The sequence below is a fragment of the Triticum urartu genome, chromosome 1A (assembly GCF_056163025.1).
Source record: "Triticum urartu cultivar PI428250 chromosome 1A, HENAU_Tu73, whole genome shotgun sequence".
In the NCBI taxonomy this organism is placed as follows: domain Eukaryota; kingdom Viridiplantae; phylum Streptophyta; class Magnoliopsida; order Poales; family Poaceae; genus Triticum; species Triticum urartu.
The window spans coordinates 439,038,609-439,110,697 of NC_141873.1; the positions used below are offsets into that span (position 1 = coordinate 439,038,609).

Sequence of the window (72,089 nt, forward strand, 5' to 3'; positions counted from 1 at the left end):
CAATGTAAAGCAGCAAAGGCTCTTTGCTGATTGGGGCAGCAGGCACCGGCTGGGTGGAGAGCAGAGCTTTGAGATCTGCAAACGCTGCATCAGCTTCCGGAGTCCACTCGAACTTGTCTGACTTCTTCATCAGTCGGTAAAGAGGCAATGCCTTTTCACCGAGACGAGAGATGAATCGACTTAAAGCGGCCAAGCAACCAGTAAGCTTCTGGACGTCGTGCACACGTACAGGACGTTTCATCCGGAGTATAGTACCAACTTTTTCTGGATTGGCATCGATTCCCCGTTCAGAAATGAGAAAACCGAGTAACTTTCCGCCAGGAACTCCGAATGTGCACTTTAATGGATTAAGCTTGATATCATACCTCCTGAGGTTGCCAAAGGTTTCAGCAAGGTCAGTCAGCAGGTCGGAACCCTTCCGTGACTTGACCACAATATCATCCATGTATGCTTCCACATTCCGACTGATTTGAGTGAGCAAACACTTCTGAATCATCCTCATGAACGTGGCTCCGGCATTCTTGAGGCCGAATGGCATGGTAACATAACAGAAGCACCCGAATGGAGTGATAAAAGCTGTTTTGATCTCGTCGGGTCCATACAGACGGATCTGATGATACCCGCAATAGGCGTCTAAAAAAGATAGGCGCTCACATCCCGCAGTCGAGTCGACTATCTGGTCGATGCGGGGGAGAGGAAAATGATCTTTCGGGCAGGCCCGATTGATATGTTTAAAGTCAATGCACATGCGGAGTGACTTGTCCTTATTGGGGACCATGACAACATTGGCGAGCCACTCGGAGTGATAAATCTCTCGGATGAACTCCGCTGCTAAGAGCCGAGCCACCTCCTCACCAATAGCCTTTCTCTTCTGGATGGCGGACCGTCGGAGATGTTCTTTGACAGGTTTCACTTTTGGGTTGACTCGTAGGCAGTGCTCAGCCAGCCCCCTGGGAACACCTGGCATGTCAGAAGGCTTCCATGCGAAGATGTCCCAGTTCTCACGGAGGAACTGGATGAGCGCTTCTTCCTATTTTGAGTCGAGTGTTGTTGAGATATGAGTCGGGGCAGCATTAGGATCGGTCCGGTGGATATGAATCGGCTTCGTCTCACCGGACGACTGGAATGCTGACTCCGTAGCGGGCTTCTTGGCTCGCATAAATCACTCGGATCTGCAGTTTTCTGGTATTCCTGCAACTCTACCACTGCCATCTAGGCATCGGCGATCTTTGAGCCTTTCTGAAAACACTCTTCCGCCTTCTTCCGATTGCCAGTAATAGTGATCACACCTCTGGGACCAGGCATCTTCAATTAGAGGTACACATAACATGGCTGAGCCATGAAACGTGCATAAGGCCTGCCCAAAATAGCGTGATAGGCACTCTAGAAATCCACAACTTCAAACATCAACTTTTCTTTGCGGTAATTCTTGGAATCACCGAAAACCACATCAAGAGCAATTTGGCCGAGTGACTCAGCCTTCTTCCCAGGAATGACTCCATGGAAACTCATGTTGCTAGTACTGAGTCTGGACATCGGAATGCCCATCCCTTTCAACGTTTCTGCGTACAGAATATTCAAGCCACTGCCACCATCCATCAAGACTTTGGTCAGTCGAGTGCCTTCGACAACTGGGTCGACCACCAAAGCTTGCCTCCCAGGGGTGGTAATGTGCGTTGGGTGATCAGACTAGTCGAATGTGATGGCAGTCTGAGACCATTTCAGATAACTGGGCGTCGCTGGAGCAACCATATTCACTTCTTGGTTGATAACTTTCAGTCGACTTTTGCTTTCAACGTAAGCAAAAATCATCAGAGTGGAATTGACCTAGGTGTGTCCATCATCACTATCTTCCTTATCCTCAACTTTATCCGACTCTTTTTCCTTATCTTTGGGCTGCTTCCCTTGGAACTGCTGGATCAAGAGTCGACACTGTCGAGTGGTATGTTTCGGGTAAATGAGTTTACCCTCTTCATCTTTCTTTATGTGAATGTGGCATGGCAGATCCAACACATCATTTCCGTCTTGGTCTTTCACTTTCTTAGGGTTCCAAGGCCCTTTGGGTTTTCCCTTAAACTTCGCTTGAGTCACGGCCAAGGCTTCTCCCGGAGCAGCTGGCTCGGCTTTCCGCTTTTGCTTCCGACTGGAATTCCCTCCTCCGGTTTCGTGGGCGACTGACTTATGCTTGCCACTCCAGAGTCGATCCTCTTCTTCACCATTGGCATACTTGGTGGCAATCTCCATCATTCGACTCAGAGACATGTCTCCGGTTCGATCGAATTTCAGGTTTAGCTCTCTGTACTTAACGCCTTCCTTGAAGGCACAGACTGCGTGGTGATCAGACACATTCTCTACCGTGTGATGCAACGTGATCCATCTCTAGATGTAATCCCTCAAAGTTTCATTCGACTTCTGCACACAAGATTGCAGCTCTGTCAATCCTGCTGGTCGCTTGCGAGTTCCTTCAAATGTTCTGACAAACACTCTGGCAAGATCTTCCCAAGTGTAAATGCTGCTGGGTGCTAACTGATTCAGCCATGCTCTGGCCGAACCCTCCAACATAAGAGGCAGGTGTTTCATCGCCACTTCATCGTTGCCGCCGCCAATCTGAACAGCCACTCGGTAGTACTCAAGCCAAGTATTAGGCTTGGACTCACCAGTGAACTTACCGACTCCAGTCGCCAACCTGAAGTTGGGAGGAATCACCGTGGCCCTGATGGCTCTACTGAAGCACTCTTGTCCTGAGACGTGTACTCTGCTGCTGGTGGGTACATTTCTGTCATTACCTTCTCGGTGAGCTCTGTTCTTGTCGACTAAACCCTGGACGAGAATAGATCTCGCATCAAAGCCTGGTTCCCTGGGGTCGACCGGAATCCTTCTCCCCACACTGTGAGGGCGTGAGTCATCCTGCTGTCGAGGCACATACGATCCACTCCTCGGAGGAGGGGTGGGCACCCGACGTCGATCAGCATGATCGAGTCGGTGATCATACTGCTCACGGTTCCTATACTGCTCATGCCGGTCTCCACGTCCCTCACGCCTCGGGGGCGATCTTGGGCTGTGGGCCGACTGGAATGTATCTGTAGCGACGGATCTGCTGTGGATCCTATTCTGTGACTGTGACACAGCTGAATTCTGATCTCCTGCTGCCCCGAGTAATGCTCTGATCTGTAACAGGCCTCTGCCAGCCTCTGACTGAGAAGGCTGAATCGATTCTGCTATACGGGCTGCAGCTGCTAAATTCTAAATCGGAGTTTGATATACCTGAGTTGGTGGTGGAAAGAGCTGACGTCGACTGGATTCTGGAACCCGTTGTCGTGCGCGCTCGTCGAGTGCTCGCTGGAGGTTATCCAGTCGAGTGCGCTCAGCCAAGTTGGCCAAGCGCGCGTCCTCCAAGGCACGAGCCTTGGGGGTTTCTCCAACAATAGGAGTGTGTAGCGCATCCATGTTCCGGCGGTGAAGTTCTTCTCTCTGCAACGACATGAGAGGCTCAGGGAGATATTCCTCATGGGCATGCGACGGGTCGCCGCCACCGGCGCCTCCGTCGGTGCGGGGAAAACCAGGAGGACTGCGAGGTCCATCGACCATCAGAATCTCTGCCGCTGGATCACTGCTGTCGCACTCGGAAGCAGTCTCTGCGGAGCCAGTCGACAGATCCAACAGGCCGTAGAGAGATTCATTGGGCTCGATCACCGCGACTTGAGGGGTGGCCGACTGGCGAGCCACCGCGTGTCTCACCCACCGCTGAAGTCTCGACCGACCGGAGCGCTTGCGCCGGCGGGAAACAGGGAGGGAGGACAACACAGGGGCCGACCGATAATGGGTCGACGGTTGCCGCAAGAGGACACCGCGAATGCACGCACGAAAGTGCGTTGCCCCGCGGATAGGGAGCGCGTCGACGTTGAGCGAAGCCTCCTGAAGCCAAGCGGAGTCGTCGGCGATGAACGTGAGCGCAACGAGACGGATCTCGCGGCCCTCTACCAAAACTCCGCCTGGAACCATGATGATTTGGATCGGAAAAAACGCAACTTCTCCAACAAGTCGCTAAGACACCTGCCCCATGGTGGGCGCCAACTGTCGTGGTTCTAAGCCTGACAGTAGTGTAGGGGGGTAGTAATGGAGAGGCAAGATCCTAGCTATGGAGTAGTTGTAAGCACACAAGGTTTACGAGTTCAGGCCCTTCTCGGAGGAAGTAACAGCCCTACGTCTTGGAGCCCGGAGGCGGTCGACTGGATTATGTGTGTATGAATTACAGGGGTGCGAACCCTTTGCACTGAGGAGGAGGGTGGCTTATATAGAGTTCGCCAGACCCCTCCGGTCCTCAGTTATGCAGGATTTAAAGTACATTAAGGTCGGGCGTTACTGGTAACGCCACTAATAAAGTGTTATAATGACCATAAAGGCTACTTAATGCCCGACCGTTAGCGTGCGGAGTGTCTTTAGATCTCCTGGCCGTTGAGTGGGTGGGTCTTGGTCGAGTGGTAGGCTTCATGGTCGAGTGTCTTCGAGTTCGTCGAGTGGATCACTTCCAAGTTGATTGAAAGGTGATTTCTTCTAGGGATGTCCTTGGGGAGGGTAGCTTGGACATGTCCATGACCCTACCCTAGGTACATAGCTTCATCAGATACTACTTGTGCTTTGATGTCTACTACACAACCTTCTTCTTGTAGACGTTGTTGGGCCTCCAAGTGCAGAGGTTTGTAGGACAATAGCAAATTTCCCTCAAGTGGATGACCTAAGGTTTATCAATCTGTGGGAGGTGTAGGATGAAGATGGTCTCTCTCAAACAACCCTGCAACCAAATAACAAAGAGTTTCTTGTGTCCCCAACACACCCAATACAATGGTAAATTGTATAGGTGCACTAGTTCGGCGAAGAGATGGTGATACAAGTGCAATATGGATGGTAGATATAGTTTTTTGTAAACTGAAAATATAAAAACAGCAAGGTAACTAATGATAAAAGTGAGCGTAAACGGTATTGCAATGCTAGGAAACAAGGCCTAGGGTTCATACTTTCACTAGTGCAAATTCTCTCAACAATAATAACACAATTGGATCATATAACTATCCCTCAACATGCAACAAAGAGTCACTCCAAAGTCACTAATAGTGGAGAACAAACAAAGAGATTATGGTAGGGTACGAAACCACCTCAAAGTTATTCTTTCCAATCAATCCGTTGGGCTATTCCTATAAGTTTCACATACAGCCCTAGAGTTCGTACTAGAATAACACCTTAAGACACAAATCAACCAAAACCCTAATGTCACCTAGATACTCCAATGTCACCTCAAGTATCCGTGGGTATGATTATACGATATGCATCACACAATCTCAGATTCATCTATTCAACCAACACATATAACCTCAAAAAGTGCCCCAAAGTTTCTACCGGAGAATCAAGACGAAAACGTATGTCAACCCCTATGCATAGGTTCATGGGCGGAACCCGCAAGTTGATCACCAAAACATACATCAAGTAGATCACGTGATATCCCATTGTCACCACAGATACGCACGGCAAGACATATATCAAGTGTTCTCAAATCATTAAAGACTCAATCCGATAAGATAACTTCAAAGGGAAAACTCAATCCATTACAAGAGAGTAGAGGGGGAGAAGAAACATAAGATCCAACTATAATAGCAAAGCTCGCGATACATCAAGATCGTGCCAAATCAAGAACACGAGAGAGAGAGAGAGATCAAACACATAGCTACTGGTACATACCCTCAGCCCTGAGGGTGAACTACTCCCTCCTCGTCATGGAGAGCGCCGGGATGATGAAGATGGCCACCGGTGAGGGTTCCCCCCTCCGGCAGGGTGCCGGAACAGGGTCCCGATTGGTTTTTGGTGGCTACAGAGGCTTGCGGCGGCGGAACTCCCGATCTATTTTGTTCCCCGATCGTTTTAGGGTATATGGATATATATAGGCGGAAGAAATACGTCAGGGGAGCCACGAGGGGCCCACGAGGGTGGAGGGCGCGCCCTAGGAGGGTGGGCGCGCCCCCCTACCTCGTGGCTCCCTCATTTCTTTCCTGACATGCACTCCAAGTCTATCAAGTTGCTTTCCTTCCAAAAATAACTTCTCCAGAAGGTTTCATTCCGTTTCGACTCCGTTTGATATTCCTTTTCTTCGGAACACTGAAACAAGGGAAAAAAATAGGAACTGGCACTGGGCTCTGGGTCAATAGGTTAGTCCCAAAAATAATATAAAAGTGTTTAATAAAGCCCATAAACATCCAAGATGGATAATATAATAGCATGGAACAATCAAAAATTATAGATACGTTGGAGACGTATCAGCATCGCCAAGCTTAATTCTTGCTCGTCCTCGAGTAGGTAAATGATAAAAATAGAATTTTTGATGTGGAATGCTACCTAACATATTTATCAATGTAATATTCTCTATTGTGGCAAGAATATTCAGATCCATAAGATTCGAGAAAAAAGTTTAATATTGACATAAAAATAATAATACTTCAAGCATACTAACAAAGTAATCATGTCTTCTCAAAATAACATGGCCAAAGAAAGCTATCCCTACAAAATAATATAGTCTGGCTATGCTCTATCTTCATCACATAAAATATTTAAATCATGCACAACCCCGATGACAAGCCAAGTAATTGTTTCATACTTTTAACGTTCTCAAACTTTTTCAATCTTCACGCAATACATGAGCGTGAGCCATGGACATAGCACTATAGGTAGAATAGAATGGTGGTTGTGGAGAAGACAACAAGGAGAAGATAGTCTCACATCAACTAGGCATATCAACGGGCTATGGAGATGCCCATCAATAGATATCAATGTGAGTGAGTAGGGATTTCCATGCAACTGATGCACTAGAGCTATAAGTGTATGAAAGCTCAACAAGAAACTAAGTGGGTCTGCATCCAACTCGCTTGCTCACGAAGATCTAGGGCATTTTTAGGAAGCCCATCATTGGAATATACAAGCCAAGTTCTATAATGAAAGATTCCCACTAGTATATGAATGTGACAACATAGGAGACTCTCTATCATGAAGAACATAGTGCTACTTTGAAGCACACGTGTGGTAAAAGGATAGTAGCATTGTCCCTTCTCTCTTTTTCTCTCATTTTTATTTTTTTTTATTTTTTATTTGGGCCTTTCTCTTTGTTTTGGCCTCTTTTTTCTTTTTTTTATTTAGTCCGAAGTCTCATCCCGACTTGTGGGGGAATCATAGTCTCCATCATCCTTTCCTCACTGGGACAATGCTCTAATAATGATGATCGTCACACTTTTATTTACTTACAACTCAAGAATTACAACTCGATACTTAGAACATAATATGACTCTATATGAATGCCTCCGGTGGTGTACCGGGATGTGCAATGACTCATGAGTGGCATGTATGAAAGAATTATGAATGGTGGCTTTGCCACAAATACAATGTCAACTACATGATCATGCAAAGCAATATGACAATGATGAAGCGTGTCATAATAAACGGAATGGTGGTAAGTTGCATGGCAATATATCTCAGAATGGCAATGGAAATACCATGATGGGTAGGTATGGTGGCTGTTGTGAGGAAGGTATATGGTGGGTGTATGATACCGGCGAAAGGTGCGCGGTATTAGAAAGGCTAGCAATGGTGGAAGGATGAGAGTGTGTATAATCCATGGACTCAACATTAGTCATAAAGAACCCACATACTTATTGCAAAAATCTATTGGTTATCGAAACAATGTACTACGCGCATGCTCCTAGGGGGATAGATTGGTAGGAAAAGACCATCGCTCGTCCCCGACCGCCACTCATAAGGAAGACAATCAATAAATAAATCATGCTCCGACTTCATCACATAACGGTTCACCATACGTGCATGCTACGGGAATCACAAACTTTAGAACAAGTATCTATCAAATTCACAACTACTCAACTAGCATGACTCTAATATCACCATCTTCATGTCTCAAAAAAATCATAAGGAATCAAACTTCTCATAGTATTCAATGCACTTTATATGAAAGTTTTTATTATATCCCTCTTGGATGCCCATCATATTAGGACTAAATTCATAACCAAAGAAAATTACCATGCTAATTAAGACTCTCAAAATAATATAAGTGAAGCATGTGAGTTCATCTATTTCTTCGAAATAAAACCACCGTCGTGCTCTAAAAAGATATAAGTGAAGCACTAGAGCAACGACAAACCACTCCGAAAATATAAGTGAAGATCAATGAGTAGTTGAATAATTATGTAACTATGTGAAGACTCTCTAACATTTAAGAATTTCAGATCTTGGTATTTTATTCAAACAGCAAGAAAAACTAAAGAAAATAAAATGACGCTCCAAGCAAAACACATATCATGTGGTGAAGAAAAATATAGCTCCAAGTAAAGTTACCGATGAACGAAGACGAAAGAGGGGATGCCATCCGGGGCATCCCCAAGCTTAGACGCTTGGTTATACTTGAATATTACCTTGGGTTGCCATGGGCATCCCCAAGCTTAGGCTCTTGCCACTCCTTATTCCATAGTCCATTGAATCTTTACCCAAAATTTGAAAACTTCACAACACAAAACTTAACAGAAAACTCGTAAGCTCCGTTAGCGAAAGAAAACAAAAACACCACTTCAAGTTACTGTAATGAAATCATTCCTTATTTATATTGGTGTTAAACCTACCTTATTCCAACTTCTCTATGGTTTGTAAACTCTTTTACTAGCCATAGATTCATCAAAATAAGCAAACAACACACGAAAAGCACAAACTGTCAAAAACAGAACAGTCTGTAGTAATTGTAACTAACGCAAACTTCTGGACCTCAAAAAATTCTAAAATAAATTTATGGACCTGAGGAATTTGTCTATTAATTATATTCAGAAAGAATCAACTAAATAGCACTCTCCAGTAAAAAGTTGTAGCTAATCTCGTGAGTGCTAAAGTTTCTGTTTTTTACAGCATGATCATAAAGACTTCACCCAAATCTTCCCAAAGGTTCTACTTGGCACAAACACTAATTAAAACAAAAAACCACATATAAACAGAAGTTAGATGGATTATTTATTACTAAAAAACCAAAAATCAAGAAACTAAAATAAAATTGGGTTGCCTCCCAACAAGCGCTAACATTTAACGCCCCTAGCTAGGCATGATGATTTCAATGATGCTCACATAAAAGATAAGAATTGAAACATAAAGAGAGCATCATGAAGAATATGACTAGCACATTTAAGTATAACCCACTTCCTATGCATAGGGATTTTGTGATCAAACAATTTATGGTAACAATAATCAACGAGCATAGGAAGGCAAAACAAGCATAACTTCAAAACTTTAAGCACATAGAGAGGAAACTTGATATTATTGCAATTCCTACAAGCATATATTCCTCCCTCATAATAATTTTCAGTAGAAACATGAATGAATTCAACAATATAACCAGCACCTAAAGCATTCTTTTCATGATCTACAAGCATAGAAAATTTATTACTCTCCACATAAGCAAATTTCTTCTCATGAATAGTAGTGGGAGCAAACTCAACAAAATAACTATCATATAATTGAGAATTAAGATCAAGATGACAAGTTTCATGGTTATCATTATTCTTTAAAGCATACGTGTCATCACAATAATCATCATCATAGATAGGAGGCATGCTTTCATCATAGTAAATTTGCTCATCAAAGCTTGGGGGACAAAAAAAATCATCTTCATCAAACATAGCTTCCACAAGCTTGTGGCTTTGCATATCATTAGCATCATGGGTATTCAAAGAATTCAAACTAACAAAATTGCAATCATGCTCATCATTCACATATTTTATGTCAACCATTCTATGTAATTCTTCTTCTAGTATTTGAGCACAATTTTCGTTTCCATCATTCTCACGAAAGATATTAAAAAGATGAAGCGTATGAGACAAACTCAATTCCATTTTTTAGTTTTATTTTATAGAATAAACTAGTGATAAAACAAGAAACTAAAAGATTCAATTGCAACATCTAAAGATATACCTTCAAGCACTCACCTCCCCGGCAACGGCGCCAGAAAATATCTTGATGTCTACTACACAACCTTCTTCTTGTAGACGTTGTTGGGCCTCCAAGTGTAGAGATTTGTAGGACGGTAGCAAATTTCCCTCAAGTGGATGACCTAAGGTTTATCAATCCGTGGGAGGCGTAGGATGAAGATGGTCTCTCACAAACAACCGTGTAACCAAATAACAAAGAGTCTCTTGTGTCCCCAACACACCCAATACAATGGTAAATTGTATAGGTGCACTAGTTCGGCGAAGAGATGGTGATACAAGTGCAATATGGATGGTAGATATAGGTTTTTGTAAACTGAAAATATAAAAACAGCAAGGTAACTAATGATAAAGTGAGCGTAAACGGTATTGCAATGCTAGGAAACAAGGCCTAGGGTTCATACTTTCACTAGTGCAAATTCTCTCAACAATAATAACACAATTGGATCATATAACTATCCCTCAACATGCAACAAAGAGTCACTCCAAAGTTACTAATAACGTAGAACAAACGAAGAGATTATGGTAGGGTACGAAACCACCTCAAAGTTATTCTTTCCAATCAATCCGTTGGGCTATTCCTATAAGTGTCACAAACAGCCCTAGTGTTCGTACTAGAATAACACCTTAAGACACGAATCAACCAAAACCCTAATGTCACCTAGATACTCCAATGTCACCTCAAGTATCCGTGGGTATGATTATACGATATGCATCATACAATCTCAGATTCATCTATTCAACCAACACATAGAACCTCAAAGAGTGCCCCAAAGTTTCTACCGGAGAATCAAGACGAAAACGTATGTCAACCCCTATGCATAGGTTCATGGGCGGAACCCGCAAGTTGATCACCAAAACATACATCAAGTGGATCATGTGATATCCCATTGTCACCACAGATATGCACGGCAAGACATACATCAAGTGTTCTCAAATCATTAAAGACTCAATCCTATAAGATAACTTCAAAGGGAAAACTCAATCCATTACAAGAGAGTAGAGGGGGAGAAGAAACATAAGATCCAACTATAATAGCAAAGCTCGCGATACATCAAGATCGTGCCAAATCAAGAACACAGGAGAGAGAGATCAAACACATAGCTACTGGCACATACCCTCAGCCCCGAGGGTGAACTACTCACTCCTCGTCATGGAGAGCGCCGGGATGATGAAGATGGCCACCGGTGAGGGTTTCCCCCTCCGGCAGGGTGCCGGAACAGGGTCCCGATTGGTTTTTGGTGGCTATAGAGGCTTGCGGCGGCGGAACTCCCGATCTATTCTGTTCCCCGATCGTTTTAGGGTATATGGATATATATAGGCGGAAGAAATACGTTAGGGGAGCCACGAGGGGCCCACGAGGGTGGAGGGCGCGCCCCCTACCTCATGGCTCCCTCGTTTCTTTCCTGACGTGCACTCCAAGTCTATCAGGTTGCTTTCCTTCCAAAAATAACTTCTCCAGAAGGTTTCATTCCGTTTCGACTCTGTTTGATATTCCTTTTCTTCGAAACACTGAAACAAGGGGAAAAACAGGAACTGGCACTGGGCTCTGGGTCAATAGGTTAGTCCCAAAAATAATATAAAAGTGTTTAATAAAGCCCATAAACATACAAGATGGATAATATAATAGCATGGAACAATCAAAAATCATAGATACGTTGGAGACGTATCATGCTTCCGAATATCCTTAAACCCAGTTTTGCCATGAGAGTCCACCATATCTACCTATGGATTGAGTAAGATCCTTCAAGTAAGTTGTCATGTTGCTTGCAATAAAAATTGCTTTCTAAATATGTATGATCTATTAGTGTGGAGAAAATAAACTTTATACGATCTTGTGATGTGGAAGAAATAAAAGCGACGGACTGCATAATAAAGGTCCATATCACAAGTGGCAATATAAAGTGACGTTCTTTTGCATTAAGATTTCGTGCATCCAACCATAAAAGCACATGACAACCTCTGCTTCCCTCTGCGAAGGGTCTATCTTTTACTTTTACCTTATGCAAGATGTCATGGTGATCTTCACCTTTCCTTTTTACATTTTATACTTTGGCAAGCACCTTGTGTTGGAAAGATCCTGATACATATATATATATACTATACTTAAGAGTAAAACACTAGGAAAAGCCCATATGCGACGAAGATTTTTTTTGTTACTGTCAGAATAAGAATAAGGTCAAATCCCATTGACATAATAACTGGAAGTGGGAGAAGAGGGATTACCCATGGGCCAATCCACTTTGACTCGTTTTTATAGTTTACATACCTTTGTAATGCCTCTGCTTACTGCCGTATTTATGTTAATGCACTTTCCAATGATACGTAAGCAAGGTATTTCAGGTCCTTTATAGGGAAGGCATATATATATATATAGGGCTGGACTATTCTGTTACTAGTAACAGAATATTATTCTGTTACCCCACCCCCCCCCCCCCCGCCCTATATAGGCGCGATGCGCCGACCACCGTACAATCCCCCCCGATCCAGCCCGAACCAAACCCAACCCGCCTTCTTCCGCCGGAGGCAGTCGTCTCGAGCGAGCGACGGCGGCAGCCGGAGCGAGGGCGCCCACGGCGCCATGACTGGCCAGCGACGGATCCGCCGCCGTCTCCTGCCTCCGTCCATTACCGGATTCATCGTCGGGGCCGTGATCCGCCGTCTCCTGCCTTCTTCCGTCGCCGGATCCATCGACGGGGCCGTGATCCGCCATCTCTTAGCTCCCTCCGTCGCCGGATCCAACGACGGGGCCGTGATCCACCGTCTCCTGCCTCCCTCCGTCGCCGGATCCAACGACGGGGCCGTGATCCGCAGCATCCTGCCTCCCTCCGTCGCCGGGGCTCCTTCTCCGGGGCAGTGATCCCCGCAAGACGCTGCCTCCCCAGACCTCTTCGCCAGACGTCCACCACAAGCCGGAGTTGCATCAATGGCGCCGCCTCCCAAGGAGATGCCAGTACGCCGACCATGAGAGGAAGAAGAAGTCAGTCAAGTGGAGGTAATGTCTGCTTCCCACGTTTGTGTCAGTACATCAGTTCATCAGTCCTGCTATGAAAGAAGAACCTAGTAGTACATTGCAAATGCCTGATCATTTCATTACACCCCTGCCACTTGATGCACAATTTGGATGTCGAGGTTACTGTCAGTACCTCTAATATCATAGCTTCAGTTCAAAAACCAAAAAACACAAACTTATGCATCAGTCCAAGGAGCTACTAGGCTTTATATAAGGTTCAGCTGCCACCGCAAGTTGTATGATGTTATTTCTAATAGTACATGCCGTGTAGTTGCGTCAGTTCGAACTAGTGAAAGAATGTTGTTGAAAAAATATACACATGTTACACAGTAAGTTCAATGATACATAAACTAGGAGTACTACTAGTGTAGTTGCATGAGTTATAGATGAACAAAAGAGAAGACATGCATCAGTTTTATAAAATATGCATATCCATACATCTCTAAAGTTCAATGTTCAGTTTACAAGCAGTGCTAAAAAACAGTTAATCAGTGTTGAACATGTACGGTTATACTGTTCGACTAAAAATGAAACTAGATACAAAATAGAGAACAATAGTTTAAATTACAATCAGCGATGCAAGTTCAACTTGTACAATGCCTTCAGTGCATTACATGTTACCCATAGCATGTATACGAGAAAAATGCAGAAAAGAATAATCCCAAAACTGTTGAATGTCATTGCAGAAGCAAGCAAGGCGGCGCACGCAGCGAGCATTTGATGAGCCAAGCAGATATGGGGCACCACCTGGTTGGGTGACACCAGAAATACCACCTGGATACTTCAACAATACAGGCAGATTTCAAGATACACCGGAATCATCAGAAGCACGGACAAGTTCTTATATGCAGCAAACACCAATGTCTGGGAAGACAAGCTTTGTCACTCATGGGTTGCAACAAAGCCAACAATATCCCCAACAACAAATGTTTTCCTTCCCTAGCGCATGCAGAAAGCCAAGGACAGGAAGCCGTGGATGGGTTGCAACAAGGCATCCACCAGTCGCTCCGTCAACATCAATCATCCGTTCTGCAAAAGCGGTTGCGACAGGAAGACCAGGCCAAAGAGACAGAAATTTTGGCCGCTCTAGCAGGTTCCAAAGTACAAGATATGAGCCATATAGACAGGAGCAACCTCACAACGAATCTGAGGGGAGACGGCCGTACAATGAGAGATGGAGATCTTCGTCAACATTGCTCCCTCCAAGAGATGCATTGCTGCATGTGCCAAGGGTGACACCACCCGCGCCCATACACCAGGGTAAACAGCAAACACCGGAGGTAGCACAGAGCTATACACATGTAAGTATCCATATAGAAAAAAAACATACAAGCAAGGTCCATACCATGGTACTGTGACCACCCCATTTAACATTTTCATAACTGCGTTTTTGTTTGCTCACTGTTGCGTGTAGCCACCTAACATTGAAGCTTATGTTCTGCCAAGGCTAGAGATGCGCTTTGCAACTTTTGAAGAAGCAAAGAACTTCTACAACGTCTATGCGAAGCACGCCGGTTTTGCTGTCAGGGAAGGCTCCAAGTTTAAGACCAGAGCCTACCTTTATTGCACGTGCTATGGAGTCTATCATTCGAAGGTGTCTGAAGCAAATAGACAGTGGAATAAAATGATAACAAGGACTAACTGCGGGGCTAAAATGAGGCTGAAGATTGAAAAGAATGGAACACTTGTCGTAAAAGAGATAGTCTGGGAACACAACCACATGCTACAGCTCACTCCGCAAATGCTTGTCTTCTTGCACTCCCACAAAAACTTTGACAAAACAATCTTGGAGTACGTCAAGTACCTGTAGTTCAAAGGCATTGAACACGCGCAAATCATGAGCATACTGGGCGGTGATGACCCTGGTAGTTACTTCCTCGAAATGAATGCCAAAGACCTGATTAACCTGTAAGTACAAACTTGTTCTCCTCCCATAAACCGCCTATGTATTTTTTCCTCTGTCTGTACAAACATATTACGCAACGCATGACCTGACGCCAGTTCAACATGCATTTTTGAATGACTGTTCACTTTTAATATCCAGGAAAGCAAATAATTCAAGGATGGATGATGTGGAAGATGTCCTAAAGACTGTCAACTTCTTTAGGGAGATGAAAGCTATAAACAAGGAATTCTTCTGTGACATGCAACTCGATGAGTCCGACAGAGTTAAGAACATATTCTGGGCGAATGCAAGCTGCCGAGGGGCCTATCAGGACTTCGGTGACCGCGTAACATTTGACACCACATATAAGACCAACAAGTACCATATGCCACTTGGGGTGTTTGTCGGTACTAACAACCACTTTCAGACTACATTCTTTGGTTTCGCCCTGATAAGAGATGAGGATGCAGAATCATTCAGATGGCTATTCAAGACGTTTTTAAGGTCCATGAGAGGGAAGGATCCTACATGCATCCTCACAGGTACAACCGCAAAAACCACCCCCAACCACCACCACCACCCCCTTCCCCCAAAAAACTAAAAGGAAAATAACACGGTAAAAAATGTTGTGTCAGTTCTATTTGTATATATGCAACACCATATGCTGACCACTCCACATCTCTTTTCTCATTACCAGACCAGTGCCCGGCAATGGCTTTGGCGATACCAAAAGTTTTCAAGAACACAGTACACAAGCTGTGCCGCTGGCACATTATGAAGAAGTACAGGGAACACCTCGCATACCTGTACTACCTGCACGAAGACTTGAAAGAAGAATTCACATCAATCCTCAACTAGTCCCTCATGCCAACTGAGTTTGAGGATGCCTGGAAAGGACTCATCGATAGGTACAACCTCCATGATGATGCCACGATGCTGGCCATGTGGAACGAGCGTGAGAAATGGATATCAGCCTACTTCAAAGAAATTTTCTGCGCCAAAATGACATCCACACAGCGAAGTGAGAGCATGAACTATGTGCTCAAGAAGAACTTTGTAAGTGAGAGACAAAACCTACACCGGTTTGTCAGCCAGGTAAACTCCTGCGTCAAAACCAGGAGGCAGACAGAGAACCAAGAGACAATGGGTAACAGGGTATAGCTCTATCACCTGTCGTGAGACAAAAAAAACATGCTTACTAAAGTAAAACTTTATTAGTTAGACAGGTTTTTGCTGCGAGAAAACTAACAATTTGGTCATCATTCTTGCATGTGCATAAGGAACAAAACACGCTGACCTTCTATGGGTTTGACACCCAGATGGCAAAGGTTTACTCGCGAGCTGTGTACAGCGAGATCAGAAAAAGGCTAAAACTGAGCACACTCTTCACGACGACAGAGACGGAAGAGCCCACAAAGTACCTCGTGCGCTACAACAACCTGCAAAAACTTTCTGCATGGTCTCAGCACGCGTTCCAGGTGGTTGTAGACCCTGTGGGAGAAACATATGAGTGCGAGTGCAGGCTATGGGACCACACAGGTGAGGACTGCAAAAAAAACATGTTACATACTGTACTACTTTATTTGCAAAGTTTTTGTTCAAATGAAATGACAAAAAACATGCACCTCTTCCAAAAACAAATACAGGTCTTTTCTGCATGCATGTCCTATGCATGATGCAGACAATTAAGGCTCCCAGCATTCCAGAGAAATATATCCTCAGGAGATACACCAAACGCCCAAACATCCAACCAAATTCGACAGAAATGACTTGAGGACAGTAGCGTCAAACAAGGCATCCCAATACTGCATTGAAAGCTCACTGCTGATGCTCAACATGAGGGTGCACAGAAAAAGTTTGAGAAGCCAAGAGCAAATGGCGAGGTCGAGGGTCGTCATGGACAAACTTGAACAAGAACTCGACGCCATGCATTCTGCTGAAAATGGAGGTGTGGCGGACAATAATGCCATTGAGAAGGATATTGCTACAATGTTATCCGAGATGAATCATATGGGAGCTGTTGACCCGTTCAACAACGAGGAAGAGGAGGAGCAGCAACCAGAGCTTGCCCATGTGCACACTCAAGATCACCAACAAGCTCACATGCGAGATCATGAGCTTGATGGTGCTGTAGACGAACGCCATGAGAACAGCACATCCTACCAGCAGCAGCAGGAAAGAGTGATTAAACCACCCATATTCTCAAACACTAAGGGGAGGAAGAGCAAGACGCAGGCAACGAAAGCAGCAGCCAGAAAGCCGCCACACCCCATCAAGCGTGTGGAATTTGGCCCGGACGGCAAACCTCTTGGGATAAGGGCATGCGGATTCTGTAACGTCATGAGCAACCATAACTACCGCACATGCCCACTCCGCACAGATGGCACTGCCAACAAGCACAAGCAGATTGGAGCCACCCAGGTTTCTACCAATGGAGACAACACACGTAACAGCTACACTTGCCGCAAGTGTGGGGGAACTGACGGGCATAATGCCCGCACGTGCAAAGTGGGCAAGGAGGTCATTGGCGCTGAACAAACACAGGGCAAGGTGCAGAGTTCTAAAAAATCAAATGAGGACGATGAAGAAGAAGAGTTTGACGAGAATGACGACCAATCAGACAAAGACAATGAAGATGACAGTGTCGGGGACGAGGAAACTGAAACTGACGATGAAATTGCCAAGGCTCAACCAGGAAAGGGCGCGGGCAAGGCACAACATTCGGGGCCAGTTAGGAGAAGCTCAAGGCTGAACAACTGAACAATACATAGTGGTCTCAGTTGCCTCGGCACACAATGAGGAAACATTTCAGAAACACTGTCGTTACCAAAACTTATTTAGCTTTATCATCGATTTCTCGATCAGTACTATAGTTAAGATATAATGTGTGATTTGTGCCTGCTGGACCAGGGACATTATAATGTAAACCAATTGATAATCCTTTTGAATGCAGTCACAGATACATTTGAAAAAAATTATCTGGATTTACCTGACGCAAACGCTATTGTCGACCAGTAACTCTGTAGCAAAAATATGTCAAGGAAAATTTAAACTCCTGTAGTACATCAGTACTGGTAGTTATCAGTCGTCAGTACAAAGACAGAGTACGCATCAGTACTTATATAATTTGTGATTTGTGCCCGCTGGAGCAGTCACATTATTATGTAAAACATTTTTATGTACTGATTTTAAGGAAAATTTAAACTCTTATGGTACATCAGTACTGATAGTACTCAGTCGTCAGTACAAAGGCAGATTAAAACAAACACGCGCGTGAACACCTCAAAAAACATCATTTAAAAAAAACAAAGCTATGTCCGCTTCTGCCAGTCCCAATTCAGAAAGACCGTCAGTACATAAAAATAATTACCTCAAACAAAAATGCGAATATAATACATTCTGTACTGATGAAAATCTAATTTATCTGTAAAAAAACTCAGATATTATATTCATATAAACAATCCTTTAAAAATACAAAAAATGTTCTAAAAAACATTAGCATCACACATAGTCTCAGTGTCAACATTTGGTAAGTTCAATTGCACTTCAATCGCCAGTCCAAGTACCACAGTACAGGAGTACAGACCTCCATCATCACCAACCCTGACACGTGCAAGTGGTATAAGCAGCTGATAAGTACTGCTTGACGAGACGAATCAGTGCGACAGTAAAATGGCATCATAACCACCCCTGAGACGTGCAAGTGGGATTTAGCAGGTCATAAGTACAGCTTGACAAGGCTACTCAATGCAGCAGTAAAAAACCTTTGTCTTGGATGGTTAGTTCTTCCAGGCCACCACCCGCGCCACCCACTGGGCGGTTGCCACGAGGGAGTGCAAACGGCGACCCCCATGACCACTACACCCACGCCCCCGACGAACCGCCTCCCACAAACCCCCGTCCACGCACTGCAAAATACCCCATTGTCTTCCATCTCTCCCTCATTCCCACAAACCACCATTGCCGCATCCATCTCCACTATACACAAACCACAAGCTTCTCTCTCATAAGCCCACAGCCACTGGAGGACGGCGATGGCGCAGGAACAGCCCACCAAACGTCATCAAGGCGAGCCGTTGGACAAGAGCAGCAACCTCGTCGACGTTCACGTCCCAGGAGAGAAGCGCGACTACACCAAAACCCTCACAGAGGTTGAGCTCCACGGCAAGGAGACACTGGAGATCGTCTGCACCAGCGAACCAGACAAGGCCGACGAGGTGATCTCCAGGCTCTAGAGGAAACTTGGCGGCAAGATTCAGAGTCGTAGGATCGTCGGCGTTGGTGTCCACTACACCAAGGAAGATGAACCCCCCAGATGGCAGCAATCCTGCAGTTGTGCGTCGACGAGCTCTGCTTGGTGTACCACATCGCAGCGGCCACAAAATGGTGAGCCATCCTACTCATTTTCCCTATGCCCTGTTTGGTTGATCTGTTTTATTAGTACTGTATCATGAAAAATTCATCAGACTTATTTCCCAACTAGATGTACTAGTGTGGCTTGTGAAAAGTGGATGCACTACTGCATTTTCTCAAGTAGATACATTATAAATGTATTTTTGAACCTGATGCACTGGATTACTATTTGGAAAATCTTGCAGAAGATTAATTTCTGAAGTTGATTGACCAGTGTAGTTTCTGAACTAGATCCAATAGTGTAGTTTATGTACTCAATGTATTAAAAAGATGTTTCTGAACTTGATGTAGTTAAGTATTTTCTGAATTTGATCTAATTAAGTAGTTTGATGTAGTTTCTGAACTAGATCCAATAGTGTAGTTTATGTACTCAATGTATTAAAAAGATGTTTCTGAACTTGATGTAGTTAAGTATTTTCTGAATTTGATCTAATATTATTCTCATAAGAAAATAAGCTAAGGACTTGGTAAAGCACTGTTTATGTGTTATCCTATTCAACAAAAATAAACTAAACTAGTACCAAAGCAGAACATACAACATTGACTGAAACTATGTATAATCCAAAAAGAAGAATAACATGATGTACTTAATTTAATTTCAGAACTTTGTTTACTAGTTTATGAAGTACATTCATCCATTATTTATGCTACATAAACATCTACTTAATTGATTCATCACTTGTAAAACAAAACAAAAATGAATAATTAAAACATCAAAGCAATGCCGATTTTCAAAAATGTCTCTCCCCTTGCAGGCCCAAGCGCCTGAACAACTTGCTGCAGCATAAGATGCTGTTCACATTTGTCAGTTTTAGCATTGAAAGCGACAAAGAGAAACTGAAGTTGTCCGGTTTGGAGATCAACCCCGACAAGTTCATCGACATTCAGCGCAAGTGGAGAGTTCCGTACACCGGAAAAGAGTATGACTCCTTGACTGATGTTGCAGCCAGCGTCATCCACCCATTCTACAAAGGCATGAAGAAGAACATCAACACGCAGGAAGACTACAAACTGTGAGGGACCAGCCCGCTGCCAGACAACCTCATCGAGTACGCAGGAGTAAATGCATACGCCACATACAAGTCATGGAGCATGATCAACTACATCAGAGATGGTTCGGAATATGCAAAAGAGCGGGAGGCTACGAATTACTACGACCACCCCTATTGCCCCTATGCAGGATGAAGATACATCAGAGCCTGCCTTCGTTTTACTTCCGCTTTGTGCTTGCCTTTTGTCTTGTTGTTTCAAATTAGTAGTTTGCTCTTGTTGGGTTGAACCTTTATGATTATGTCGTGCTTGTCATAGTTGAACAAGTTTATTTATGTCATCGAGTACAATGTTTTGCTTATCTAATTATATAAGTTTGGTAGCTTCGTATGTTGTTAATCCAGCATTTCAAATTCAAAAGTAGCTTCTAAATGGAACTTTGTGGCTGCTCTAAAGTACAAGTTATGATGTAACTAATCACATAACGTTGCTCTATATCTAGTTTCGATTCAGTATTGTATAGAAAACATAACGTTGAGATCAATCAGCTCAATTTGACTTGCTTAATGACACTACAAAAGTTGAAGAAAAAATTCTTAATACTTCATGTACTGTTCTCATTCATATGTAGATGCTAGAAAATTAACAAGTACTACAAACAGAAAAAAGTAAGAAGCATCAGCACACACTTGTGTTGGTTACTAGTACAATTGACTGGACAGTACTAGTACAATTGAGCGGACAGTACATAATTACTTCAATAAAAAGCACATAGAAGAATCAGTCCTCAAAACGCTACTATGAATAGACTACACGCAAGTACATCTTTAGATTATACTTACACAAAACTGACAAGAAATAGAACAGAAAGTTTCAGTCCAAGTTACTGCTGGAGTCAAGTACTAGAATCAAACAAACAAACAAAAAAGAAAAAACTGACCGCCCAAGGTCGGGCGCAGGCCCTGACACTGCTAGATACTTGAACTCGAGCCCATAGGCGAATCCCTAGTAATCTGCACAACGCAGGACCCACCGATCAGGGCCCACAGGTCAAGAGAGAAAGCGAGCGCCGTGTATAAGCGCTCAGGTAAGTATTCAGAGGAGTTCAACCTGTGAGCCCCGGCTGCGCTTATAAACAGGTCCGGAGCACCCTCGACTAGCGAGGTGGGACTAAACCCAGAGCGCATGCGCACGCCGCACTGCACAGCCACGCGGACGAGCTATATGGGCCGGAAAACGGCCCAATAGCCTGAATCATTAACAAACACCATACCAAATAAGCCCAGTTAAACACGCGGACGAGCTATCTGGGCTGACAACTTCAACTACTAAAATTCAAAAAGTTCAAAACATATAATGTTTGTCAATTATGCTAGATTTCTTATTTACATAAAATCTGACAAGTTCAACTACTAAAATAAAAGAAGTTCAAATAGAATTTATTTCAGAAGCAAAATTATAAAAAGTTCAACTACTACAATTCATAAGGTTCAAGTACAAAAAATATTGTGTAGCAAAAAATATAACTACAAAAAAATGTTCAAAACTGAAAATATATAAATTCTCTTCCGAATGGACTTAATAATCTAAAAACAATGAACATCTAAAAAGAAGAGAACTTAATAGCCTATCTGTTAAATGTACATAATTTAAAAAACCCGAACTAAATATTACTTTCAAGTTCAACTACTAAAATGCAAAAAGTTCAAACATATAATGTTTATCAATTATGTTAGATGTCTTATTTATATAAAATCTGACAAGTTCAACTACTAAAATGAAAAAAGTTCAAAACATATAATGTTTGTCGTAAAACAATCTCAATCCCACAAACCACCCAAAAAACAAAAAAACTCAGTTCAAAAATACATATGACATCAGTACTAAAAAAACAGCATCAGTCAGGCGACTCACACCACTACGACACCAAATTTCAAGTCTGCATGATGTATGAAATTACATTTCAGTTCACATAGCACTAAACCAAACGTGCACTAAAAAAATGAGAGAACTATAAAGACCTAACTTAGGTAAGCACAGATGAAAATAAAATAAGTACTAGTTCTGAGCAAGAACTCCCAGGGCACTGAAAAATGTCTTCAGATAAACTAGTTTATAAGACTTCAGTGCAAAAACAAGACTTAACATCCTCACGGGAAAACATCACAAAGCATACGTCACCTAAACAGTACAAAATGCCGTCATCACCACCCCTGAGACGTGCAAGTGGGATTTAGTAGGTCATAAGTACAGCTTGACAAGACAAGTTAGTGCAGCAATAAAATCTTTTGAATTCGACGGTTGCTTCTTCCAGGCCACCACCCGCGCCACCCACTGAGCGGTTGCCACAAGGGACTGCAAACTGAGACCCCCACGACCACCACACCCATGCCCCCAACGAACCGCCTCCCACACACCCCGTCGACGCACTACAAAATACCCCATTGTCTTCCATCTCTGCCTCATTCCGTGTAACTCCCATTGCCGCTTCAATCTCCACTGCACACAAACCACAAACTTCTTTCTCCCAAACACACAGTCGCCGCAGGAAGGCAATGGCGGAGGAACCGTCCGCCAAGCGCCATCTTGGCGAGCCGTCAGACAAGAGCAGCAACCTCGTCGATGTTCACATCCCCGGCGAGAAGCGCGAGTATGCGAGAACCCTCACAGGAGTTGAGCTCCACGGCAAGGAGACGCTGGAGATCGTCTGCACCAGCGAACCAGACAAGGCCGACGAGGTGATGAGCAGGCTCCGGATGAAGGCGGCGGCTTGTATCCGAGCTTCATCGGAGTTGATGTGGAGTTCACCAGGGATGATGAACCTCCATAGATGGTGGCACTCCTGCAGTTGTGCGTCGAGGAACTCTGCTTGGTGTACCACATCGCAGCAGCCACAAAATGGTAACCCATACTACTGTTCATTCATCTGTTGTACTAGTACTACTAACTAAAAACTTCATTAAACTAGTTTCCCAACTAGATCAACTAATATACTTTGTGAAGTGTATGCACGAGTACATGTTTCTCAACTTACATGCATTTCTGAAACCGTGAAGTGGATTGTTTCACCAGATTAGCATCTGAAAAAATGTTTATAGAATTTTGAACTTGATGCACCAAATTAATTTCTGAACTTGATGTGCTAGCATAGATTCTGATCTTGATGCACTAGTATAGTTTATAGAATTTATGTATTTAAAGATGTTTGCTGAAGTGTTATAGGTCCATATCTTTGATGCACATGTTCCTCAAATTAATTTCTGAACTTGATATAGAGCCGATGCACAAAGATGTATCAAGCACTGGTATAGGTCTTTTATTCAACAAAAACGAAAACTAAACTTGAATCAAGCAGCACATATATCATTGAATCTGGTAAAATGATTCTTGAATTTGGTGAAGCATTTGGTGAATCACTGAAGATAGCAAAAAAGAAAAATAACATCTTGTAGTTGAATTTAATTTCAGGAATTTGTGTACTAGTTTGTGGACTACATTAATCCATGACTTATACTATATAAGCATCTACCTCATGGATTAAAACTTTCAAAACCAAAAAGCAGAAGAATTAAATCTTCAAAAAAGAAGAGTAATCTTTAAATGTGTGTCTGCCCCCTTGCAGGCCCAAGCGCCTCAAACAGTTCCTGCAGGAGGAGAAATTGTACACATTTGTCGGTTACAACATTGGAGGTGACAAGCAGATGCTGGACAAGTCTGGTTTGGAGATCAACCCCAACAACTTCATCGACATGCAGCGCAAGTGGAAAGATCCAAAGACCAGCAAATACTACGACTCCTTGGACGATGTTGCAGGCGAAGTAATCCACCCATTCTTCACCAACATGAAGAAGAAGTTTGACAAGGGAGAACACAAACTGTGGGGGACCAGCCCGCTGCCAGACAACCTCATCACGTACGCAGGAATAGATGCGTACGCCACGTACAAGTCATGGAAGACAATCGACAACATCGTGACAGGTTGCGATATTTTAGAAGAGCAGGAGGCTGACCCCTACTACCACTGCAACTTCGCGGGATGAAGATGCATGAAAGTCTACATTCGTGTTGCTCGCACTTCTGCATGTCCTTAATATTGTTGTTTCAGATTTGTAGTTTGCTTTCATTATGTTGAACTAGCTACCTTATGTTATGTCTGTCAGGGTTTGAACAAGTTTGGCTATGTCTATCATGTACATCTTGTGCTTATGTCAGTCAACAAGTTTGCTAGCTTCCTATTTTGTTCATCCAACATTTGAAGTTGAAGTAGGTTGAAGTTGAAACAAGTCATGCAGAAACAAAAATCATACATGGATATTTTCACAAAAAAACAAAAACAGTGGCAGACTAACTAAGGACAACAACAAATAGTAGAACTGGACGCTCAGTTCAGCTTAGACATTTACGGTAGTACTATCACACTAAGAAATCAGTTTTTAGTTCAGAAGAACACTAAAAAAGACTAACTTTCAGCCGAGCACAACATTCACTACTAACAGCATCGTGCTAATAGTAGTTAGAAATTTACTGTGTACTGCAATAGGAAAATCAAAGAACAATCAGTACATATTTCCAAGCCACTAGTATGCTAGGACTGAGAGTTCTGGTACACTTGAACAAACGGTACATTCATTCTACAAAAATATAAAAAGGAACGGGAATCTTCAGTTCACATTCCATAAAACATTGGCACACTCAAGAATAACAGTAATAGTACAACTGAACTGTCAGTACAACTTAGTCTGTAAGGCAAGTACTATGATCGTACAAAACATTGCCTTCAGAAGAACCACAGCCTAGAAAAATAGGTCCCCCCTTCGGAGACCTATTTAAATGTAGCTAATTTAAACCAATATTTAAAATTTACTACGACCCATACCACATAGTTCCAGCAACTACGAAAGCTGCAAAAAAAACAGCAGCGATACTACTGGAAAGTACAGTTTCAATGTTCAACTACTACAATCCAAGAAGTTCAAAAAAAAATTTGTCTCTCAAATCTTGCTAAATTTCTTATACTTGAATAAAATCTCGCTAGAGATGACGTAGCAACTTGGTCGTAAATAATTTCAATCAGAAAAAAATTCAGTTCTAATACATTATATGAAATCAGTTCTACATAACAAGGAAGCGTCACTCCAAGTGCTATCGTGACACCAAATATTAAAAGCCTTACGCTGAACGACATTACAATTCAGTACTAACATAGCTATACTATAAGTACAAGAAAAGAGGGTACATAAACTATAAAGGTCAAACCTAGGTTGGCACAGATGAAAACCATATAAATCTCACTTTTCCAGCAACAACTCGCAATGAACTTGGGAAAAGGTGTTTTCAGTTCAACTAGTTTACATTGTTAAACATTGTGCCACACTTAAGCACAACACAAAATATACCAATAATTACATAGTACTTGACTAGGCATCCAAACACTACAATCAAAGCCTACAATGCTTTCAAGAGATATATCACACAACTATCCATTTGACTACGCAAATGATGACCATTTCTTCTATGCATCAGGAGCCAGAGGCTGAAACTCCTTGGGAAGCTCATTCACCAGAAGCTGGTTATTCCGGTTGAACACAACTCTATAAAGATCCTCAGCATTCCAATCAACAATATGAGGCTGCCAAAACATTAAAACAAATTATTAAAAATCATGACACATTAAAAAAGAAGAATACACAATAAGCCAAACACATAAAAGTGAAAAAGCTCAACTAGAACCCACATCATTATCTCGTATGTTCCCAACGATCTTTTCACCATCATAGCATTCTGCATACTTCAGAGTATAATGGCCACATTCATTCGCCCCTTAAAGTGGAACCTTCACAAACGTTGGTTTCTTTGCAAAAAGCTCCCATTTGGGCTGCTTGCTCGCATTGTACTGAGCATCGCCATAAAAAGCCTTCATTACTTGGACCATCCTGGAAATCTGTAAAAAAAGAAAAGAAACCACACATTTTCAGGTCTCAGAAAAGAAGAAACAAAGACGCGGAAAAATTAATCCAGTACAGATAATAAATGTCACTCACAATCTTCTCGCAGTCTTTATGATAGGTGTTCTTTGAAGGACGATGATTCTTCAGATAAGGTAAAGAGTCAAGGATGTCGACGCTACTTCGGTACTGATTCATGACATATAAGGAAAAGTGGTTCACTTTCTTATCCTTTGGTAAAACCATAGGCTTGAATAGAGGCATCATGATCTAAAAACAAATGACCAAAAAAGAGATGTCAAATATTCAAAATAAAAACCATCATGACAACAAACAAATAAAACCAAAAATCAGCTAGTAGAACTCACAAGGTCGGTAGTGAGAAAGTCTTCCTCTTCTTTGACATAGCTCTTGAAATCTCTCGCTGCACTCTTGACATTAAACAGTTTATTTACATCACCGTAAAACGTACAGTCAAGCACAACCTGCAAAAAGCCCAGAAAAGAAATAGACAAGTGGAAAGGATCAGCAAGCAAAGTATTATTAAAACTCGTAAAACAATAGGCAGTCTTGTTTGAGAGAAACAAAAGATCTGATTGATTACCGTGATGAAATATGGACTCAGCAATACCCTTTTCCCAGACGCAAAATCAACATTTCTATCGGGATCTTACTTCCAATCATCAATAAGGAAGTCCATTACATCACCCTCCATCATTTGCCCAGGTGCAAAAACTTCCCAGATGCGTTTCCCAGTGAAGCTGGTTATGCTATCATCGGGCTGAGGTATCATTGAGAATGTATTGCTGCAGCACGGACAAGAACAAAAACCAAGGGGAGCAAGATAAGGCATTCATAGCAGTTCAAGTTGTATAAAAAGTAACATTTCAGGTCATATCTATCTAGAAGTTACAAACAAAAGAGGAAAAGAAGAGGAAACGTGATGAGAGATACTCACTCGACATACTTCTCTCACATGCTTCATCGCTAAGCAACAGATTATACAACTTGCGAGCCTTGTCTAGGTGAGGGAATCTATGAGGGTGAAGCTGCTGCACAGGGGAGCAAAACTTTATAGGAGCTCTGGGTGCACGCTTCGTGCTTGTAACATTGCCAGAATCCAAAGCAAGATCCTTCCTAGCACCACCAGCTCTACGGGCCACTATTCCAGCAAGTGGGGATAAACCCTTGGCAGCAGCAGCGCTCCTGGTGACTCTTCCCATGCCAGCAATTTTGTCAAACGCATCATCATCGTTGTCTATCAATTCCATAATGGGATTCTTGGGTGTAGAGGGGCTCTCTGCACAAGCAGCCGTAGAACCTTTCAGAGCTCCCAACCGCCCCTTAAGAACACCAGACCTTGTCTTTTCTAGAGAACGCCACTGGCTAAGATCAATAGTTACGCGCTTGAGCTCCGAGAACTGGCTACCAAAGATCCTGTAGTCATGCTCATTAAGATCTAGCCACTCACCTGCAAAAATAAAAAAAGAAAAGACCGCATCAAGGGTGAAGTTCAAATACATAATTCATGACAGTACCAATCAAAGAAGTACAAGCTGCAGAAAATTACAAAAGGTCATGCATTACGTACAAGGTTCGACGCCAAACAAACCATGGAAGTCAACATCAAACAAATCACTAGTTGCGTAGGTGTACATAAAAGTCTTCCTAATGTCAAGAATGTCTTCGTGGCTGTAATCTAACATTTCAATCACACCATCCTCCCAGCAATGATAGGTCTTGCAGCTTTGTAGCATAAAGAATCCACAATCATGCCTGTTAACAAAAGAAAAAACAAATGGGTACATCACAAATCCGAAAACACAGAAAAACCACCATCCCAGCAACAAAAACAACTAACAAAAACTCATTAAAAACGGATACTCACGTGTTTTTCTGCTGCGGCACCCGCACAAACTCACAAGAGAAACCATCAATATGCGGCGGCGAGAACGGTTTCGCCCTATCTACGCTAGACTCCCTCCAAAGCTTCTTTATGTTATCTGTCATATCTCTTAAGAATCTAACTGCATCACTCCAGGTTTCGTCGTGCAGTGAATCAAGACACTCAAAACGACGGAACCTCAAATTCAGAACAATCAAGCACCAATGCCCAGATACTTCACTAGGCTTCATCATAGCCACAATGGACGGCGGATCAAAAGTAGGGAAGAGAAGCTGACAAAAAAATAAGATAATCATAAGTTCTAATTGAGTAAGCAAAACACTACAAAATAATATATGCTACTCTAGTTAAAATTGCAACAAACATATCAGTTCAATTTACTTGCGACAATAAGTTCAGCTTCAAAAAAAGAAGCACACATCATTCATAAGTGCAGGGCTAAAAAGCAGGCTGCTCAAGTTCATTCCACCACCTCCCAAACTTGCAAGAAAACATGCCAGTTCTAGTTCATGAGTTAAAAAAATACAAGTTCACCTACTTGGTCAAAACCATCAGCGCACGATCTCGTAAACCAATTCAGCACATTGGAATCAATATTTCCATCACGGATCTTCGTCTATTGTACAAAAAGAACAACAACAGTTAGAAAATTGGCAAAACAAGTTATCATCCTATCTACAAAAGCAAAATACTCACCGTCACCCATCTGGGAACTATCAACTTGTCAGTGTCTCGGTACTTCTGACGTAGAGAATATAAAACAACATCAGCACTGTCTGAGTTGAGCATGCCAGTGGGGACAAATGCTTTAGCAATAGAACCAACACTGGCATCACACTCTTTATTTTGAAACATCGGCTTGTCACTAAGAAAACACAAAAGATTACATGAATTAAAACTACTGCAATAACAACAATAGTCATATGAGAGAAAGAAAAGCATACGAAAATGATACAGCCAAAATCCCAAACTAACCATTATGCACGGTTGGTGCGCAACCTGGTAACAGCGAAGAAAAACATATCAACCTTAACAACATTTTCACTTTCTGCTTGCAGAAAAAGAAGAAAAATAAGTAAGTTCAAGCACTACAAGTGAACATGTCCAAAATGAAAAAATAGAGAAGTACACCTCATTTACAAGTCCTTACCTGCACTATCAGTGTTTGACGATGACGGTAGTTCCTGCGATGAGACCAATATGCCTCCAGTTTCAGGGTTTGATGATGGCACAGGCACATCTTGTGAGGACACCAATATCGCTGCGCTTTAGGTTCTGTGGAAAGAAAATCCTGGGACGACACGAGCGCCTCCTGCGTCAAGGGGGCAGAAGAAATCGACAGAAGTAAATCATCATCCTCGGATGGCACCTCCTCAACGCTAGAAGCATCTTGCAATGCATCACCATAATCAAGACCTCCAGGCGGGAAATTTTCTGGCGGCAAATCTTCAAAATTAGAAAGATTTTCATTCCCAGCAATACCAACACCAGACGGTTTGCCATCAAGTATGCTAGCAGCACTAACATCCTCATCAGCAACTATGGCACCAACATCGCGCCCACTACTCAATGGAACACCATGAGCATCATCTCCACCACTAACGACAGCCTCACGCTCAACATCAGTAATATGAAGAAATAAAAATTCAGAAAAAGTGAATAATATGAGCAAAACTAACAATCAAAAATAAGCTAGCGACGAGAGGTGCACATGAAAACAAAACCTTAGAAGCATTCACAGAAACATCATCGATCTTGCTGTTGCTAATATTAAAAGCAACATCACCAACAGGCAAACAAGGCTCATCGCCAACAACAGGACCCTGATTTCATATGTAATGAAAGAAAAAAACAATGCTATTATTAGCAACAATAAACACAAGGAATTAAACCACATTGATGCACATGAAAAATTCAAGAAATATGAATAAACACATTAAAAAACAAAAATAACCTTGCACTTATCAGTAGGTGGATCATTAACTCCACGGTCAACAGCGGCGTTAACATTATGACTGGTCTCCTGCATCAAAACAAAAAATTAATAAACACATGAAGATCAGAAAGTTCAACTACAATACTGACAACAGAACAACATAGTAAAAACATACAAACACCGATGACTGACTCACATCAACAACAGGCTGCTCCAAGCCAACATCGTTCGTATGGTGATCAGAAACATTAACCTCAGTACCATCAACAGCCATGCTGTCTATGGCAGCAGCCTCAGCCTGCTCAATCTGCACGGAATAAATTTAATAAACAGATGAAGATGAGAAAGTTCAACTACAATACTGACAGCAGAACAACATAGTAAAAATTGCAAACACCGAGGACTCACTCACATCATCAACAGCGCGCTCCAAGCGAACATCATTCGTTTCATGATCAGGAACATTAGCCTCAGTACCATCACCAGCCCTGCTGTCGGTGGCAGCAGCCTCATCCTGCTCAATCTGCCTGATAACAACTTTTGCACTTTCTTCATATGGCTTGCAGCGAGAGTCTTGCATAGTTTTGAAACACCTCATATTGTTCAACAGCCGAACCGAGCTCTGAACTAGATCAGCAGCACCGTCACGCATATCACCAATTAAAATTCTCTCCATCTCAATATAGTCCACTACTTCCTCAGCGTTAAATTGATGACCTTCAGGAAGGATACCATTGATACAGCTCAGAAGCTCAACTGTCATTGGGACCTTTTGCAGCTCAGAACACACATTTCTAAAAATATGCTCAACGCGCTCCAATGCAGAAACAGCAACATCAATACCAAAACCCTGCCTCTGTGAAGTACTAGCATTACTAGGGCCAGGGGGATCATATCCAGCACCCTCAACACCACGGCCACCTCTCAACTCATCATGCAGAGATGAAGACTTGGGAACCTGTGACGACGGCATCTCCAGGACTGGCCGTTTATACACTCGGAAAAAGACAACCTCCTCTTGAGTTTTCCACTACAAACAAGGGGAAAAATAGTTAATTAATCAATGGAACACATAGGGAAAAATAAAACATGATATTAATAGATTTAAATCAACAACACTAACAATCTTTAACTATCAGTGCCAATTTATTAGTATTTACCGACAAGACAGTTTAGCAAAGATATTCAGTTGAACCACACATGAAACAACAGTACTAAAAATCGTACCTAAACCTCACAAAGCTTAAGAAATGACAAAATCTAAATAGGTAACTCTGCGCGACACATGTTCACTCCAGCAAAAATAGCTATACCTAAAATAAAAAAAGGTCTCCAAGACACGAAACAAATAAAACTCACCGGAAGCTTCCTAAAAACCCAAGTCTTTGGATCTGCATTGCCTTTTTTATCAAATCTGCATCAACCAGATCAGAAAGCTTGACAGGATCCATGAAACATATGTGGGGGACTCGCATGTCAGGCTCCGCAGTCTTGCCACGGATAAGGCAGTCAAGGTACATTAGTGCAGGCCCTATAGCACACCCTGTGATTGCCTTCCCCATGGTAACACCATCTTGGTACCTGACAACAGCCCTTCTAAGCTCATCAACCATCAGCTGACAATAATCCATATTAGCCATGTCCTCAAAGACGAGACCATCAAACATTGCCGCCTTTCCAGAAACACGCGGGGCGGCACCAGGCAACACAACCTTCATAAACACAATAATGAAGAACACTTTCAGAGCAAGGTCATCTTTGCTAGGATCCTTGACGAGCACCTTGAGCTTATTCCTCAAATCCTTTTTCTTGATATCTTTGTTCCTGCTAATGTCAAGCTTCGATCTTAACTTCATCAGAGTGTCGTTGTATCCATCCTCTGAATGCCTTGGCGGAGAACGACCACCACGAGGAAACCCAAATAATTGATGTATACCATCACTAGTGATGCGAAGCTTCTTATTAGCCTCACCCATGTCAAGAGTCATCGTATCAAGATCTATCCTCAGGTACAAAACTCCCATCAGAGGGCGGGAAATGTTAGACTTCACCCTCCAATTGAAGATAGAACCAAAACCAGCTGCACGAACCCTAGCCACATGCCGACTCTCAAGCAATTTAGCACAAGCTTCAACCTCTCCCAATGAACATTGCACAGTCAAGTTCAATTTCCGTTGGTCACCTTCATCCAAGGCATCTTTTCCGGCATTGCGTCCCACCGTCTTGACCGGACTCATAACGCTAACAGGCTGTAAATGAAAATAAAGAAGCCATAGCTTAAATAAATGAATATAGAAAACAAAACAAGCATGTGAAGGCAAGTAGAAAAAAGATAAGATTGCACAAGTTCAACTATTGAAACAACATCAGTACCACCCTCGATTGATGCAAAAAATGACCAGCCTCGCCTGGCCAGCATAAAAGCCCAGACACAATTAAATCATTGCAAGTACAACTACTCAGTCACATACAGTACAAAAGACGTACCACTGCAAATTCATCTTCAGAATCAACTTCGATATCATCTTCTTTAGATACAACATCTTCAGCTTCGACACGAGCACGCTTCTTCACACCTTTGTTCACCTTCGCAGGATGAACTTTACGCTTATTATTTTCTTTCAACAAAGAGCGCTCTCGAAGAGGAGGAGAAGAAGGCTTCTTATTTGTCAAAACCCGTGGACTACGACGAACAGGGGAGCCACCAAGTTTGGTTGGACCAATCTTCATAGCAACACTATCCCCATCAGCTTTGCTATTACCAGGTTGGGAACTAGCTTTCACACGTGGGCTACGCCTCTGTGTGCCATCAGTATTTCGATCTGACATCTTCCTCTTCAAAACAACTTTCTTCTCCTTAACTGCATCACGAGTAAACACTTGCGTCAAACGAGTTTGCATCAGGTTTGTCTTCACAGGCATGTCACTTCCATGAGATCCAGCATCAACAGTTGAAAAGGCCGCGTCACCACCTTCATCACCTATGCCTTCAGGAGCTTGAGCAACATCCCGATCACTTCGTTGAACACAGGCAGCCTTTTGACGCCGTTCCAACTCCTTTCTCCTCTGAAAATCACACTTTTTCTTTCTTATCCTTTCATCCTCGAGCTCTAACTGCATAGGAACATCCTCAGCCTGAGTAACACGCTTAGTGCCATCAACACTCTGTGACTGAGTAATAGACAACTACAAGCTGCTACCAACATCATCAACGTTAAGACAATACATTCCATCATTTATATCTTTGACAATATCAGCAATGTCCTCAGCAGCACCATGGCTGTCATTAACTGCATAAACCAACAAACATAAGCATGCACGTATAAAATCAAAACAAAATTAACATTACAGAAACAAGATAAATAAAGCGCATAGCATCAGACACAAATAAAACGAACAACTAATGTAGCTAAGCATATTAATGTATTCAAGACTGATAAAAAAAGAGCAAATATAAGGGAAACACCAGCAACATCCGCAAGTTCTTCTAGCGGATTTGGTGTCTCAAAAATAACATTCACAAGATCTTGAAAGCGTTCTGATTTTTCAGAATCAGGAGGCACCGGCACTCCAACATCTACAACAACATCATAATTAGCAAAAAAGTACATGAACAAGCATTCAGTTCAACTATATGAACACTACAAGTCCACCAAATAAAACAATATGAACCCACCACTGTCGCAACTAACTTAAGAATGAAAACTCTTTCAACATCATACCAGTTCTTCACTGACTACTACAACCTATTCAAATGCTAGGAAAACAGTTCAAACTACAGATGGTGATCAGTACTACAACATGTCTGCACCTCACATCAACCGCCAAAACTATACACACCACACAATCCAGGGCAAATTTAACAGCTATCAAAAAACATACAACTTATAAATTCGATACGACCACGCCTATACAGCCTAAAAACCAGATCTATTAAAACATCATCCAAATTACAGGGAAAAATCACCTGCATTCAACTTGTCCGGACTGGATGATGTACCCATTGAGATCTACAGACCTAAAATCTTCCGAATCAGATCTGCAAGACACATGAACAAAAATTAGGGCTCTGGCCTATTTCAGAAATGAAGCACGCCATACAAAGCAAAACTCTTACAAGCAAACACAAAATCCGCTACGGAATCGAGTATAAATGTCGCCAATCACTCGTTCAAGAGCAAAGGAACCCTAGCGAATCAAGCCTGAAACAGCAAGAGAGCAAGAGCTAAGAAATAGAGGGAAAATCTGTACATAAGAGGACGCAAGGGAAGTCAATCGAACACCAAAAGAAGCAAAAAGAGCACCCAGATCTCCACCCCTGGGGTTCAACCCGCCGGCCGATGCTCCCGCGGCGAAGCAACTTCTCTGCAAGAAGAGGGGAATGAAGAAGGAATCGATTTGGAGAGGAGAGCGGAGCGCAACGGGGGAGAGCGGAGGTTAAAAGGTGAGTGGGAGAAAACAGACGGCTAAATCCCACAACAGTGGCGAAGCCCACTATCTCTGGGCAATTACCAAAGATAATAGCAAAAAATAAATACAAAAAAAGTAAATACAATAAAAATATTAATATAGAGGGAGAAAACAAACAGCTAAAATACAAATAATAACTCACAACAGTACAAACAAAATTATCAAAACGTACAAATGAAATAATAATTCATAACGGTGCTGGTTTTTCACCAAAAAAATATAGATAAGATAAGGGAGGCAAATACTATGCCCCTCGGTGCACTGGGACGCAGGAGCAAGTCCATACAAGGATGATGCGTCAGTACAACTATGCCCCTCGGTGCGATACGGTGCGGGGGCAAGTCATGTTACGGACTCGCCTCCGCATGCGACACCGCGGCACGCCGCGTCGTCGCCTGCTACGGCTCATTCCTGGCTCGGCCTCGCCGGGATGGCAGAGGGGGGTCCCGACCCCCCTCCCCCCGGCTCGGCCTCGCGCTAACGCGGCAGTGCGCTCGTTTGACAGGCGCAGTGCGGTTATTCTGTTCCCCTCCCCACACGCGCCCACACACCCCAAAAAGATAGATAATGGGGGCAAGTCCATACATGGAAGATGTGTCAGTACAACTATGCACCGAGGGGCAGTGCTGTTATTCTGTTTCCCCCCCCCCCCCCACACGCACCCACACACCCCTAAGATAGATAATGGGGAAAGTCATGTTACGGACTCGCCTCCGCATGCGACGCCGCGACACGCCGCGTCGTTGCCTGCTACGGCTCGTTGCTGGCTTGGCCGAGCCAGGATGGGGGAGGGGGGGTCCCGACCCCCCTCCCCACCGGCTCGGCCTCGCGCTAACGCGGCAGTGCTCTCGTTTGACAGGCGCAGTGCGGTTATTCTGTTCCTCCCCCACACGCACCCACACACCCCTAAGATAGATAATGGGGGCAAGTCCATACAAGGAAGATGTGTCAGTACAACTATGCACCGAGGGGCAGTGCGGTTATTCTGTTTCCCCCCACACGCACCCACACGCACCCACACACCCCTAAGATAGATAATGGGGCAAGTCATGTTACGGACTCGCCTCCGCATGCGACGCCACGGAACGCAGCATCGTCGCCTGCTACGGCTCATTCCTGGCTCGGCCGAGCCGGGATGGGGGAGGGGGGGTCCCGACCCCCCTCCCCCCCGGCTCGGCCTCGCGCTAACGCGGCAGTGCACTCATTTGATAGGCGCAGTGCGGTTATTCTGTTTCCCCTCCACACACACCCACACACCCCTAAGATAGATAATGGGGCAAGTCATGTTACGGACTTGCCTCTGCATGCGACGCCGCGGCACGCCGCATCGTCGCCTGCTACGGCTCATTCCTGGCTCGGCCTCACCGGGATGGGGGAGGGCGGTCCCGACCCCCCTCCCCCCGGCTCGGCCTCGCGCTAACGCGGCAGTGCGCTCGTTTGACAGGCGTAGTGCGGTTATTCTGTGTACCCCCATACGCACCCACACACCCCTAAGATAGATAATGGGGTCAAGTCCATACAAGGAAGATGTGTCAGTACAACTATGCACCGAGGGGCAGTGCGGTTATTCTGTTTCCCCCCCACACGCACCCACACACCCCTAAGATAGATAATGGGGGTAAGTCCATACAAGGAAGATGTGTTAGTACAGCTATGCACCGAGGGGCAGTGCAGTTATTCTGTCCCCCCCTCCCCCCCCGCACTCACCCACACACCCTTAAGATAGATAATGGGGCAAGTCATGTTACGGACTCGTCTCCGCATGCGATGCCGCGGCACGCCGCGCCGTCGCCTGCTACGGCTCGTTCCTGGCTCGGCCTCGCCGGGATGGGGGAGGGGGTCCCTCCCCCCTCCCCCCCCGGCGAGGCCGAGCCGCTAACGCGGCAGTGCGCTCGTTTGACAGGCGTAGTGCGGTTATTCTGTTCCCCCCCCACACACACACGCACCCACACACCCCTAAGATAGATAATGGGGCAAGTCATGTTACGGACTCGCCTCCGCATGCGACGCTGCGGCATGCTGCGTCGTCGCCTGCTACGGCTCGTTCCTGGCTCGGCCTCGCCGGGATGGGGGACCGGGGGTCCCTCCCCCCTCCCCCCGGCTCGGCCTCGCGCTAACGCGGCAGTGCGCTCGTTTGACAGGCGCAGTGCGGTTATTCTGTTCCCCCCCCCCCCCCACACACACACACCCACACACCCTTAAGATAGATAATGGGGGCAAGTCCATACAAGGAAGATGTGTCAGTACAACTATGCACCGAGGGGCAGTGCGGTGATTCTGTTTCCCACCCACACACCCCTAAAAGATAGATAATGGGGGCAAGTCCATACAAGGAAGATGTGTCAGTACAACTATGCACCGAGGGGCAGTGCGGTTATTCTGTTCCCCCCCCCCCACACACACACACCCACACGCACCCACACACCCCTAAGATAGATAATGGGGGCAAGTCCATACAAGGAAGATGTGTCAGTACAACTATGCACCGAGGGGTAGTGCGGTTATTCTGTTCCCCCCCCCCACACACACACACGCACGCACCCACACACCCCTAAGATAGATAATGGGGCAAGTCATGTTACAGACTCGCCTCTGCATGCGACGCCGCGGCACGCCGCGTCGTCGCCTGCTACGGCTCATTCCTGGCTCGGCCGAGCCGGGATGGGGGAGGGGGGTCCCGACCCCCCTATCCCCGCGGCTCGGCCTCGCGCTAACGCGGCAGTGTGCTCGTTTGACAGGCGCAGTGCGGTTATTCTATTCCCCCCCACACACACCCACACAACCCTAAGATAGATAATGGGGGCAAGTCCATACAAGGAAGATGTGTCAGTACAACTATGCACCGAGGGCAAGTGCGGTTATTCTGTCCCCCCCCCACACGCACCCACACGCACCCACACACCCCTAAAAGATAGATAATGGGGGGCAAGTCCATACAAGGAAGATGTGTCAATACAACTATGCACCGAGGGGCAGTGCGGTTATTCTGTTCCCCCACCCCCCACACGCACCCACACACCCCTAAGATAGATAATGGGGCAAGTCATGTTACGGACTCGCCTCCGCATGCGACGCCGCGGCGTCGCCTGCTACGACTCGTTCCTGGGTCGGCCTCGCCGGGATGGGGGAGGGGGGTCCCTCCCCCCCAGCTCGGCCTCGCGCTAACGCGGCAGTGCGCTCGTTTGACAGGCACAGTGCGGTTATTCTGTTTCCCCCCCCCCACACACACACGCACCCACACGCACCGACGCACCCCTAAAAGATAGATAAATGGGTGCAAGTCCATACAAGGAAGATGTGTCAGTAGAACTATGCCCTTTGGTGCGGTTCGGTGCGGGGGGCAAGTCATGTTATGGCTCGTTCCTAGAACAAAACTCACAAGAACTAGAACAAAAAAGTATCAGTCCAATTTACTGGTGGAGCCAAGTACTAGATTCAAACAAAAAAATTGACGCCCAAGGATCATAAAAGTATGGGTCCAATTTACTGGTGGAGTCAAGTACTACAATCAAACAACAAAAAAAGGAAAAAATTGACCACCCAAGGACAGGCGCAGGCCCTGACGCTGCTAGGTAACTTGAACTCGAGCCCATAGGTGAATCCCTAGTAGTCCACACAACGCAGGGCCCACCGATCAGGGCCCACAGGTCAAAGAGAGAGAGAGCGAGCATCGTGTATAAGCGCTCCGGTAAGTTTTCAGAGGAGTTCGACCGGTGAGCCTCGCCTGCGCTTATAAACTGGTCTAGAACCCCCTCGACTAGCGAGGTGGGACTAAACCCATAGCGCACGCGCAAGCCGCGCTGCACAGCCGCACGGACGAGCTAAATGGGCCGAAAACAACGACTCAGCCAGATGGCCCAACACAGTACTTCACCCCATTACAAAATTCCAGCAGATCACACACGACAAAAAAATGCAGATATTTAAAAAAACCTACAAGAAATAAGTTCAAAAAAATAATGTCAAATGTTCAAACACATCTTAAATGTAAGAACTAAAAAAATAGAAATACATATATTTTTTGGAAAATTAAACGTAGAAATTTGTAAATAAAAATTTCAGAAGCAAAATTATAAAAAGTTCAACTACTACAATTCATAAAGTTCAAGTAAAAAATATTGTGCAGCAAAGATAAAAATCTTCTAATTGTAAAAAAATACTAGAAATATCATTATTTAACTGTAAAAAAAATGTGATCCAAAATTCATCTAAAAAAGATAGAAAAAAATGTTATACAACAAAAAAAATTGATTGGTAATTGACAACCTAAAATAGTTCAGTACTATCATTAACAGAATGTAAGTTCAGCAATCTCGAACCCAAAAAAAGGGGTTCTACAAACATCATCAGCGTATAGTTCCTTCTCCGAGCTATGTGCATGAAAATATACCAGTCAAAACAAAGAATGCCCATCGGTTCAACTATAGAATTGTTCAAGTACTAATATAAAAAAATATAAATAAAGCAGTTATACTTGAGCAAAACAGATAGGAAAAGCATTACATGAGTTGTTCCAAACCATCTGATAATACAATAGAATTCAACCATCTCACATGCAGAAGGTTTAAAGAAAAAATACTGCAACATAATCAACCACACACAAATCTCACAAACCGGCGTCATTTAACACATTTAAACCTACATCACATAAATTCTGAATGTCAGAGAGTCATCCCGGAGAACATAACCATAACCACATCACCATCCTCAAATCCAGACTCTGCAACAAACTCCTTCCACCCAGTAGTTAGGTTGATGTAACCATCAAAGTCGATGTGGTAGGCAACTTCCATCAACTGATACCCATTTTTGTCTGAAGTCTCCATCTTCAGAACACCGGAACTAGGAGCAACAATCCTGATCCTGGGTGACATTTTCTGCAAATGGGCATGGGAGTACAAAACAAAAGTGAACATCTGACATAACTAAATTTTTACACAGATATATGAACGGTTTGCATAACAAACTGAAAAGAAAAAAATCTGAATCAAAACAATAACACACAACTGACTAGTCAGGCGAACTGACTAAACTGAAGAAATATACATATCAACACACCTACAGTAAAAACATCTGACAAAAACAGATAAAGGATTATACAAAAATGGATAAAAACTGTGTAGTAATGAACAAATACAAACATAAATCCCTACTGTTAAAACCTGACAAAACCAAATAAAAAAATATAGACAAACTATTCATAACACTAAACTATAGATCCAGTGCATGGGATTCAAAAAGAGAACTACAAAAAAGTAGAAAACAAAACGAATAGAAACACATACCCATGATTCCTTCAAGTCACCAACCGTCAGGCGACAAACATATGGCGCATGAAACCCATGGTTGCAGTACAGCAGAGAAGAAAGTTGTCCACGCCACTGAGTCTGGGTGAGCTCCAAACCAGATTCGTACACATAGTCATCAGCTATGCGCGCCATCTCTGCCAGGCATCCGCAGGAACAATCCTCCATGGAACTCACATGAACAGGGAAAGAAAACAACAAAGAGAAGAGGGCGGAACCTAGATCTAATTCTGGAAGAAGGAAGAAAAAGGACAGGGAGACTGAGCCACACACCACACACAAATGGATAGAATTTATAGCCAGGGAGACTCGCAGATTATAAAAATAATAAATAGGCAGGTGGGTAGCCAGCTGGTAGGAAATAGTTATTATACAAGCCATGCAACATTTGGCCGCAAATCAGTTCAACTTCTGACAAACAAGCAGTTCGACATATGAAGATAAAACAACACATTCAGAGATAAAACAGTTCAATTCATTTAGTCATTCAAAACATCTGTTCCCTCACAACAAAAAACTTAAAAACATAATCTTCACTACTTCAGTCATAACGATCAAAGAAACGACGCCATTTGGCCCTGGTGGATGGATGTGGAGCCGTGGCTGCTCTCGCCCTAGCCCAACTGATGATCTGAATATGGTTCCTTCCCCTACCCTCTGGGAAAAGAAGCTCCAATTCATTGGAATTGCAAGTATCCATCACCTCGCACGCAAGGCGTCTGTTGAACTCTGCCTCCAGTTCCTCCTCGGCAGCACATCGTGCCATCTGCCTGCACCTGCGCCTCCTCCTCCTCCTCTGCTCCGCTACTGCAGCCCTCACATCGACGGCATCCCCCTCCTCCTCTGTGACATCTCCCAACTCAGGATCCATCTTGCTATTCTTTGATTGCAGCTGGTAGAATGAAAAGTGACAGAGGCCTCGGGCTTTATAATCAAAGTGCAGAAGTATCGGTAGGCAGCCAGTTCCAATGTCAATGCGCAGTAACACAACTTTGACACGCAGCAGTCCAACTACACATACAGCAGCAATTCAAAACAAACACTGAAAAACACAAAACTTAATTACACAGTTTGACCAAATTACAAGAAAAATCAGAGCCTACAGTCAACCGCCATACACCACCTCCGCCAACGACTAAATAACATGGGAATCCAGGATAGAAACAACACAAAAGAAGCAAACTTGACAACGCAAATCTTTTCATACAATCCTCATAACTCTCCCTGCAACACCAATTCGAAAGTAAAACAACAGAAAAAGAAGAACACATTTACATGGCGGACGTGGAAAACGACCAAGAACACCAAAACATGTAATCAGAAATTAAAAGTGAAATTAATATCCAAAAACTCTAACATACCGATAATTCCCACATCAAAAACAACAAACAGGACGTAAATTGAGGCCTACGAACACCACCGTAAACACCAATGCCCAGAACACGTCTGCCGCCAAAATACCCACGCCGTGACCTCCGGTGACTACAGATCACAAAACACGACCAGGTGAGCGCGCGCACGTGCGGGACCACTTATATGTCTCTTCTAGCAACGATTAGCCCTCAGCATCGCGCCGAAGAACGCCCGGAAGCTCCATGTTGCATCCCTTGTTTCCGCCCGTTGTACACACAGGAAGATCAGTTCAGGAGGAAAACTACGTCAGTCCAACCTGCAAACCACACAGTTCAAGAAGTGTAACAGAATAACAGAATAGCCCAGATGTATATACATATATATATACATATATATATAGAGAGTGGCACTATTCTAATCCCGGGATTAGAATAACTATTTGGATCACAGCTCTCCATATAGGGGCCGAAGAGGCGTTCCCGAACTCCCCACCCACGCCGTGCCACCGACCGAACGCGCCGCCGCCGCCGGCAACCTTGCGAGCCTGCAACCCCGGGCGTCGCCGCCCCCTGCAACCACGAGTGCCGCTGCCTCCTGCAACCCTGGGCGCAGCCGCCCCCTGCAACCCCGAGCGCCGTCGTCCCCGGCAACCTTGCGAGCCGCCGCCGCCTACAAGCCCGAGCGTCGACGCGCCCCCGGCAACCTCGCGAGCCGCCGCCACCTGCAACCCCAGGCACCGCCGCCCTAGCCCCAGTACCTTCTCTCTGGCACACCTCCCGCCGCCACCCCCAGCCCCGGCACCTCCTCTCCGGCATGCCTCCAGCCGCCTCCTCTTCTTCTTCTCGGATGCGCCAACATCCCTCCGAACACACACCGCTTCCCAACTCCTCCTGATGACCGAGGCTCGGCCAACTACCCTCCAGGGACCGCATGTGCTGGCGCCGCCACAGATCCCCACTGCAGCATCGCCCCACCACGGAGCAAATCCTATCCAGGTCTCCCCATGCTCCTACAGGTCGACTGCCACGCTACACGAAGTTCACAAGCTAGAGCTGCGGCCAAATCCGTCGCTGGTGTGTCGCCTTCGGTGTTGCCCCTTCCCTCCCACCGCTCTACCGATGTCGCTCCTATCTAGTACAGCCATGGCCCTCCACTCGAGCATAAGCACGAGCTACTGGAAGCAGCAGGTGCATATCTGATTTCCACAAGGAGAGGTCGCCACACCCTTTGCTGAATTGCCCTCTATCTCTCATCGCTACAGGTAGCAGCAGGTGCATCTCAAGATAAACTCTCTGTTTCCTTTGTATGATTCAGTCTGCAATATGAATAAAAGGATGATCTTTTTGTCAGGAACCTTAGTAACTAGTGGACAAATTCACACATATTTCAATTCAGTGGTATGTTGGAAGATAATATGGGCCATTTTCAGTTCAAGGATATGTTCAACAGTCATAGCATTCTCTGAATCATAGTATGTAGTATAAAAAATGCTTATGTACTTCTCAGTGTGTCAATCGCCATTAATTACCATATGCCTTCGATCCTTGGAATAATGACAAGCCTCCATGCCGATTCAAAATAGTACATCAGTGATGGTATACTTCCACTGTACCAGCAGCAACAATTTCAATTTTATTAGGAGTACAAGATAAAGAGAGCCGCCATATGTGTGTGTATGTTCGGCAAATGATTGACAGCAGCACATTGTTGAGGAGCCCTGATGACCGAAAATGTCGGGCAGCTGCTTCAGTTAGATGTTTTTCTCTGTTTTTAGAACAACTTCTGTTCGATATGTGTGCGCTCATGTGTTTCATTTGTAATGCTTCGGTCCAAAAAATTTGAGAACCATGTGAGCAGTTTGAGAAAGTTTGTGATTGCTAATGTGTGTCTTTGTGCAATTTGAGAATAGCTTTAGTCCAAAAAAGTTTAATTAAAAATTTGGTGCTTATATAAAAACTATATTATTTTTGGAATAAAACTAAGAAGTTCAAATTAAATTAACATAGAAGCTCGAAGTTTATTAAAATAAAAAGCAACTCTTTATTCGAAATAAAAAAGGGTGATTTTGAAAGTTTAGGTGTGACGAACAGTATTGTACAGGAGAAGTTCAGATGTAACGACCAAGAAGTTCAATTTTTAAAAAAATTAATAGTTCAATGTACATGAAAAACTCAGATTTTCCTCGATACTAAATAATAAACCAAGAAGTTCAATTTCAAAAAATGGAGCAGTTCAAATATTTACTATAAAAACTTGATTTTTTCCCATTGCTAAAGAAAAGACCAAGAAGTTCAGTTCGAAATAACCAAGAAGTTCGACATTTACTAAAAAATACTCGAATTTTTCCCATTTCTAAAAATACACAAAGTGGTTCAAAAAATTAAGCAAGTGCTCTTTTAAAAAAATTATTGTGAGAGAAGTTTGTACAAAAGGAATATCATTTGTGTAACACTGATGAATGGATGAGAAAATTACAAATAAAAAAACATCACAGAAGTTCAACATGAAAACAGCAGGAAATTCAACTACTGCACTGAATGAATTTCAGATGAAAAACTTTTACGAGATTTGCCTCATTATTGTTTAACCATAGGGAATTAGAGAAAACTTTCAACATATGGAAGGAGCTGTTTTGCAGCAGCTTTCCAACGTCATATTATTTGCCTCATTCCAATAAATGGTTTATAAATGCGATCGAAAATATGATTCACGTTTTTTGTATGAAGAAAAAACGGTTTTCAAAACTGCTCTTAAACTGCTCATATTTTGCCAAAAGTTTAACTTGGGTCATGATACTGGTGTCCATAGCTTTCCAACGGTATATAGCAAGCCCCATTTGGGCAATGTTGGCGGAAGTTCAACCTAGCACTGAAGGAAGTTCAGGTCAAACAAATCAGGCAGTAAAATTGCAAAAACGCAAGTTCATCACGACCCAAGAGCAAAATCCGCCAACGAGCGAGTGACAGAAGTTCAAGGAAAAAATAATGGGAAGTTCAACTACTACACGGAATGCATTTCTGGTGAAAATAAAAGAATGTAAAACTAAAAGCCTAAAACGTTTGTTGCAAGAAGTTCACATGCTTCTCTTGGTGAAGTTCGAGGACTCTAGTGCAAGACGTCCGACGTTCAATTACATGTAAAAACAGAGTGAGGTTCAAACAGACATGCCCGAGAAGTTCAACTACTTCACGTAGTGCATTTCCATTCGCGATGAATGCAGAAATAATGATCTCATCATTTCTCTAATTTACTTCAAAACGACAAGAATATCATTTGTGTAAGTTCAAGTCCTCTGTCGGACAAAGTTAAAAAAAATATTGTGAGAGAGGTTTGTACAAAAAGAAAATAATTTGTGTAACACTAACAAAATGGATGAGAAAACTACAAATGAAAATACGTCACAGAAGTTCAACGTGAAAACAGCAGGAAGTTCGACTACTATAGTGAATGAATTTGAGGTGATTTTTTTAAAAATAGTGGCGAGTATAAAAAACAATCAACACGGGAAAGTTGCATGTTTACATCAGCTTTCCACTGGTATATTACTTGCTCAATTCCGGTGAGTGTTCCGGTGAGTGGATGGAGAGCTACGGGCAAAAAAATCACGTGAAAAACAGAGTAAAGTTCAGGTACACGCGCTGAGAAGTTCAGGTTCTTCATGCGGTGCATTTTCGAAGAATCTGTTTCGCGATAAAGGCAGAACGAATGATCTCACCATTTTCGAAATTACTTGAAAATGGCTAAGAATCAGATAAAACCATCAACATGAAAAAGTTTCACATTTTCCGTAGCTTTTCAACGGTATATTATTTTCCCAATTCCAATAAAGTTTGTAGAAATTACGGCGAAAATACTTTTTTGGCCATTTTCGAAACTGACTTAAAACCGTAAAGAATTGGGAGAAACAATACATACCAAAAAGTTTCGCATTTGTTCAAGCTTTCCAACGCCATATCATTTGCAGCATTCGGACGCACCATTAAAAAATTAGCTCGAAAATACAAACTCGGTAGGACTTGAACCATTTTCTAAATTACTCTTAAACCATTCAAAATTAGAAAAAAAAATTCAAGATGAAAAAGTAGCGCATTTTCATAAGCTTTCCAACGCCATATCATATGCCTCCATTGGATTAGCCATTTATAAATGACGTCAAAAAAATGAACTCAGCTGTTCGGTTTACGAAATTTTATGTTATTCCAAATTACTCTTTAACCATAGGGAATTAGAGAAAACTTTCAACATGTGGAAGGAGCGGTTTTGCAGTAGCTTTCCAACGCCATATTATATGCCTCATTCCGATAAACGGTTTAGAAATGCGATCGAAAATACGATTCATGTTGTTTGTGCGAAGGAAAAACGGTTTTCAAAACTACTCTTAAACCGCTTACATTTTGTAAAAAATTTAACTTGGGTCATGATACTGGTGTCCATAGCTTTCCAACGGTATATCGCAAGCCCCATTTCGGTAATGTTGGCGGAAGTTCAACCTAGTTCCCAGGGAAGTACAACATACTACTAGCGGGGCAGGTCAGGTTGTGATCAGAATATTATTCTGATCCCGTGATTAGAATAGTGTTTATGTATATATATATATACACACACAGTCCGTCTATTATGATAATATTATCAGAATACTTCCGCAATGCATGCTCAACGCGAGGGCACTGCACTTTCTTTACGAAAAGCACTACTGAAAGCACAAGTGCTCCCTAGGTGGTTTTGATAATTGATGACAACATATCTCTTGTTGGACTAACACTTCTATCTAGCATGTTTCAGATAAGTTCAATAATGGAGTGGCATGGACTAAAGGTTGTGGGAACTCCTTCAAGATGCTAAGGACAAGAAATTGGCTAAAGCTTCAAGCTCAAGACCCTTCACTTTTACATTTTAGTGATCCAAGATCACATTGAGTCCATAGGAAAAGCCAATACTATCAAGAAGGGATGAGGTGTTGCTTAATGAGCCTCTTGCTTCATGTGCTTAATGATATGCTCCAAAATCCTCAACTACTTTCCCACTTCCACATATGACCTAAAACCCAAGCCAAACTCGGTCCTACCGATTCTCCCTATCCGGCGCCACCGAGTTTCACTTGTCAAAAGCCACTGCCAAACCCTAATCAGCTCGGTCTCACCGATGGGATCTCGGTCTCACCGAGATGGGCTTGCAAACTCTCTGTTACCCATTGCAATATTCCCGGTCCCACCGAGATATGCAATCGGTCCCACCGAGTTTGCTTGACCAAATCTCAGTTTCACTTATTACCCAAATCGGTCCCACCGAGTTTGAGTAATCGGTCAAACCGAGTTTTGGATTTACCCTAACCCTAGCACATCGGTCCCACCGAGTTGATCCAGTCGGTCCCACCAAAATCACTAACGGTCACTAGGTTTACATTTTCGGTCCGACCGAGTTTATTGATTCGGTCCCACCGAGATTGGAAAACTGTGTAACGGTTGGATTTTGTGTGGAGGCTATATATACCCCTCCACCTCCTTCTCATTCAGTGAGAGAGCCATCAGAACACACATATCATTCCAACTCATATGTTCTGAGAGAGAACCACCTACTCATGTGTTGAGACCAAGACATTCCATTCCTACCATATGAATCTTGATCTCTAGCCTTCCCAAGTTGCTTTCCACTCAAATCTTCTTTCCACCAAATCCAAATCCTATGAGAGAGAATTGAGTGTTGGGGAGACTATCATTTGAAGCACAAGAGCAAGGAGTTCATTACCTACACACCATTTGTTACTTCTTGGAGAGTGGTGTCTCCTAGATTGGCTAGGTGTCACTTGGGAGCCTCCGACAAGATTGTGGAGTTGAACCAAGGAGTTTGTAAGGGCAAGGAGATCGCCTACTTCGTGAAGATCTACCGCTAGTGAGGCAAGTCCTTCGTGGGCGATGGCCATGGTGGGATAGACAAGGTTGCTTCTTCGTTGACCCTTTGTGGGTGGTTGCTTCTTCGTGGACCCTTCGTGGGTGGAGCCCTTCGTGGACTCGCGCAACCGTTGCCCTTGGGTGGAGCCCTGTGTGGACTCGCGCAACCGTTACCCTTCGTGGGTTGAAGTCTCCATCAACGTGGATGTAGGATAGCACCACCTATCCGAACCACGGGAAAAACATCCGTGTCTCCAATTGCGTTTGATCTTTCCAAACCCCTCCCTTTACATTCTTGCAAGTTGCATGCTTTACATTTCGCTGCTCATATACTCTTTGCATGTTTGCCTGATATTATTGTGTGTGTTGAAATTGTGCCTAAACTCCACTTAAACCGAAAAATATTAAAAATTGCAACTTTAGCACTAAGTGTCTAATCACCCCCCCTCTAGACACATCTACTTCTAGATCCTACAACTGCATTACAGAGACTAGTGAACTTTGTGTCAGAAAAAAACTGCGCGTAGTGTTTTTCCGGTACTGTTTTCGCTCTAATTTTTTAACCGTTTATCTGAACGAGGCGTGTAATATATCGTTGGAAAGCTACGAATTATGCGCAACTTCGCCATGTTGAACACTTTTTGAGATTCCCCGTGGTTTAAGAGCAGTTTGAAAAACGGTGCGGCCCACAAAGAGTGGCAGCGAGCGTTTTTTCGCTTTTTTTTCTAAACTACTCGTCGGAATGAGGCAAATGATACACCGTTGGATAGATATCATTGAGGCGCATCTTTTTCATAACTATTGTTTTCTCTAATTCGTTATGGTTTAAGAGCAGTTTCAAATTTACTAAATAGCGGAATTCTGTTTTTCAAAAAAAAATCAAATTTTTTGGTACTGTTTTCTCTCTAGTTGTTTAACCGTTTGTCGAAACAAGGTGTAATATACCGTTGAAACGCTACGGACGAGGCGCAACTTTCATATGTTGAAATTTTTTTGAGATTCCTTATGGTTTTAAGTTAATTTTGAAAATCGTGCGGCAAACGACGAGTGGCAGCGGCCGTTTTTCACGAAATTTTTACAAACCGCTGATTGGAATGTTTCAAACGATACGCCGTTGGAAAGATATCGACGAGGCACGACTTTTTCATGTAGAACACTCTCTATAATTCTTTACAGTTTAAGAGGATTTTCAAATTTACCGAAATGCGGACACTCTGTTTTTCTCGACACCCAAATCGACGTGGGTACTTCATCCGATTGAAAACCGCACTGCATCGAATGAAAACTGCACTGCATTAGACGGGTAAGAGAACTGCATGGTTTCTTTTTATTCAAACGTAATTTTTTGAAGGACGAGAAAGTAGAGTGCACTTCACATCGGGTGTAAATGAACCACAACACTATCAAGAAGTGAACCGCATTACTTTTTTTGCTTCCTTAACAATTTTTTTGCACTTACGGGATAAACAACATCACATGTCCAACCGCATTAATTTTTTTGCTTCCAAATGGGTGTTTCGCAACAAGCAAGATGAAGATGGACAAGTGGTCCGCAACAAAGCACGTCTCGTCGCCCAAGGATACACACAAGTCGAAGGTATGGACTATGGTGAGACGTATGCTCCCGTTGCTATACTTGAGTCCATTTGCATCCTACTTGCCTATGCTAATCACCATAATATCACCTTGTACCAAATGGACATTAAAAGTGCATTTCTAAATGGAGAAATAGAGGAGGAAGTTTATGTCAAACAACCTCCCGGCTTTGTCAATCCTAAGAAACTAAATCATGTTTACAAACTTCACAAAGCTCTTTATGGTCTTAAACAAGCTCCTAGAGCATGGTATAAATGCTTGACCAAGTTCCTTACTACAAGTGGTTTTTGAAATTGGTAAAATTGATTCTACTCTTTTTACTAAAAGGGTTAATGGAGAACTATTTGTATGCCAAATTTATGTTGATGACATCATATTTGGTTCAACTAACCCTCTCTTTAGTGAAAAGTTTGGAAAGCTAATGTCAGAGAAGTTTGAGATGTCTATGATGAGTGAACTCAAATTCTTTCTCGGGTTGCAAATCAAGCAAACTAAGGAAGGTACATTTGTCTCTCAAACAAAGTACACCAAGGACTTATTCAAGAAGTTCAATATGCAAGAATGCAAAGGTATGTCTACACCCATGCCTACTAGTGGACATAATGATTTGACCAAAGATGGTGAACCTGTTGATCAAAAGGTTTATCGCTCTATGATTGGTTCATTGTTATACCTATGTGCTTCACGTCCCGACATTATGCTAAGTGTGTGCATGTGTGCACGATATCAAGCTGCTCCTAAAGATTGTCATCTTAAGGCTGTGAAAAGGATAGTGAGATATTTAATCCATACACCAAATTTTGGCATTTGGTATCCTAAGAGGTCTTCTTTTGATCTTGTTGGCTACTCTGACTCAGATTATGCCGGAGACAAGGTTGATAGAAAGTCCACTTCGGGTACTTGTCAATTTCTTGGTAGATCTCTTGTGTCTTGGTCTTCCAAGAAACAAAACTCGGTATCCTTATCCACCGCCGAAGCGGAATACATTGCCGCTGGTTCATGTTGAGCTCAATTACTTTGGATGACCCAAACTCTTAAAGATTATGGGATTTATGTGAAACATGTTCCACTGCTTTGTGACAATGAAAGTGCTATCAAAATTGGTCATAATCCTGTACAACATTCTCGAACTAAGCATATTGAAGTTCGTCATCATTTCATTCGAGATCATGTTGCTAAGGGTGACATCAATCTTAAGCATGTTCGCACCGATAAGCAATTAGCGGATATATTCACTAAACCGCTTGATGAGAAAGTGTTTTGTAGGTTGAGAGGAGAATTGAACATCATTGATGCCTCGAACTTGGAGTAGAAACTCCATTGGCTACATGCAAGACATGAGCGTATAACTAATCCATGATGTATCTCTTATGATAACTATCTTATGTCTTGGATATATTTGCACCTTGCATGTTGTCTAACCCATGTAGGTGCTTGGTTGAATCTAATTCCATGAGATTGCGACTCACTCATATCTTGAGCAATCTCTACATCACCAAGACTCTACACAATAGTGGTTGAAGACAAGGAAGCACAAAACCATTCAAACATATCCTTTGACAAATTCTATGTTAAGTTTCATGATTGTCAGTTTTGGATACACAAGTGCTCTTCCTTGCAAGAACTAACCCATGTAGGTAGATGAACTCAAACTCCAAGTGGTGCTCCCAACTCTTGATGAACTACATCAACCCTGAGCACCCACACAAGTTCAACTACATGAGCAAGAACCACATCACCACCCAAGGTATGTCATTCCATCTTAGAGAAGCTTTACTCCAAGACATGAGTCAAAGCAACTCAACAAGATGTGAATACATCAAGATGCTTAAACAAAAAATGGTAACCCCATTTTGAGCTTAAACGATGAGTATGACCTATGATCAAGTGTGCTCACTTGACTCCTAAGTCAATATACTCTAACATAGGTGACTATGTCACCGCCCAATTCTAGATGAAGTTCTCTTGTGTCCTTTTCTGAGTTGTTGCATTTGTTCCTTGCATATTTGTTTCCTTCTCTCTCTAACAAAAAAAAACTTCATCTAGAAACTTTCACTTTTTCCTGTTTGTTTTGTTCTGCATATTTCTACATCAAATTTCTTGCAAATCCTTCAGTTAATTCATTGCAAATCTTTGTGCGATCTTACTTGACTAGTGAGCTGAGGTGACAAGTGTTTTTCTCTGTGTAAACTCGGTCTCACCAACTTGCAAATTTCGGTCCAACCGAATCTTTTTGGTACCACCGAAATGTGCCACTCGGTGCCACCGACTTTGCAATCAGAAAAACAGTTTGCCACTTGTTCTACATTTCTTCTGATCTAGCTCCACTCAATGAATCTTGTCCTCCACAAGCATCACAATTTTATCCTCTGCTTTGTGCTGAATCTCAAGGACCAAACCTATTCGACGGATTCCAGGAAAAACCTTCTTGGAAATTGATGTAAAAGGGGGAGAGAGAGATCACATCAAAGCTTATAGGAAAGAGAGATCACACCAAGAGAGAAAAAGTATTAAGGGGGAGAGAAAGTCTCAAGGATCCCAGATGTTGTTAAGGGGGAGAGAGAGATTTCCAGGGAGAGAAAAATACTCAAGGATCCCAGATGCTTGATGTTCAAGAGGAGAGATGCCACATGTTTTTTTTGGGGAAAATACATGTTCATATGAACTCATTTGAATTAAGTTCTATTCAGCTCTGATTTTCTGTTTCCTATCTTCTCCCAATATCCCATGTAAGATTCAGGGGGAGCAAGACACCTAAGGGAAAAGAAATCAGCCAAATTCATTGCATATCTTTATTATTGGGGACATGTTGAATCCAATTATATCACTCTCTACATGTCATCCCAGTCTTGGCATTCTTGTGGTTTCTTTTGTTTGCTCTTGCTAGTGGACGTACCTATGTTATCTAACCTTGTTTGCAGGTTCATTCCATCCTAAGCCAACTCGAGACCACATGGTAAGTATATGCATCAAAATCATGAGTATGAGGAGTTCTTGCTTATGTACATATTGTTTGCAAGGACTCATGAGCATGAAGGTATTTTCCTTAATAATCTTTTGCTCTGATGCATATGGCCAAGATACATGTAACACATTGCCTACTCTGTCATGATTATGCTCTCACATGCCTCTATATTTCATATTTACATGAGTGCATACATGTAGGGGGAGCCTATGCTTGCTACATGTTCTTCCAAAGCTTTACTTGCTGTTCTGTATATCTTTATCTAAAGCTTTGATGTATGTTGCCATCAATTACCAAAAAGGGGGAGATTGAAAGCACAAGTGCTCCCTAGGTGGTTTTGATAATTGATGACAACATATCTCTTGTTGGACTAACACTTCTATCTAGCATGTTTCAGATAAGTTCAACAATGGAGTGGCATGGACTAAAGGTTGTGGGAACTCCTTCAAGATGCTAAGGACAAGAAATTGGCTAAAGCTTCAAGCTCAAGACCCTTCACTTTTACATTTTAGTGATCCAAGATCACATTGAGTCCATAGGAAAAGCCAATACTATCAAGGAGGGATGAGGTGTTGCTTAATGAGCCTCTTGCTTCATGTGCTTAATGATATGCTCCAAAATCCTCAACTACTTTCCCACTTCCACATATGATCTAAAACCCAAGCCAAACTCGGTCCTACCGATTCTCCCTATCCGGCGCCACCGAGTTTCACTTGTCAAAAGCCACTGCCAAACCCTAATCAGCTCGGTCTCACCGATGGGATCTCGGTCTCACCGAGATGGGCTTGCAAACTCTCTGTTACCCATTGCAATATTCCCGGTCCCACCGAGATATGCAATCGGTCCCACCGAGTTTGCTTGACCAAATCTCAGTTTCACTTATTACCCAAATCGGTCCCACCGAGTTTGAGTAATTGGTCAAACCGAGTTTTGGATTTACCCTAACCCTAGCACATCGGTCCCACCGAGTTGATCCAGTCGGTCCCACCGAAATCACTAACGGTCACTAGGTTTACATTTTCGGTCCAACCGAGTTTATTGATTCGGTCCCACCGAGATTGGAAAACTGTGTAACGGTTGGATTTTGTGTGGAGGCTATATATACCCCTCCACCTCCTTCTCATTCAGTGAGAGAGCCATCAGAACACACATATCATTCCAACTCATATGTTCTGAGAGAGAACCACCTACTCATGTGTTGAGACCAAGACATTCCATTCCTACCATATGAATCTTGATCTCTAGCCTTCCCAAGTTGCTTTCCACTCAAATCTTCTTTCCACCAAATCCAAATCCTATGAGAGAGAATTGAGTGTTGGGGAGACTATCATTTGAAGCACAAGAGCAAGGAGTTCATTACCTACACACCATTTGTTACTTCTTGGAGAGTGGTGTCTCCTAGATTGGCTAGGTGTCACTTGGGAGCCTCCGACAAGATTGTGGAGTTGAACCAAGGAGTTTGTAAGGGCAAGGAGATCGCCTACTTCGTGAAGATCTACCGCTAGTGAGGCAAGTCCTTCGTGGGCGATGGCCATGGTGGGATAGACAAGGTTGCTTCTTCGTGGACCCTTTGTGGGTGGTTGCTTCTTCGTGGACCCTTCGTGGGTGGAGCCCTTCGTGGACTCGCGCAACCGTTGCCCTTGGGTGGAGCCCTGTGTGGACTCGCGCAACCGTTACCCTTCGTGGGTTGAAGTCTCCATCAACGTGGATGTAGGATAGCACCACCTATCCGAACCACGGGAAAAACATCCGTGTCTCCAATTGCGTTTGATCTTTCCAAACCCCTCCCTTTACATTCTTGCAAGTTGCATGCTTTACATTCCGCTGCTCATATACTCTTTGCATGCTTGCTTGATATGTATTATGTGTGTTGAAATTGTGCCTAAACTCCACTTAAACCGAAAAAGATTAAAAATTGCAACTTTAGCACTAAGTGTCTAATCACCCCCCCTCTAGACACATCTACTTCTAGATCCTACAAGTGGTATCAGAGCTTTGGTCTCCATTGCCTTGGTTTAATCACCATTGGAGGAAGATGGATGTGTCTACTCTAGGTAGTCTTAGACATAGAGTGCCTATTCTTGATGGGAAGTATTTTCATGAGTGGAAAATGAGATGCTTGTAATATTCAATCAATATCATTTGAACAAGTATATTTCTAGCCCTTGTGCACCCCATATTGATCCCTTGCATCCTACCCTAGATGAAGATATTGACATGATTCGCAATCTTAGAACCATTGAGCTCATCATTAGAGGATTGCCCAAAGATTTGATTGCTAGTTTGCCTACTCAAGATTGTGCCTATACTATATGGAAATTTCTTGAGGAATGGTTTCCCAATCATTCCTTGAAAACTTTGGATGAAATTCTCCAAAAATCTATTGCCTTGAGTAAGATGAACTCTAGTGATCCTAGTTTTGGTAAATGTCTTCTTGAACTTGCCAATCTTAAGCATGCTAAAGGAGATGTTGGAATCATTAATGATATCATACTCAAAGCTATAAGAATTCATAAAATTAACCACTTTGATCATTTATCTAATGAATTACCCTCTCTAGGAAATGATGAGTCACAAGATCATGATGAACATGAATATTATGATGATGATGATAGTGACTCCGATCTTGATAATGCAATGAGACATTTTGGTCTTATGGCAAATCTTCGGGGATATGAATCAGGAGGAAAGGAATGGGTTCTTGATAGTGGATGCACTGATCATATGACCGGAGATGAAGAGATGTTTCGTGAGCTTGCTGAAAACAACGGCCCTCGAAAATATGTCACCTTTGGTGATAATTCAAAGGGTAAAGTGGTTGGCCTTGGTAAGGTGGCCATCTCACATGATAGTTCCATTCAAAATGTCATGCTCGTTGAATCTCTTGGCTACAACTTACTTTCAGTATCTAGACTTGCTGATTTCGGTTTGAATGTCCTATTTACTGAGGTAGATTGCCAAGTATTTCGTCGAGACAATCATAAAATGGTCTTTACGGGTATGCGTAGAGGTGATCTTTACATTGTCGATTTCTCTAAAAAGGCACAACCTAAAACTTGCTTTGTTGCTAAATCCTCAAAAGGCTGGTTGTGGCATAGACGACTAGGTCACGTTGGCATGAGAAACCTTGACAAGCTTATTAAAGGAAATCATATCCTTGGAGTTAACGATGTCATATTTGATAAGGATAGACTTTGCAGTGCTTGTCAAGCAGGTAAACAGGTTGGAGGAAGACATCCCGTGAAGAACATCATGACCACAAGGAGGCCACTCGAGCTGCTTCACATGGATCTTTTTGGTCCCAATGCCTACAAGAGTCTCGGTGGAAATTCTTTTGGTCTAGTTATAGTTGATGATTTTTCATGATTTACGTGGGTGTTCTTTCTTAATGACAAATCGCAGGTCCAGAAGATCTTCAGAAACTTCGCTAGGAAAGCCCAAAATCAGTTTGATGTGAAGATCAAGAAGGTTCGGAGTGACAACGGAACGGAGTTCAAGAACGCAAATGTGGACACCTTTCTTGACGAAGAAGGGATTTCACACGAGTTCTCGGCTACATACACACCTCAACAAAATGGAGTTGTTGAGAGGAAGAACCGGACGCTCATCGAAATGGCAAGAACAATGCTTGATGAATACAAGACGCCAATGCACTTTTGGGCAGAAGCGGTTGAGACAGCTTGTCACGCAACAAATCGCTTATATCTTCACAAGCTACTCGGAAGACGGCATACGAGCTCGTCACCGGTAACAAGCCTCAAGTTGGATACTTTCGAGTATTTGGCTCAAAGTGCTACATTCTTGATAAGCATCGTCGTTCAAAGTTTGCTCCTAAATCTCATGAAGGTTTTCTACTTGGTTATGGCTCAAACTCTGACACTTACCGTGTCTACAACAATTTCACCCGAAAGGTTGAAGAGACGGTAGATGTGAAGTTTGATGAATCTAATGGCTCGCAAGTAGAGCAATTGCCAATTGATGTAGGAGACAAAGACCCTTCAGAAGCAATTCAAGATTTGTCCATTGGCAAAATTCGTCCAACGGAGGTGAAGGAGAGTACTTCATCCGTCCAAGTGGAAGCTTCTACTTCACGACAAGGTGAACCAAGAATCGGCACGGAAGCATCCACAAGTGGGCCACACCAAGATGAAGAAAACGAGGAAGTACATCAAGATGAACATCAACAACCTCCTTCTCCACCACGACAAGAGAACGACGACGTCAACAATGAAGAAGGCCAAGAAGAAGAACAAGATGAAGAAGATGCTCAACAAAGACCCAAGCAAAAGCTCTCACGAGTTTGAGCAAGAATTGCCAAAGATCATCCCATCGAGCAAATCCTCAACGATATACAAACCGGGAGAAGCACTCGCTCAAAAACTCGTTTAGCTAACTTTTGTGAAAACTATTCATTCATCTCTAGCATTGAACCAATGAAGGTTGAAGAAGCATTGGAAGATCCGGATTGGATAAACGCTATGCATGAAGAGCTACATAACTTTGAGAGGAACCAAGTTTGGACATTGGTTGAGAAGCCTGACAACAACCACAACATCATTGGTACCAAATGGGTGTTTCGCAACAAGCAAGATGAAGATGGACAAGTGGTCCGCAACAAAGCACGTCTCGTCGCCCAAGGATACACACAAGTCGAAGGTATGGACTATGGTGAGACGTATGCTCCCGTTGCTAGACTTGAGTCCATTCGCATCCTACTTGCCTATGATAATCACCATAATATCACCTTGTACCAAATGGACATTAAAAGTGCATTTCTAAATGGAGAAATAGAGGAGGAAGTTTATGTCAAACAACCTCCCGGCTTTGTCAATCCTAAGAAACTAAATCATGTTTACAAACTTCACAAAGCTCTTTATGGTCTTAAACAAGCTCCTAGAGCATGGTATAAATGCTTGACCAAGTTCCTTACTACAAGTGGTTTTGAAATTGGTAAAATTGATTCTACTCTTTTTACTAAAAGGGTTAATGGAGAACTATTTGTATGCCAAATTTATGTTGATGACATCATATTTGGTTCAACTAACCCTCTCTTTAGTGAAAAGTTTGGAAAGCTAATGTCAGAGAAGTTTGAGATGTCTATGATGAGTGAACTCAAATTCTTTCTCGGGTTGCAAATCAAGCAAACTAAGGAAGGTACATTTGTCTCTCAAACAAAGTACACCAAGGACTTATTCAAGAAGTTCAATATGCAAGAATGCAAAGGTATGTCTACACCCATGCCTACTAGTGGACATAATGATTTGACCAAAGATGGTGAACCTGTTGATCAAAAGGTTTATCGCTCTATGATTGGTTCATTGTTATACCTATGTGCTTCACGTCCCGACATTATGCTAAGTGTGTGCATGTGTGCACGATATCAAGCTGCTCCTAAAGATTGTCATCTTAAGGCTGTGAAAAGGATAGTGAGATATTTAATCCATACACCAAATTTTGGCATTTGGTATCCTAAGAGGTCTTCTTTTGATCTTGTTGGCTACTCCGACTCAGATTATGCCGGAGACAAGGTTGATAGAAAGTCCACTTCGGGTACTTGTCAATTTCTTGGTAGATTTCTTGTGTCTTGGTCTTCCAAGAAACAAAACTCGGTATCCTTATCCACCGCCGAAGCGGAATACATTGCCACTGGTTCATGTTGAGCTCAATTACTTTGGATGACCCAAACTCTTAAAGATTATGGGATTTATGTGAAACATGTTCCACTACTTTGTGACAATGAAAGTGCTATCAAAATTGGTCATAATCCTGTACAACATTCTCGAACTAAGCATATTGAAGTTCGTCATCATTTCATTCGAGATCATGTTGCTAAGGGTGACATCAATCTTAAGCATGTTCGCACCGATAAGCAATTAGCGGATATATTCACTAAACCTCTTGATGAGAAAGTGTTTTGCAGGTTGAGAGGAGAATTGAACATCATTGATGCCTCGAACTTGGAGTAGAAACTCCATTGGCTACATGCAAGACATGAGCGTATAACTAATCCATGATGTATCTCTTATGATAACTATCTTATGTCTTGGATATATTTGCACCTTGCATGTTGTCTAACCCATGTAGGTGCTTGGTTGAATCTAATTCCATGAGATTGCGACTCACTCATATCTTGAGCAATCTCTACATCACCAAGACTCTACACAATAGTGGTTGAAGACAAGGAAGCACAAAACCATTCAAACATATCCTTTGACAAATTCTATGTTAAGTTTCATGATTGTCAGTTTTGGATACACAAGTGCTCTTCCTTGCAAGAACTAACCCATGTAGGTAGATGAACTCAAACTCCAAGTGGTGCTCCCAACTCTTGATGAACTACATCAACCCTGAGCACCCACACAAGTTCAACTACATGAGCAAGAACCACATCACCACCCAAGGTATGTCATTCCATCTTAGAGAAGCTTTACTCCAAGACATGAGTCAAAGCAACTCAACAAGATGTGAATACATCAAGATGCTTAAACGAAAAATGGTAACCCCATTTTGAGCTTAAACGATGAGTATGACCTATGATCAAGTGTCCTCACTTGACTCCTAAGTCAATATACTCTAACATAGGTGACTATGTCACCGCCCAATTCGAGATGAAGTTCTCTTGTGTCCTTTTCTGAGTTGTTGCATTTGTTCCTTGCATATTTGTTTCCTTCTCTCTCTAACAAAAAAAAAACTTCATCTAGAAACTTTCACTTTTTCCTGTTTGTTTTGTTCTGCATATTTCTACATCAAATTTCTTGCAAATCCTTCAGTTAATTCATTGCAAATCTTTGTGCGATCTTACTTGACTAGTGAGCTGAGGTGACAAGTGTTTTTCTCTGTGTAAACTCGGTCTCACCAACTTGCAAATTTCGGTCCAACCGAATCTTTTTGGTACCACCGAAATGTGCCACTCGGTGCCACCGACTTTGCAATCAGAAAAACAGTTTGCCACTTGTTCTACATTTCTTCTGATCCAGCTCCACTCAATGAATCTTGTCCTCCACAAGCATCACAATTTTATCCTCTGCTTTGTGCTGAATCTCAAGGACCAAACCTATTCGACGGATTCCAGGAAAAACCTTCTTGGAAATTGATGTAAAAGGGGGAGAGAGAGATCACATCAAAGCTTATAGGAAAGAGAGATCACACCAAGAGAGAAAAAGTATTAAGGGGGAGAGAAAGTCTCAAGGATCCCAGATGTTGTTAAGGGGGAGAGAGAGATTTCCAGGGAGAGAAAAATACTCAAGGATCCCGGATGCTTGATGTTCAAGAGGAGAGATGCCACATGTTTTTTTTGGGGAAAATACATGTTCATATGAACTCATTTGAATTAAGTTCTATTCAGCTCTGATTTTCTGTTTCCTATCTTCTCCCAATATCCCATGTAAGATTCAGGGGGAGCAAGACACCTAAGGGAAAAGAAATCAGCCAAATTCATTGCATATCTTTATTATTGGGGACATGTTGAATCCAATTATATCACTCTCTACATGTCATCCCAGTCTTGGCATTCTTGTGGTTTCTTTTGTTTGCTCTGGCTAGTGGATGTACCTGTGTTATCTAACCTTGTTTGCAGGTTCATTCCATCCTAAGCCAACTCGAGACCACAAGGTAAGTATATGCATCAAAATCATGAGTATGAGGAGTTCTTGCTTATGTACATATTGTTTGCAAGGACTCATGAGCATGAAGGTATTTTACTTAATAATCTTTTGCTCTGATGCATATGGCCAAGATACATGTAACACATTGCCTACTCTGTCATGATTATGCTCTCACATGCCTCTATATTTCATATTTACATGAGTGCATACATGTAGGGGGAGCCTATGCTTGCTACATGTTCTTCCAAAGCTTTACTTGCTGTTCTGTATATCTTTATCTAAAGCTTTGATGTATGTTGCCATCAATTACCAAAAAGGGGGAGATTGAAAGCACAAGTGCTCCCTAGGTGGTTTTGATAATTGATGACAACATATCTCTTGTTGGACTAACACTTCTATCTAGCATGTTTCAGATAAGTTCAACAATGGAGTGGCATGGACTAAAGGTTGTGGGAACTCCTTCAAGATGCTAAGGACAAGAAATTGGCTAAAGCTTCAAGCTCAAGACCCTTCACTTTTACATTTTAGTGATCCAAGATCACATTGAGTCCATAGGAAAAGCCAATACTATCAAGAAGGGATGAGGTGTTGCTTAATGAGCCTCTTGCTTCATGTGCTTAATGATATGCTCCAAAATCCTCAACTACTTTCCCACTTCCACATATGATCTAAAACCCAAGCCAAACTCGGTCCTACCGATTCTCCCTATCCGGCGCCACCGAGTTTCACTTGTCAAAAGCCACTGCCAAACCCTAATCAGCTCGGTCTCACCGATGGGATCTCGGTCTCACCGAGATGGGCTTGCAAACTCTCTGTTACCCATTGCAATATTCCCGGTCCCACCGAGATATGCAATCGGTCCCACCGAGTTTGCTTGACCAAATCTCAGTTTCACTTATTACCCAAATCGGTCCCACCGAGTTTGAGTAATCGGTCAAACCGAGTTTTGGATTTACCCTAACCCTAGCACATCGGTCCCACCGAGTTGATCCAGTCGGTCCCACCGAAATCACTAACGGTCACTAGGTTTACATTTTCGCTCCGACCGAGTTTATTGATTCGGTCCCACCGAGATTGGAAAACTGTGTAACGGTTGGATTTTGTGTGGAGGCTATATATACCCCTCCACCTCCTTCTCATTCAGTGAGAGAGCCATCAGAACACACATATCATTCCAACTCATATGTTCTGAGAGAGAACCACCTACTCATGTGTTGAGACCAAGACATTCCATTCCTACCATATGAATCTTGATCTCTAGCCTTCCCAAGTTGCTTTCCACTCAAATCTTCTTTCCACCAAATCCAAATCCTATGAGAGAGAATTGAGTGTTGGGGAGACTATCATTTGAAGCACAAGAGCAAGGAGTTCATTACCTACACACCATTTGTTACTTCTTGGAGAGTGGTGTCTCCTAGATTGGCTAGGTGTCACTTGGGAGCCTCCGACAAGATTGTGGAGTTGAACCAAGGAGTTTGTAAGGGCAAGGAGATCGCCTACTTCGTGAAGATCTACCGCTAGTGAGGCAAGTCCTTCGTGGGCGATGGCCATGGTGGGATAGACAAGGTTGCTTCTTCGTTGACCCTTTGTGGGTGGTTGCTTCTTCGTGGACCCTTCGTGGGTGGAGCCCTTCGTGGACTCGCGCAACCGTTGCCCTTGGGTGGAGCCCTGTGTGGACTCGCGCAACCGTTACCCTTCGTGGGTTGAAGTCTCCATCAACGTGGATGTAGGATAGCACCACCTATCCGAACCACGGGAAAAACATCCGTGTCTCCAATTGCGTTTGATCTTTCCAAACCCCTCCCTTTACATTCTTGCAAGTTGCATGCTTTACATTCCGCTGCTCATATACTCTTTGCATGCTTGCTTGATATGTATTGTGTGTGTTGAAATTGTGCCTAAACTCCACTTAAACCGAAAAATATTAAAAATTGCAACTTTAGCACTAAGTGTCTAATCACCCCCCCCCCCTCTAGACACATCTACTTCTAGATCCTACAACTGCATTACAGAGACTAGTGAACTTTGTGTCAGAAAAAAACTGCGCGTAGTGTTTTTCCGGTACTGTTTTCGCTCTAATTTTTTAACCGTTTATCGGAACGAGGCGTGTAATATATCGTTGGAAAGCTACGGATTATGCGCAACTTCGCCATGTTGAACACTTTTCGAGATTCCCCGTGGTTTAAGAGCAGTTTCAAAAACGGTGCGGCCCACAAAGAGTGGCAGCGAGCGTTTTTTCGCTTTTTTTTCTAAACTACTCGTCGGAATGAGGCAAATGATACACCGTTGGATAGATATCATTGAGGCGCATCTTTTTCATAACTATTGTTTTCTCTAATTCGTTATGGTTTAAGAGCAGTTTCAAATTTACTAAATAGCGGAATTCTGTTTTTCAAAAAAAATCAAATTTTTGGTTCTGTTTTCGCTCCAGTTGTTTAACCGTTTGTCGAAACAAGGTGTGTAATATACTGTTTAAAAGCTATGGACGAGGCGCAACTTTCATATGTTGAAATTTTTTTGAGATTCCTTATGGTTTTAAGTTAATTTTGAAAATCATGCGGCAAACGACGAGTGGCAGCGGCCGTTTTTCACGAAATTTTTACAAACCGCTGATTGGAATGTTTCAAACGATACGACGTTGGAAAGACATCGACGAGGCACAACTTTTTCATGTAGAACACTCTCTATAATTCTTTACGGTTTAAGAGGATTTTCAAATTTACCGAAATGCGGACACTATGTTTTTCTCGACACCCAAATCGACGTGGGTACTTCATCCGATTGAAAACCGCACTGCATCGAACGAAAAACTGCACTGCATTAGACGGGTAAGAGAACTGCATGGTTTCTTTTTATTCAAACGTAATTTTTTGAAGGACGAGAAAGTAGAGTGCACTTCACATCGGGTGTAAATGAACCACAACACTATCAAGAAGTGAACCGCATTACTTTTTTTTGCTTCCTTACCAATTTTTTTGCACTTACGGGATAAATAACATCACATGTCCGACCGCACTGCTTCAGAATGAAAACCGCACTGCATCGGACGGGCAAGCGAGCTGCATAATTTCTTTTTTGTGGGACGTAAATTTTCCCGAACGAGATGGAGTGCACTTCTTTAGACTAAAACCCGCACTTCATCGGAGAGACAAGTGCACTGCATGATTTCTTTTTTGTGGGACGTAAATTTTTCTAAACGAGGTGGAGTGCACTTCATGTCAAGTGTTGGTGAACCGCAATACTATGAAAAGTGAACCTCAAGACTGCCGTAAACGGGCCGTGAACGGTACCGAAAGTGAATCGTGTGAGTTTTTTCCAAACTCAATATTGTGTACGCGCATTGACCAGACGAGTGGACCGGAAGGACTGAGCGAGTGAACTACATCTAATAAAGAAGCGAGCTTCTTTTTTGAGATGTTTTTGTTTTGTGTTTACCAAGTGGACAACAGAGTTTTATAGTGAACCACGGCATAGAACAAAGCGAGCTTCAAAAGATGGACATCCATCTGATTGTTATACACAGCTACACACGCATACAAAATCTGCACTCTCAACTAGCCGAATCACCTTAATGAACTGTAGTGTTTTACAATAAACTAATGAAGTGCAGTTTGCAACAACAACAAATTTGAGCAATGAGGCATCCAATAGAACTGCACCACTCCATCTTTTCCTGCAAAAATGAGTAAAACGAACATCAATAGCAAACCATAGCCGACTTTATTTGCACTTTTTTTCTCTTTAGAAATCACAAAATCAGTGAAGTGTAGAAGAGCACTTCCAAACCGCATGGCACGCCCAGTCGTACTGCACAGTGGAGGTCAGCAACGCGCAGGACCGCAGGCACACCCATTTTACAAACATGTAGAACTCAATAATGCACACGGATACCGCACGATGCCCTTAACTGCACGACGAAGCAGCAACCTCACCGGTGGCAGCAAGACTATAAACTGTGTTATCGAGAGTAAGGAGCTCCCAAGGTTTTTCTTTTCCTCATCTTACATACTGAATCAACCACCGTTGTGTTCTTTCTCTAGGAGGTTCAGTCGCCGTCCTCATCTTCGTGCAAGGAACGGGATGGGACCTGAGACCCAACCGGGCTACAATGTCTCACCTGTTGAATCGCAACAACCCCAGCAATGAGCTGCACAACCACAATCGCAGAATTGCACACAAACACATGAAGGAGGAAGAATCGATGAGGAGCTGCAAATCCTGAATCCGGTGCCCGAACTGACCATCGAAGACATCACGCTAATATGAACGCAAAAAAGCAAAAGGGGACTGCACACCCAAGATGCACGACCCCGAGCCAGTCACCGGCGAGCTGCAAGCCGTCGGCAGTCAGTAGGAGGGAGGTGCGGGAAGGCCGGATCTCGTCGGATCCCACCAGATCTGGTAGGGCAGCCGCCGTTGGAGAGCCTGGTCGCCTCGAGGAAGATGAATAGGGGCGGCGGCGGCGCGCCGATATGCGTGGACATGGCCGGCCAGAGTGCTATCGGAGGCGGATGCACCTCCTACCCCCATCTCGCCGACGGAAGCCCGGCGGAGCACTGTCTCCCCATGGTAGAAGGTAGCAGTGGTGGCCGGTAGGAGGAACGGATCTAGCCAGACTTGGCTCGGGGGAGGCACGGGACTAGGAGGATCTGGCTCGGGGAGGCGTTGGACCCATGGAGGCGCGGCCAGTCATCAGGAGCACCGTGGGGTGCGATGGGAGGGTGGGGACAGCGAGGAAGAAGGTGGGGGGCGGGGGTTTGTCGTCTGCGCGTGGGCATGGGGGTTGCTGGTAGGACGAGGGCTGGGGTGGGGTGTTATCAGAATAAGCCAAAAGTGTTATTAGAATAACGTCTTAAGGGGTGTTATTAGAATAGACCCGCCCTATATATATATATATATATATATATGTACCCACGCCCACGCGCAGACGACAAACCCCCGCTCCCCCACCTTCTTCCTTGTTGCCCCCACCCTCCCACCGCACCCCACGGTGCTCCTGACGACTGGTCGCGCCTCTGTGGGTCCAATGCCTCCCCGAGCCAGATCCTCCTAGTCCCGTGCCTCCCCCGAGCCAAGTTCGGCTAGATCCGTTCCTCCTGTCGGCCACCACTGCTACCTTCTACCACGGGGAGACAGTGCTCCGCCAGGCTTCCATCGGCGAGATGGGGGTAGGAGGTGCATCCGCCTCCGATAGCACTCCGGCCGGCCATGTCCACGTAGACCGGCGTGCCGCCGCCGCCCCTATTCATCCTCCCCGAGGCGACCAGGCTCTCCAACGGCGCCTGCCCTACCAGATCTGGTGGGATCCGGCGAGATCCGTCTTTCCCGCACCTCCCTCCTGTTGACCGCCGATGGCTTGCAGCTCACCCATGACTGGCTCGGGGTCCTACATCTCGGGTGTGCAATCCCCTTCTGCTTTTTTGCGTTCAGATTAGCGTGATGTCTTCCATGGTCAGTTCGGGCACCGGATTCAGGATTTGCAGCTCCTCATCGATTCTTCCTCCTTCATGTGTTTGTGTGCAGTTCTGCGATTGTGGTTGTGCAGCTCATTGCTAGGGTTGTTGCGATTCAGCAGGTGAGAAGTTGTAGCCTGGTTGGGTCTTAGGTCCCATCCCATTCCTTGCATGAGGATGAGGACGGCGGCTGAACCTTCCAGAGAAAGAACATGACGGTGGTTGATTCAGTATGTAAAATGAGGAAAAGAAAAACCTTGGGAGCTCCTTACTCTCGACAACACAGTTTAGAGTCTTGCTGCCACCGGTGAGGTTGCTGCTTCGTCGTGCAGTTAAGGGCAGTGTGCAATATCCGTGTGCATTATTGAGTTCTACATGTTTGTAAAATGGGTGTGCCTGTGGTCCTGCGTGTTGCTGACCTCCACTGTGCAGTACGACTAGGCGTGCCATGCAGTTTGGAAGTGCTCTTCTGCACTTCACTGATTTTGTGATTTCTAAAGAGAAAAAAAGTGCAAATAAAGTCGGCTATGGTTTGCTATTGAGGTTCGTTTTACTCATTTTTGCAGGAAAAGATGGAGTGGTGCAGTTCTATTGGATGCCTCATTGCTCAAATTTGTTGTTGTTGCAAACTGCACTTCATTAGTTTATTGTAAAACACTACAGTTCATTAAGGTGATTCGGCTAGTTGAGAGTGCAGATTTTGTATGCGTGTGTAGCTGTGTGCAACAATCAGATGGATGTCCATCTTTTGAAGCCCGCTTTGTTCTCTAGCGTGGTTCACTATAAAACTCTGTTATCCACTTGGTAAACACAAAACAAAAACATCTCAAAAAAGAAGCTCGCTTCTTTATTAGATGTAGTTCACTTGCTCAGTCCTTCCGGTCCACTCGTCTGGTCAAGGCGCATACACAATATTGAGTTTGGAAAAAACTCACACGATTCACTTTCGGTACCGTTCGCGGCCCGTTTACGGCAGTCTTGAGGTTCACTTTTCATAGTATTGCGGTTCACCAACACTCGACATGAAGTGCACTCCACCTCGTTTAGAAAAATTTACGTCCCACAAAAAAGAAATCATGCAGTGCACTTGTCTCTCCGATGAAGTGCGGGTTTTAGTCTAAAGAAGTGCACTCCATCTCGTTCGGGAAAATTTACGTCCCACAAAAAAGAAATTATGCAGCTCGCTTGCCCGTCCGATGCAGTGCGGTTTTCATTCTGAAGCAGTGCGGTCGGACATGTGATGTTGTTTATCCCGTAAGTGCAAAAAAATTGTTAAGGAAGCAAAAAAAAGTAATGCGGTTCACTTCTTGATAGTGTTGTGGTTCATTTACACCCGATGTGAAGTGCACTCTACTTTCTCGTCCTTCAAAAAAATACGTTTGAATAAAAAGAAACCATGCAGTTCTCTTACCCATCTGATGCAGTGCGGTTTTTCGTTCGATGCAGTGCGGTTTTCAGTTGGACGAAGTACCCACGTCGATTTGGGTGTCGAGAAAAACAGAGTGTCCGCATTTTGGTAAATTTGAAAATCCTCTTAAACCGTAAAGAATCACAGAGAGTGTTCTACATGAAAAAGTTGCGCCCCGTCGATATCTTTCCAACGGCGTATAGTTTGAAACATTCTGATCAGCGGTTTGTAAAAGTTTCATGAAAAACGGCTGCTGCCACTCGTCGTCCACCGCACAATTTTCAAAATTAACTTAAAACCATAAGGAATTTCAAAAACATTTCAACATATGAAAGTTGCGCCTCGTCCATAGCTTTGAAATGGTATATTACACGCCTTGTTTTGACAAACGGTTAAAAAACTAGAGCGAAAACAGTACCAAAAATTTGAATTTTTTTTAAAAACAGAATTCCGTGATTTAGTAAATTTGAAACTGCTCTTAAACCACAACGAATTAGAGAAAACAATAGTTATGAAAAAGATGCGCCTCGATGATATCCATCCAATGGTGTATCATTTGCCTCATTCCGACGAGCGGTTTAGAAGAAAAAAAAGCGAAAAAACGCTCTCTGCCACTCTTTGTGGGCCGCACCATTTTTGAAACTGCTCTTAAACCGCGGGGAATCTCGGAAAGTGTTCAACATGGCGAAGTTGTGCATAATCCGTAGCTTTCCAAAGATATAGTACACGCCTCGTTCCGATAAACGGTTAAAACATTAGAGCGAAAACAGTACCGGAAAAACACTACGCGCAGTTTTTTTCCGACACGAAGTTCACTAGTCTCTGTAATGCAGTGCTCTTCGTAAAGAAAGTGCAGTGCCCTCGCGTTGAGCATGCAGTGCGGAAGTGTTATCAGAATAACTATTCTGATAATATTACCAGAATAGACGGGCTGTATATATATATATATGTATTATATATATATCTATCTAATTGGATGTAAGTTAGCATGAATGATTATTGTTGACATTACCCTTGAGGTAAAAGGTTGGGAGGCAACACTATAAGCCCCTATCTTTCTCTGTGTCCGATTAAAACTCCATACCCATAAGTATTGCGTGAATGTTAGCAATTGTGAAAGACTAAATGATAGTTGAGTATGTGGACTTGCTGAAAAGCTCTTATATTGACTCTTTCTGATGTTCTGATAAATTGCAATTGCTTCAGTGACTGAGATTATAGTTTGTTGGTTCTCAATGAAGTTTTTGATTCATACTTGACATTGTGAATAGATTATTAGTTGAGCATAAGAAATTATATGACAATATCCATATATGTTGTTGTTATAAGAATGATCATGATGCCCTCATGTCCGTATTTCATTTTATCGACACCTCTATGTCTAAACATGTGGACATATTTATCGTTACCGGGTTCCGCTTGAGGACAAGCGAGGTCTAAGCTTTGGGGAGTTGATATGTCCATTTTGCATCATTCTTTTATATCGATATTTATCGCATTATGGGCTGTTATTACACGTTATGTCACAATATTTATGCCTATCCTCTCTTATTTTACAAGGTTTACATGAAGAGGGAGAATGCCGACAAATGGAATTCTAGGGCTGGAAAAGGAGCAAATATTAGAGACCTATTCTTCACAACTCCAAAAGTCCTGAAAATTCACGGAAGTCACTTTTGGAATTAATAAAAAATACTGGCGAAAGAATCCACCAAAGGGGGCCCACACCCCGGCCACGAGGGTGGGGGGCACGCCCCCCTGCCTCGTGGGCCCCCTGGCGGGCCTCCGGTGCCCATCTTCTGCTATATGAAGTCTTTTGTCCGAGAAAAAATCATAAGCAAGCTTTCAGGAAGAAACTCCGCCGCCACGAGGCGGAACCAATCTAGGGCTCCGGCAGAGCTGTTCTGCCGGGGAAACTTCCCTCCGAGAGGGGGAAATCATCGCCATCATCATCACCAACGACCCTCTCATCGGGAGGGGGTCAATCTCCATCAACATCAACATCTTCACCAGCACCATCTCCTCTCAAACCCTAGTTCATCTCTTGTATCCAATCTTTGTCCCAAAGCCTCAGATTAGTACATGTGGGTTGCTAGTAGTGTTGATTACTCCTTGTAGTTGATGCTAGTTGGTTTATTTGGTGGGAGATCATATGTTCAGATCATTTATGCATATTAATACCCCTTTGATTATGAACATGAATATGATTTGTGAGTAGTTACGTTTGTTCCCGAGGACATGGGAGAAGTCTTGCTATAAGTAGTCATGTGAATTTGGTATTCGTTCGATATTTTGATGAGATGTATGTTGTCTTTCCTCTAGTGGTATTATGTGAACGTCGACTACATGACACTTAACCATTGTTTGGGCCTAGAGGAAGGCATTGGGAAGTAATAAGTAGATGATGGGTTGCTAGAGTGACAGAAGTTTAAACCCTAGTTTATGAGTTGCTTCGTAAGGGGCTGATTTGGATCCATATGTTTCATGCTATGGTTAGGTTTACCTTAATACTTCTTTTGTAGTTGCGGATGCTTGCAATAGGGGTTAATCATAAGTGGGATGCTTGTCTAAGAAAGGACAGCACCCGAGCACCGGTCCACCCACATAACAAATTATCAAAGTAACGAACGCGAATCATATAAGCGTGATGAAAACTAGCTTGACGATAATTCCCATGTGTCCTCGGGAGCGTTTTCCTTCATATAAGAGTTTGTCCAGGCTTGTCCTTTGCTACAAAAAGGATTGGGCCACCTTGCTGCACCTAGTTTACTTTCATTACTTGTTACCTGTTACAAATTACTTTATCACAAAACTACCTGTTACCGATAATTCCAGTGCTTGCAGAGAATACCTTGCTGAAAACCGCTTATCATTTCCTTCTGCTCCTTGTTGGGTTCGACACTCTTACTTATCGAAAGGACTACGATAGATCCCCTATACTTGTGGGTCATCAAGGAGCACACCGCGGCCCTGGCAGCGGAAGTATAGAGCAGCCTTATCAAAAAGAATTTTAATTCAGCGGCCAAGCCCCCGGACAATGTCAAACGAGTCCGGACTACTCCACAACATGACAGTACAGCTCGTCAGGAGTTAGACTAGCAATTCGGCCTTCGTCTCAGTCCCACCAAATGGCAGCGTACGTATCGCATGTACATAACTACGCACTCAAAATACCATGGGCAGAGATGACGGAGGCATAACTAGATTGTGGTCCATAATACGGCTCGACCTTCCCTGGGCCCACATACCTTCCTTTTTTCCTTTTTTCCTTTTCAGGTTTCTCTTCCACGGTCCCCTCCCAACGGCTTGATCATCGGTCCTTTCGAAGGATGGATATTCTAAGGTGGCAAGCAGCATAGACGTGCGGGGGAATCTTGCTACCTCTTGAGCACTGAGCTGGTTTTCCCTTGAAGAGGAAAGGGTGATGCAGCAAAGTAGCGTAAGTATTTCCCTCAGTTTTTGAGAACCAAGGTATCAATCCAGTAGGAGACTACACGCAAGTCGCCTCGTACCTACACAAACAAATAAGAACCTTGCAACCAACGTGATAAAGGGGTTGTCAATCCCTTCAGGGCCACTTGTAAAAGTGAGATCTGATAGAGATAATAAGATAAATATTTTTGGTACTTTTATGATATAGATTGGAAAGTAAAGATTGCAAAGTAAAATAGATTGGAAACTTATATGATGGAAAATAGACCCGGGGGCCATAGGTTTCACTAGTGGCTTCTCTCAAGATAGCATATGTATTACGGTGGGTGAACAAATTACTGTCGAGCAATTGATAGAAAAGTGCATAGTTATGAGAATATCTAGGCATGATCATGTATATAGGCATCACGTCCGCGACAAGTAGACCAAAACGATTCTGCATGTACTACTATTACTCCACACATCGACTGCTATCCAGCATGCATCTAGAGTATTAAATTCATAAAATAGAGTAACGCATTAGGCAAGATGACATGATGTAGAGGGATAAACTCAAGCAATATGATATAAACCCCATCTTTTTATCCTCGATGGCAACAATACAATGCGTGCCTTGCTGCCCCTGCTGTCACTGGGAAAGGACACCGTAAGATTGAACCCAAAGCTAAGCACTTATCCCATTGCAAAAAGATCAATCTAGTAGGCCACACCAAATTGATAATTCGAAGAGACTTGCAAAGATAAAAAATCATACATAAAAGAATTCAGAGGAGATTCAAATATTGTTCATAGATAATCTTGATCATAAACCCACAATTCATCGGATCTCGACAAACACACCGCAAAAAGAATTACATCGAATAGATGTCCAAGAGAATTGAGGAGAACTTTGTATTGAGATCTAAAGAGAGAGAAGAAGCCATCTAGCTAATAACTATGGACCTCAAGGTCTATGGTAAACTACTCACACATCATCGGAGAGGCTATGGTGTTGATGTAGAAGCCCTCCGTGATTGATTCCCCCTCCGGCGGAGCGCCCAAAAAGGACCTGTTGGGGATATAACTACTGTGTATAAACCGCCCAGGAGGGGCCGGGTTATACCTGTAATGAGTTATCCATATTGAAACCCATGAAGACAAGGAGTATGGCGCTTTACAGAGGAGATTAACAAGAAGGCCCAAAAGCCCAAAGGCAGATTAGGGCCCGTAGATGTAAACCGCCATATGGTAGTTGACTTGTGTTGTAAGATAAGAAAGGGTAGAAACCGAGCCGGACACGTTTATGAGCCGTTCGGGATTCTGTGAACCGCCGGTCGTCAACCTGTGTATATAAAGGGACGACCCGGTGGCGGTTTAGGGACAACAGACAACAACTCGAGAGCCAGGTCAAGCGGATTCGCTCCCTGGTCATTGAAACCCTAGCAATTCCACATCAACTGGATTAGGCCTTTACCTTCACCGCAAGGGGCCGAACCAGTATAAACTCCTTGCGTCCTTTGTCCCGCTTTAACCCCTTTAAGCTAACCCGTCGCGATGGCTCCACGACTAAGTTCTCACACTAGGACATCTGCCGTGACTAACCCACGACAGTTGGCGCCCACCGTGGGGCTATCGCACGATGGTTTCAAGTTCTTAGAGGGCAGCTTCGAAGGGCTCAAGGGATACGCGGTAGGCCGGATGACCAAGAGTCGTCGCGGTAAGCTCTACATCAACGATGCAGGCTGGGGCCCCGAGGCTGGCTCTATTGAGTACGGGTACCGGGTCCCCTTTGGTGGTATTCATGTCTTTATTGGCAAGATTGGCGAACCGGGACCTGAGCCGGACATCTGCACTGTCGTGGAATTGTCACGGCAGATGTCCTAGGGTGAGGACTTAGTCGTGAGGCCAACGCATCTATGTGGTAGCTTGAGAGGGGTTGAGCGGAATCGAGAGACGCAACACAAGACAGGGATTTAGACAGCTTCGGGCCCCGGGAAACATCATCCGGTAACAACCCTACATGCTGTTTGAGGCTAGGTCTCATTATCATCACGAGGGAGTCGCCGTAAACCGGCTCTCCTCTTTGTGTCTAGCCCTAAGATTGTTTCTTCTTGCTTGTAGCTTGTCCCTCTTTGGGGAGCCCTGCCCCTCCTTATATATGTTGAAGGGGCGGTTTACATGACTAGTCCTAGTTGGATTAGGATTACTCTATTACAAGTAGAGTCCTAGTCTTGCTTCCTTTGTAGGAGAATAGTCCTTATGCTTTCCTCATAAACCGGCCCACCATTAAATGTGAACCGGCCTTCTGGGCCTTGGGCCTTGTCATCCGTCTGTCCCGCACGCCGGATCACCAGTGAGTCATAATGACCAAGTGGGTTGCTTGTAAACCGCCAGGTCAGGGCGGGTTGCCAGTGAATCACCAAGTGTCAGCCGGATCTCAAGTAAACCGCCAAGTCCGGCTGGGTTATACTTCCGGCCGGTTTACGCCGCGGGGTATATCCCCGACATTACCCCCCAGTTTAATCTGGATTTGT

At 43.5% G+C, this 72,089-nt stretch overlaps 3 protein-coding genes across 3 annotated transcripts; 2 read left to right on the top strand and 1 right to left on the bottom strand.

Annotated features, from left to right (window-relative positions):
- Nucleotides 1-15,775: 15,775 nt before the first annotated feature.
- LOC147991609 (protein FAR1-RELATED SEQUENCE 1-like) lies at nucleotides 15,776-16,600 on the top strand. The gene is made up of 3 exons (XM_087538739.1): nucleotides 15,776-16,066; nucleotides 16,192-16,450; nucleotides 16,593-16,600. Exons 1-3 carry the CDS (start codon nucleotides 15,776-15,778, stop codon nucleotides 16,598-16,600), a joined length of 558 nt encoding a protein of 185 aa, XP_087394865.1.
- Nucleotides 16,601-19,226: 2,626 nt separating this feature from the next.
- Nucleotides 19,227-20,341, top strand: LOC147991610 (uncharacterized). The gene is made up of 2 exons (XM_087538740.1): nucleotides 19,227-19,297; nucleotides 20,080-20,341. The coding sequence occupies exons 1-2, from the start codon at nucleotides 19,227-19,229 to the stop codon at nucleotides 20,339-20,341; spliced, it is 333 nt and encodes a 110-aa protein (XP_087394866.1).
- Nucleotides 20,342-28,143: 7,802 nt separating this feature from the next.
- On the bottom strand, nucleotides 28,144-29,020 carry LOC147991611 (uncharacterized). Its single transcript, XM_087538872.1, has 3 exons — nucleotides 28,862-29,020; nucleotides 28,704-28,781; nucleotides 28,144-28,437 (listed from the first exon to the last, which is right to left on the bottom strand). The coding sequence occupies exons 1-3, from the start codon at nucleotides 29,018-29,020 to the stop codon at nucleotides 28,144-28,146; spliced, it is 531 nt and encodes a 176-aa protein (XP_087394998.1).
- Nucleotides 29,021-72,089: the final 43,069 nt, after the last annotated feature.

What these genes read in the sequence shown, in the direction of transcription:
- LOC147991609 (XM_087538739.1), top strand. Translation starts at nt 15,776, where the DNA reads ATGCCAACTGAGTTTGAGGATGCCTGGAAAGGACTCATCGATAGGTAC. An exon ending in AAGAGACAATGGGTAACAGG is followed by an intron (nt 16,067 to 16,191) that starts GTATAGCTCTAT and finishes CATGTGCATAAG; the next exon opens with GAACAAAACACGCTGACCTT.
- LOC147991611 (XM_087538872.1), bottom strand. Translation starts at nt 29,020, where the DNA reads ATGTTTCAAAATAAAGAGTGTGATGCCAGTGTTGGTTCTATTGCTAAA. An exon ending in TAGTTCCCAGATGGGTGACG is followed by an intron (nt 28,782 to 28,861) that starts GTGAGTATTTTG and finishes TTTGTACAATAG; the next exon opens with ACGAAGATCCGTGATGGAAA. An exon ending in GCGCTGATGGTTTTGACCAA is followed by an intron (nt 28,438 to 28,703) that starts GTAGGTGAACTT and finishes TTTTTTTGTCAG; the next exon opens with CTTCTCTTCCCTACTTTTGA.
- LOC147991610 (XM_087538740.1), top strand. Translation starts at nt 19,227, where the DNA reads ATGGCAGCAATCCTGCAGTTGTGCGTCGACGAGCTCTGCTTGGTGTAC. An exon ending in ATCGCAGCGGCCACAAAATG is followed by an intron (nt 19,298 to 20,079) that starts GTGAGCCATCCT and finishes CTCCCCTTGCAG; the next exon opens with GCCCAAGCGCCTGAACAACT.